The sequence below is a fragment of the Vigna umbellata genome, chromosome 4 (assembly GCF_029865625.1).
Source record: "Vigna umbellata cultivar VRB3 chromosome 4, Vumbellata_1.0, whole genome shotgun sequence".
Classification (NCBI taxonomy): domain Eukaryota; kingdom Viridiplantae; phylum Streptophyta; class Magnoliopsida; order Fabales; family Fabaceae; genus Vigna; species Vigna umbellata.
This window is the reverse complement of record NC_142168.1, coordinates 4945660-5006607: the sequence shown is the minus strand read 5'-3', so window position 1 is coordinate 5006607 and position 60948 is coordinate 4945660. Positions and strand designations below refer to the sequence as shown.

At 33.1% G+C, this 60948-nt stretch overlaps 3 protein-coding genes and 2 long non-coding RNA genes across 6 annotated transcripts; 2 read left to right on the top strand and 3 right to left on the bottom strand.

The window, feature by feature from the left end:
• Positions 1–605: 605 nt before the first annotated feature.
• Positions 606–1353, top strand: LOC148199081 (uncharacterized). Its single transcript, XR_015785443.1, has 3 exons — positions 606–770; positions 857–937; positions 1278–1353. It is a non-coding gene; the product is annotated as an uncharacterized LOC148199081 (long non-coding RNA).
• Positions 1354–2027: 674 nt separating this feature from the next.
• Positions 2028–2685, bottom strand: LOC148199080 (uncharacterized). The gene is made up of 5 exons (XM_088112571.1): positions 2631–2685; positions 2481–2539; positions 2348–2395; positions 2165–2230; positions 2028–2081 (listed from the first exon to the last, which is right to left on the bottom strand). Exons 1-5 carry the CDS (start codon positions 2683–2685, stop codon positions 2028–2030), a joined length of 282 nt encoding a protein of 93 aa, XP_087968697.1.
• A 3003-nt stretch (positions 2686–5688) lies between these two features.
• LOC148199079 (protein arginine N-methyltransferase PRMT10-like) lies at positions 5689–9902 on the top strand. 2 transcript variants are annotated; one of them, XR_015785484.1, is made up of 5 exons: positions 5690–6411; positions 6755–6947; positions 7691–7883; positions 8385–8549; positions 9311–9902. XR_015785484.1 is itself a non-coding variant. In XM_088111340.1 (4 exons), the coding sequence occupies exons 1-3, from the start codon at positions 6397–6399 to the stop codon at positions 7777–7779; spliced, it is 297 nt and encodes a 98-aa protein (XP_087967466.1). In that variant the 5' UTR covers positions 5689–6396; the 3' UTR covers positions 7780–7883; positions 8385–8809. The 2 variants fall into 2 exon arrangements, 1 of the variants encoding a protein (XP_087967466.1); XM_088111340.1 differs by lacking the exon at positions 9311–9902 and having other exon boundaries at positions 5689–6411; positions 8385–8809.
• A 7756-nt stretch (positions 9903–17658) lies between these two features.
• LOC148199078 (uncharacterized) lies at positions 17659–40508 on the bottom strand. The gene is given in 13 exon segments (XM_088113919.1): positions 17659–17921; positions 20883–20934; positions 21368–22120; positions 22241–22987; positions 26272–27099; positions 27233–27979; positions 28492–29325; positions 29446–29754; positions 29756–30193; positions 35191–36006; positions 36223–36933; positions 37046–37279; positions 37436–40508. Coding segments are annotated over 12 exon segments (9456 nt in total). The 5' UTR covers positions 40457–40508; the 3' UTR covers positions 17659–17921; positions 20883–20916.
• Positions 40509–49812: 9304 nt separating this feature from the next.
• LOC124843796 (uncharacterized) lies at positions 49813–50429 on the bottom strand. The gene is made up of 3 exons (XR_007029310.2): positions 50263–50429; positions 50059–50154; positions 49813–49904 (listed from the first exon to the last, which is right to left on the bottom strand). It is a non-coding gene; the product is annotated as an uncharacterized LOC124843796 (long non-coding RNA).
• Positions 50430–60948: the final 10519 nt, after the last annotated feature.

Below are 60948 nucleotides of genomic sequence, written 5' to 3'. Positions count from 1 at the left end.
ATTGAACTCTTAATTAATGTAGTGAGGTGAATGTCAGAAACGGTAGAAACCCTCACATCAAATACTTCTAGAATGGATCATTTACCTTCTTATATCGATTCATCGTCAATTGAGAATAGTAACGGTCGATCAGATGTGTGGGGACATTTTAGTAAACAAAACCCTTATTTTGAGAAGAAGGCTAAATGCAATTATTGTGGTGATTTGATTAAATATTTGGCTGGAACAAGTGGGATGAGGAATCATTGACTACCTCTTTGAATCTAGTATGGCCAATGAATTGAAATCAAAATTATTGTCATCTTTAAAAACACTTTATGAACAATATCAAGGTATTGAGGAGGGTTCTCAAAGTAGCCAACAAGAACCTCAACTAGATGATGATGATGATGATCCTCATGGCATGAGTTTCTACCTAAGAGCTACAAGACGTAGATTTGATTATATATCAGAACTTGATAAATATTTGAGAGAGGATCCTGAACCTTATATGAAGTCAGTTGAGCTTGATATTTTACATTGGTGGAAAGTCAACTCGACTAGATTTTCTATCCTTGCGAACATGGCTCGAGAGGTGTTAGTCATTCCTATCTCTACTGTAGCATCAGAGTGTGCATTCAGTATAGGAGGAAGAGTGGTTAGTCCTTATCGTAGTTGCTTAACGCCTAAAATAGTGGAAGTGCTTGTTTGCACACAAGATTGGTTAAAAGGAACACCTTTCTCTATACTTTTTGACGAGGATCCTAAAGAACTTGAGAAATTTGAGCAAGGTGAGATTATATGACAAATTTATATATTTTTTAATTTATATTTTACGTGTTAAAAAATGATTAAATATTTTATTTTATTTTTGTAGAGATAACATCTCAAGATGAAGTGGGACCTTTAAGTGCTGCTATTAATTTGGATGATTGAAAATCAAGAAAGAAGCATTGATGTAAGTCCTCGACCTTAATGTAAGGCTATTGAAGATGTTATTCTTGAGCTTGAAATTAATGACTATTGTGTCTTGTTTTCCCTAACAATGGTTTTATGAAGTTTTTAATTCTTTACTCCATCTTCAATAGAGATTTGCTATTAGTGTCGGTATGCTACATTTTCATGGCCATATTGTTATAAGATATTTTGATAATTTTTCAGGAATATTATGATTTATTTTAAATCATAATATGGAGTATATATATGGAGGGTTAGTATTTGTAGTAGGAATTTCATTTCAATTTGATTTTTGGCTTGAGTCAAGTTGATAAAGCAAACTTCTTTCATAAACTTTTCAGGAAATTTAGATGCCAGATTCTTACAAAAGTTTAAATGCATAAAATGATTTTAGCTTTCTCTAAGGTCAGCTTATCTTCTCTCCAAATTTTATTGTTGAGTCCCATCTTTTCATGGAAAATTTTGATTGATAGATTGCAGAAAAGAATGAACAGGTCAAAATGAGATTTGCTAGAGATTAGTGTTTGATCTTCTAATTTTTATTCTTGTGTTGGATTCTTAATTTTAGGTTAAAGTAGATGGATTTGGTCTTGTGTTTGTAATAATTTGTATAGTTATATTATAAAACGTATTAGACTTACATTAAAAGGTTAAGATTGTAATTAAAGTATGATTTAAGGACAAAGGTAAATAAGTTTAAGGATTTATTTAAGCTTAGTGTTATTGATGGATAATTAAGTAAACAATTTTAGGCCATTGTCATGTTATGTTGAGATTTGATCCTGTTCTATCTGCAATTCCTACTGCACTCAACAGATCGAAAGGAAGAAACAAAAGGGAATCGAAATGAAATTTTTATTGAACTGCTAATTAATAGAAAACATGAAGTAAATTGTAATATACATAGATAAGGAACATCATTAGTTTTTGCAACACTGAAATTGACTGAGCAATCCTTGTTCCACTTATTAAATCTATCCTCCCTGCATTTCAAAGGACTTAAAATTATTTATTACACATTCATGATGCAAAAGCTGCAAAAAGTTACTACAGTTGGAGCATTACATATTAGAGTTATTCACGAAATTATCTCAACCAGATGCGCATGCAGGTCGTCTTGGAGGGAGTTGCTGGTGTGGAGTTCTCTGTTAGAAAAAAAAAACAAAAAGAAAATCAGTTCATTAAAACTCCAAAACTTAATGCTTAGTACTAAAATTCCAAAACATACTTGTAGTTTTGGTCGCAGTGTCTCAACTGCTGCTGTAGATTCTTGATTCACTCCAGCAGCACCTTGCTGTAGAGATTAGATACAAAAGTTATGTTTTGGTAAACATTTGGTTATTTAGTTTAATTGCTATGGAACATTATCAGAAGTAATTTCTCAGTTTTAAGATGTGAAATTCAAATATACCTTGCACAATGCCCAGTCTGCTGAATCAAAGAAGGCTCTTTCATTATCCTTTTAAACCCAAAAAGAAGCAATTAAACCAATGATGTGTTATATGAAAAAGAAAAGGACGTTAATCTTTCTAGCATTGGCTTACTTTGGATATCAAAGGCTTCTTCTTTGGGACAAGTGTACCATACTTCCCCCAGATGTTGTCTGATATTAAAAATTGTTAAATCAAACCAAAAGAAAGGAAAAGAAAAGAAAAGGGAGAGAATGTGATGTTAAAAAATAGATAGTTGATGACCAAAACGAAAAACTGTAAAGGTAACAGATGTTATATTTTTGAATCTTGGGGCCATATCTCACCAACCACCAAATGGAATTGTCTTCAATAAGAAAAATCATGATATCAGAAAAGGTATTCGTTGTACATCAGTCAATGTTGGTGTAGTGGAAAATTATTTAGCCAAAGATGTTGTGCAGTTGGACCCTTCTTTAATTTGAATCTTGAATGCATAACAAAGCAATCCAACAAGCTAAAATTACCTATTTGTCAACCAACACTAAAAAAAACACATTTGACCAATTCTATCACTAACCTAATTACAACCTAATAACACCATTAAATTTGAAAGAGTCTCTTGAGCTAAACTCAGTTCAGAAAGAAAACCCTTTCACGTGAGTGGGGAAAGAGAATATTCCAGAATACCTTAATTATGTTCTGTTTTTATTTTCCAATGATGGCCAGAGAAGGTCATGTTTGGGAGAAAACGAAGTTCACATGATTTGCTTGACAGCCCAAAAGCAAGTTAGGCTTGTTTTGTTTTGCACAGTGAGTTTTGTAAGCATCAATTTTGGTAGGGACATCTAAATTTCTGGCAGATAGAAGATCATAGTTTAAATGATAAAGCAAAGAAGAGGTTTTTAATATTTATTTTACTTTTCCATATACATAGGAGGCCAATACGTTTGGCTTTGAAAGATTTGCGAGGAAGGTTGTTTGCTTCATCTTCCTTCACCATCCATGGTTCTGGTGGCTTGAGCAGAGATGGAACAATGAATTGCTCAAAAGGTTTGCCACTGCAGCAGGTGATAAAAGAAAATCTGAAGCCACTGAAGTTGCTGTCACTGAAGTTGCTGTCACTGAAGTTGCTATCACTGAAGTTGCTTAAAATTCTATATAGTATCTGATGTCTAATAAGATTTTGCAGATGTATTTGTGTCCTGGGACCACATCCACATCTGATTTGTTTTTTCTGGTCAAATTATGTTGAAAGTCTTTTTTCATCTACCAAAAGTAAAAAATCATTTTTTCACAAACTTTCTGAAGAATGCACCAGCCCAATTAGAGTACAGCCTTGAAATCTGGGATATGTTCTATTGGGTCAGTGATCCACTCTCTCCAGTATCTCTTAAATAATAAAAAATGAAAAACTTATCTTATGAAAGAAGAAGAAAAATGTGCATGGTAGTTAACTGAACTGTTTTGTAGTTAACTGAACTAAAAAATAGTTTAATTCAGTTTTTTTGAACTATTTTTTAGTTCAGTTCAGTTTTTTAAAACTATTTTATAGTTAATTGTAATAGATTTATAGTGTATTGCAAATAGTGCAGTTTACCCACCCCTACAAACCAGTGACGGCCATTGGCCTACTCACCTTGCAAGTTCCGTCTTCTTTACTCAAGCATTGATAAGTTCTATAACTTTTTTATTTTAAATTATACTTTCTATATCAAAATTCATATACGTAATCATGAAAATTATAATCAATTGAAATTATTCAACTGAGAATTTGGTATTTATATGAGTTTCTTTGTATAACAATATTGCAGGCCATTTGTTTATACATTATAGCACATCTTGATTAGTATTCTTAGAAGAACATCGTAAAGAAATTCTTCGCTACACATATTGTCACCAGGTGTATATATATATATATAAAAAAAATTTAAAATTGTGGAGTAATTTAAAGACTACATGGTTATTTAGTCTGATTATCTTTTCTGAAAATTAACTGGGAAACATTTGAAGAACGAAGATGGAGGTTGGGGACTGCACATAGAAAGTCACAGCACCATGTTTTGCATTGCACTTAATTATATATGTTTGCGAATTCTCGGAGAAGGACCCAATGCTTGTGCTAACGCAAGAAAGTGGATTCGCGATCATGTGGTGTAACGCATATACCTTCATGGGGGGAATTCTGGCTTTCAGTACGAATATTTTTCTGTGACATTTAAATATTTTTGTTCAACCTTACGATAAAAATACTTAGGAAAGCACGTCTCATACATCTGCAAAAGTAAGATACTCAAATATTAATGTTTGCACTTACAAGTAGTGAAAACTAGGGGTTGATGCAAAACATCATGAGAATGCACGGAACAACAAGAAAAAAATTTTTATAAGAAGAATCAAAATCCTACTAGAGAATCTTCAGCCAACAACAAATCAAGAGTCAAGAAGGGATCCTACCCTCCATGTCAACATTGAAATAAAAAGGGTCATCCTCCATTCGGATGTTGGAGGAGACTAGATGCCAAATGCATAAAGTGCAATCAAATGGGACATGAAGTAGTCATATGCATGAGCAAAAACCAACCGCAAGAGGAATAAGCTAATGTTGTTTATTAGGAGAGGAGGAAGATCAATTATTTGTGGTCACCTATTTTGAAAGTAGTGAAGAAAAATGAAAGTTGACTGATTGATAGTGGTTGCACAAACCATATGACCTATGACAAGGAGCTTTTCAAAGATTTGAAGTCAATTAATATCAATAAAGTCAGAATTGACAATGGGGATTATATTTCTATCAAAGGAAAATGAACTATTGCAATTACAAGCGGTAAAGGCACAAAATTTATTCCGGACGTTCCTTTCGTTCCTAAAATTGACCACAATTTGTTATGTGTTGGTCAACTAATTGAAAGAGGATTTAGAGTCATTTTTGAAAACACAAATTGCTTAATTAAAGATGCAGCTGGATCAAGATATGTTCAAAGTGAAAATGAGAGGAAAAAATTTTGCTCTAAAACCATCGAGGATACAAAAAAAAAAGCTATTTATATACAAATTATTACATATAGATTTAAATCCGTATATAATAAAACTGTTATATACTGATATTATATACGGATAAATTATATACAAATTTTTTCATATATAATAAAAAAATAAAATTATATAAAAAAAATCGTATATAAAATCTCTATATATAATCTTTTAGCATAAGCTTTTTCAAGGATTAAATCGTATATGTAAGTGGTTTCTTCTTGTATACGTATATTACATACGGATGTTAACAAAAATAATAAAAGAAATTAAAAAATTTAACCCTAAGTGAAACTGGAAAGTTCCCGAGCCATTACCACAGCTTTCCCTCCACTCAGCTTTCCCTCTCACCTCTTTCTCTCTCGATCACAAATCACCATCATCGAGTCATTCTTCACTGCCTCTTCCCTGTTTATCTCTACATTGACAAGCTTCAGTCCAACCTGCATGCCTCTCCATTATCGCCAAGATGCCCAACGAAACAAGTTCGTCTAAATGACAAACCCCTTTCGGTGGTCGAACACAAATTAGGGTACTCCCATCCCTAGGGTTTACCTCTCATATTCCAAATCACCCTCTTCCACCCCTAAATCCAAACCGTTAAAGACAAAAGGAATAGAATCATTTGTTGATCATCGGAGAGAGAGAGCCACACCTCGACGCGATGATCGGGAAGGCGAAACCCAAGAAACACACGACTAAGGAGATCGCAGCGAAGATCGATGCCGCCACTACCAACAGCGGCGACGGTAAGGCGGGGACTGGTCTGGTGTGGAGAAAGGCGGACACTTGAAATACGAGTGCCCGCTCTGTAAAGTCACGGTGCCTGACGTGAAATTGATGCAGATTCATCACGAGGCGCGTCACCCTAAGATCCCCTCTGAGGAGGACAAGGTCGTCAACCTTCACGCCATAATCGCCACAAGAAATGCTTAGATTTTGGAAACGAGATACTCTTTGCATTTTTAACTTAGTCGTATTTTTGGGGAGACTTAAGCTCTAACCATGTCATCTTCAAATGACCACTAACCAGGTAGTAAATGTTTATTTTCTCTTTGTTAATATTTCTTGTTCCACTTTTCAATATTTTTATTTGGTATATTATTGCTTCATAGTTAGTGGAAGGGATGACTTTACCCTTGATGATGGCAAGTTTACATGAATCTCAACCACTGTCTTGGCTTTTGAATAATGATAATCATCAATTATTGTTACCAAATGACTTTTGAATAATTTTATTGATACAAGAATTGGATAAGATAACATTTGTTGCCGTGTTATAGTTTGAGAGCATTGGTTATGGTTATTGCTTGTGTTTATGTTATGATTTATTGTGAGTGATTTTGAACTGACTTTGTGAGTTAATTTGGGAGAAGAATGTTTTGCATGTGGGGACTAGAAGTGGCATTCTTGCTATATGGTCAGCTCAAGCAGGCGTGAGGAAGGTGTATGCAGTGGAAGCGACGAAGATGTCAGAACATGCCCGTGCACTAGTCAAAGCGAATAATCTCCAGAATGTAGTTGAGGCCATCCAGGGATCAATGGAGGATGTTACCTTGCTTGAGAAAGGTTAGAATTAATGAGATATGTTTAGTTTGTTATAACTTTTTTTTTTCTGGTTCTTGTGTACATTAATGATTTCAAAACTGACATTTACTCTGTTTCCTGTTTTTAAGGATTTGTGGTGGAACAAAACATGTATAAAAAGACTATCCCTAGATGGCATGTATACTCTATAAAAGGGAAAGCCATTGGTTTGTTCATGGCATTTTTATTGACTCTGGGATTAGTGTGGAACCTGACGAAAATAGCTACTACTTTTTTTTTTCATATATATATATATATATATATATATATATATATATATATATATATATAACTAGATTTAAACACTTTTGGTATTTAAAATTACATTTCTTATACATGGAAGATAAATAACAAAAATGTACTTTATTAAAGTGGAACTTTTATGTTTGATATAAAAAATATAGACTTGGGCTGAAAGAAAAATTAAGATAGAGTTAGACACTCATATAAAAACATTAAAAGTTAGCTAAGCTTATTTTACTGTGAGACAATATTGTAAATTACGAAATTAAGATGAAAGACAATATTGTAAATGTTGAGATGTTCGAATAATTTTTCATTTTCTAGCTTCAATGTAATAATTTTTCACTTTCTAGCATTATTAGTAAGAAGAAATAATTGTTTGATAACTTATTACTCTTTATATTGATAATCAGTGGAATATATAGCTTTGTTTTTTTTTTTCACTTACATTGTCTAGAACGTGAGTTTTTGTTCAATGTTAGGTGCTTGCATTAAAGTATTTGCATTCCCTGCATGGGTTGAAATAGACACGTGGAAAGCTTGGTCTTGGTGCAAAGATGGTATTGATTGAGGAGAAATAGGTCCAGGGACTAAATAGGAAGTTGAAGTACGGGCTTGCTCTGTACATGCGGTGGAGAAAATGTAAGAGCTAATAAGTAAAAGTCAGGAAGACAGGTTAGTCTTTTCTTACCAGAATATCTTCCCCTCATGGCCATTTTCCAATGCATGTAGAGTTGGATTTCTTCTAAGGTTATTTACCAGACCCATAAAAAATCTACCAAAACATATTTGATAGAATAATAGCATTAGTCTTGATTATAAATTATGGATTTATCTTTAATTTTGGATGGTTCATTGTGCTTAAACATTTATTGGTTTGTGATATATAGATTTTAAGTTATTTATCTTGTATTTATAATGACCATCCCACTATTTACTATCGTGGTGTTTTGGGATCAGTTGCTTTGCTACTATTTGAGACTTATTACTATAACACAAAATAGATTCAAATAAATTCTTTTGTTTGTGTGCAAGTGCACGTACTAAAACAAACCATAAATATAAACTATTGGTTCCTGGCAATGTGTTACATGAAATCTTTTGAGATTGATCATGTATTGTTTATATGTAAGTTTTGAAAGACTTTTAATTTAATGCATGAATTTAAACATGCAGGTTATTAAGGAAACAATTGATTCCAATATTACAATAGAATACAAGTCAAACACAGTTGATGATATACATATGAGGAAGCCAGATATTGGCAAAGCGAAGGAACTGCTGATTTAGGAACACAAAATCTCACTTAATGATGAAATTGGATTCTAAATAAAGATGAAGGTAAAGGCATGAAATTTTCCTTTAGGAAGGAGATTTATTCTAATCTTCCATTTCAGGCTATGAAAGAAGTTAATTAGCTTTTAAAAATGTTACCTTTAGAAGTTTAATTGTATATTGATTTACAACATGAAAATCAAAGTTAATTAGCTTTTAAAAATGTTACCTTTAGCATTTTAATTGTAATTGATTTACAATATGAAAATCAACTAAGATACACGTGATTGTTAATTTATTTAGATGTTCATACTTAACTTCATCCATGTTTGTACACAGTTTAATATTATTCAAACTAAAAAAATATTCAATTGTGTATGTTTATTATCTTGTATTTTTAAGTAATTTATGATTGATTTATGTATTTCATTAGTTGTAAAAGCAATTTGATGCTTGTATTTATCTCTAGTCAGATATATAAAACTCCTAAAAGCAATTTGGTGGTTGTATTTATCTTTAGTCAGATATATAAAACTCCTAAAAGCAATTTGGTGGTGTAATCTAGGATTACCTAATTTTTTTTTTATAAAATTGTAAAGTTATATACGGATATTACATACAGATTTATTTGTATGTAATTATATAAAAATGTTATATACAGATATTACATATGGATTTATTCGTATATAATTTATATACGGATTTATCCGTATATAATATATATACGGATTTATCCATATATAAGTTGTATATAATCAAGTGTTATATATGGATTTTGGACCTTATAATCAGATTTTGGTGGTATGTGATTCAATTTTTTCTTGTAGCAAGTTGTTTTCTCATTCAAAGAAAATGTGACATAAATCTTGCACAAGAGGCTCAGACATCCTCATCATATATGTTGGGTGCAAAAAGTTTCTCTTATTTTGCAATAATGGCTGCAACGTTGGTTTTGAACCTTCTCAATGTGGTTGTGGTTTGCTATGGAGGCAAAACAATTTCTTTCATCAGGAAGGTCGATAGGGCTGAGGACATGCCGCTTATTTGCTGCCCTATTTAGCTACAATGCTCCTCAACAGGTTCATATAACAATAAGTGACCATGTGGAAAGGGCCATGATTGTATCATGGGTGACCATGGACGAACCTGGAAATAGTTTAGTATGTTATTGGAATGAGACATACGAGGAGGACCTTCACAATTCAGGGTACTATGAATCATGGGTGCTAATAAAGTCAACACTGAAGCTGTCACGAAGGATTATGTTAGAATTCACAATACAGGATTAAGAAACTTTTTATTGAAGCCAAATTGACCTTTCATGGACTTTTGCAGTTCCTAAAGAAAAGAGGAGTGTTAAGAAAATGTTTTAAGAATATTTTATTTTTAATTTTAAATGAGTCAAAGTTTGTTCCTTAATTTTAGGATTTAGTAAATTTTTTAATTATGGATTGGAGTAGTGGACTAAAATTAGGATAAAAATATTAGTGACTAGTTACTTTTCTAAGTTTTAAATATTACGATGTTTTTCATTATTTCACCATCAATAATACAAAAACATTTTAGCTTCAAGTTTGCTACTGTTTTGATCCTAAAAATATCTAAAGACTGTTTTATGTGTTTCATACTGAACCACATAAGCATTAAACAATTATCAAGATCGGTCATTAATCTATAACTAGTATTTGAGAGCATCATTTCAAATTTCCTATTTTCTTTTGGTTTAAATCTAGAAAAACTTTAAAATATCAAAGTTTACTTGTATATGATATGTTTTTAATTGATTTACAGTTCACACTATAATTACATAGAAGTTATAAACTCTAAAATAATGTTAAAACAGTATAAGTTTTTTTTTTAATAATTTGATCCAACTACAAATCATAAACATTAAAATGTGGTACCTTATGACGTTTAGAAGATGAGCATTCCCCAGTTTCGAGTTTTGAAGCGTCCCACGGTCGTTCTACTCGTCCCTACAGTGCAATTTCATTTCAAATTTGTACATTTTAACCAAAGCTATATTTTCCTTTCTCCTCAGATCCTTTCAAGTTCTGGAATGCTTTAGGGACCCTGGAGTATCCCAAAGGATCAAAAGCACCACCAGGGTATTTCTTCTTCTCTGGGTCTTTCTCCATGCTCCTTTGCTGCTCCACAAAGGAAATAGCAAGCAATTCAATGACCATAATGGTGGGTAGTGTGCCCCGTGGAACTGGGTTGCCAAGGTAGGTGGCTTGGCTACCAGGAACTGCAGCCCATTCCTGAGCCTTTACCCAGTTTCCTATAAGCAGAGGTTTATGGTAGTTAGGTAGTGCTTAATAGGCATGCAAAATAAATTATGCAGTCAATCAGTCAAGTTAGCAAACATAATGTTTTGAAATTAAACGAAAGTATAAGCACGTGTATTATTTACTCATTTAGTTATATATATATCCTCACTTGAGTGAACTACTTGTAAAACATGTAGGATAGTAAGCAATTATACAAGACTGAATGCATGTTTCTGGTACTATATTACACATTATTTCAAGCTAAATTTTACCACTTCTAATCAAAGAAATTGAATGTTTGATAAAGCTTAAACAGTTGAATTGAAAGGAACACCTTTGATCCAATTCTCTCTTCAGATTTGCAAAGCAAAGAAAAAAGGGTGGTGTTAAGATGTGGTCAAATATAGAACAACTGTCACAATTCAAGTAATAAGCCAGGTGCAATAAAAGTATTGGGTTTATACAACCTTTATTATGTTCAGATGTTAAATATTCTTTTACATAAATCAGCCACTAAAATAAAATATCTACGCACAGAATTTAATATCATTTATATAATTCATTGACATTATAGCTTAAAAATGATAAGTTATCACAAGACTATCCCCAATCCACTTGAATTTTAGCATGTACGTTGCTGAATTATATGTTAAAAGAATGGTTTCACAAAAATTAAATCCGATCATAGCTAGTGTGTGCCATACTGATCTAGTTCCAAAGGGAACAATAAGTAAAAAGGAGTTTTGAATCCAAATGTTGGCCCAAAAAGAAAGTATGCAATATTTTTTTCAACACAACAGAGACTGTAAAAGTATTTGCAAGTCTTATTATCCCTGATTCACTGACCAAATACATTTTTCTCCCAAATCTTATTATCAATTAAGAAATCTGTTACTCACTGTTCCATAAGTTGGTGGACGGAGAATCCAACAAGAAAAAGATAATAAACACGAAGAATAAGAAAAGGGGAATGAAAATATTCACGGGGTTTTGTGAACTTGGAAAACAACCAATTCCAATGGCAGAGATGAAGAGGAAAAACAACAAAAGAAACCGTTTGCGAGGAAACAGCCAAGAATGGAAAGATGAACTAGGCAGAGGAAGCACCTGGAATATGAAGATGTAGTAAGCATCCTCATAGAGGGCCCGCATGGCATCAACGGGCCTGACTTTTTGGTTTTTGGGCTTGAAAGGGACGCTGAGGCAAACGTACGCCTGGATTCTCTCTGGTCCAAACACCCATTGCAGGTTATGGCACTATAAGGAAGAAGAAAACAGAAACCTGGAGCTCGGATTGAACACCCATTGCAGGTTAGGGCACTATAATGAAGAAGAACACTGAAACCATGGAGCTCCGATTGAATACCATGGCAACGGAAGGAAAAAGAAAATTGAAACCATGTTTGTAGTTGGAGAGTGAGACTGAGGGAGAGTGAGGGGAGGCAGTTACTAGAGAGAGGGAGGAGAGGCAGTTGCGACGGAGAGTGATGAAAAGAGTGATGGAATCATGCATTCATGCATAGCATCTCAACTTAACCCAACTGCATAATTCATTTTATTGTAAAAGCCAGTTTGGTGCTGTTGCTGTCAAATTTAGTTTAACGTGTGATTGAGGAATTGGACTAATTGGTTTGATTTGATCATCATTTTACATAGTATAGGTCATTTGCATGGTATAAAACATAGTATAATCATTTAAAAAATAGTACTTTTTAAGGCACTCCAAAATTTTCATCATAAATAATGTTCATAGTACGAATGAGATGCTTGTTGGTAGTGATAGACCATCTTTAAAGAAGGTGATAATACTAAAAATTGATTCTCTTTATATTACAAATAAAGATATACGATGATAATTTTGAAAATTTTGCGAATTTATAAGCTGTGGTGGCAAAGAAACTGAAACCATTCATATATTTTGTTTCGATTTTCTTACAACTGAGATCTATAAATATGTGAAATTTTTAAATTTTTCAAATTTGCTGTTATTTTTTTAATTATCTCACCGTGGTGCAGAATTATAGGTTTCGGTTTCTTGAGAACTGACCATACATATGTTTTGCTTCCTCCTACATTCATTCTCCGTTGTGACTACAAAGAGCTCTCCACTTTTTGCTGCCACCTTCTTTGCCTTTCTTATTGCCTTTCTTTTATTACCTTTCTTTGAAGGACCTCCATTCTCACCGCTTCTCGTCATTGCTGAAGCTCACTTCACGAGTCCTCCATTTTTGCCATCACTCATCTATGAATTGGTGACTGATTTTTTTATTTTATTTTGCATTTTTGGTTGAGTTTGTTTCTTGCTTGAGTTCTTTGTTGATAATGTTTGGGTTTTCTAGCTGCCATTGTTATCCAGTTATTGTTGCATTGACCAAATATTGTTGCAGTTTTCAAAACGTGTTTAGAATTGTATCTCATTCCTTGTTGTCGCATTTCACGCTCTTAGATTTCCATTATTACCTTTAAAATTTATTTTAAATATGAGCCTAAAATTAATTTTTGCAATGAAAAATTTTATTTTTTTATGTTAAATATATGGTTAAAAATAATGATTTTGTTTTGTTTAATTTAAATTGTTGTTATGCTGAGTTAGTCCTAATTTTTCATTTAAGATTCAATATTTATTGTCTTCAAGTTTTCTGAAAAAAATATATTTTTAAAAAATGAATATAAGATAGAATACTAATAATATGTTTTAAAATTCTAGATGTAGAAGAAATATTCTCTCTACTGAAAATTAAAGTATAGGCCGAGTTAAGACAAATTCAATAAAGCAGATTTTTTCATACCCTAAATTTTATTTTTATATTACATCATTTTAAGATCAATAGGAAAGCAAGACAAGTGAATATTGGATGAAGATAAATTGGCACATGAAAAGATCTCGGTCCCTGGACAATACATAAGAAACATGGAAAAGGTGTATGTTTATAAATCGGGAGAAACAGAGGTGGTATAGTGGTATAGTGGTAGAGAAGAGTGAAATGAGAATGTAGTTTAGGTTTTGGTAAATTGTTAAAAAGTTCTACCTTGATGATGCATGTAATAAGGTACTATAATAATTCTGAATCAAAGCCTAAAGGTGCAGACTGTGGTCAAATAATTCCCAAGTCATTCTAATGAAGAAAAGTCGATAGTGAAAAAGGAACGAAGAGAGATTTCAAAACTCAGAATCAAATTTACAAGCTAGACAATGTTCTTTTGTAGCGTATACTTTGAACAGAAGAAGACTTACAGATTATGCTGGTATTGGTTTTAAAAGTACTCATGAATACTTTTATAGTTGTGAGTATCAAGAACAATTTTACAATGATTGTTCTTTAAACAAATTATCTAAAATATAAAATCAAGTAAATTGTATTCTCGTAGTATAAATCCAAATGAAATTATGCTCTAACAGCGGTTAGATCCTTATTCTTCTCGGTGGAGCGTAGAAGGTCCAACTTTAGGTCATCATTGGACTGCCGCAGCTGATGCACAGAGGTGCGAGACTCGGCGAGCAAGGTCTTAGCCTTAGCCAGGCATCCGCTGCCATATTCTCCACCTCGGCTAATTGAAGGGTGAGCTCATTGTTGGACTTAATACCCTCATCGAATTTCTCTTGGAGGGCTTGAAGCTTGGTGGAGGCAGCTGCTTTCTTCTCAGCAGCGTAGGCCATGTACATGGTTGACCGAGCGTCAAGCTCGAAGGCCATGTTGGAAGCCTCTTCTTCGATCATCCTCTTTACGAAATCCTTTTCCTTAGAGAAAATGTCAAAGTGGATCCGTCGGGCCACCCACAAGTTGGGGTCGAGCAGCCCGAAGAGGGGAGGACCTTCAGGAAGTGCCCTTTTGCTACGCTTGTAGGACATGGAAGGCTCCTGAGCAGCTTTCCTCTTATTCTTCTTCTTCTGAGTAGGATCAGAAAGAGATATGGGTGGCCTCGACCTTATTAGCAACAACGGCCAGTAGGGTGGAAGCTGCGGTATGGACCTCAGGGTCGACCGGTTGAGCCTGTGCAGAATCAGTTTGCACCGGTTGAGCCTGCGCTACAGGCTTAGAGAGGGGAGGAGTAATGGGAACATGGGTGGAACACCCTTCGCCATACTTCTTCAAATCCCCTCCCAGATAGGCAAGCATTCCGGTGAAGGTACTGCTCTTTGTTAGGTCCATCACGGTCAAGTAATCTGCTTAACAAAAAAAAATTTAGATAAGTTACAAATGACTGCTCGGTGTAAGGCATCAAAAGTAGCTTACCGAACACTTTATTGTGAAGACTCTTAGAGTCCAGGAAGCCTATGAGCTTTCGAGAGGAGGACTTGAGGGGTATCTGATTTAGCTGGCTAATTAACTCCTGCTCGTCTAGGGAGATTGAAGACTTGGGCCATGAAATCACCTTCTTAGGACGGTTGGTCCAATAGAAGGGAAACTTAGGCTGGCTGTACAGAAAGTAGAAATAGGCATGACCGGCCTCCAAAGGAACAACCTTGAGGAAATTTGCCTTGAAATTTTTATACGATGTGTTGAATAGCGTAAAAAGCTATATCTCCTTGATCGAGATGAGGGAAACCCAAGGTTGGTTGGGGTGCGGCATGACTCGGAAAAAGTAGAGAAATGAGGCAGGGGTGGGACGAAGGGCGAGAGTGGCGCAGACGACCAAGAAGGCTTGCATAAAAGCCCAACCGCTCAGATGAAGTTGGGTGTGGGAGCACACGTTGAGTTCCCTCAGAACGCCCATTTGAAAGTTTGAAAAGGGTAAGAGGACTTTTAGGTCGCAGAACAAGGTGGAATATGCATAGAAAAAATCTGAGGCATTCCCTTCCCGACCGTGGCATGCCCGCTCGTTCAACTGGCAAAGCGTCAGCCTAAAGAAATTTGCATCGCCGACCGCCTTCACGAAGCTAACCCTACTGACTAGCTCCTTTAGCGCGTGTCTAGTAACGACGGAGGTAGCATAAAGCTTTACCCCATGAGGAGCCCAGTCGTAACCAGCAATGTCGGCCGGGCTTGGCACCTTCCATCCCACGCGCCGGTATAATCCACGTTTATTCCCACCTCCTCAGGTTCACTGTCTTCAAGTAGGCGGGAAGAGTTTTCAAAGGTTGGGATTCGGCCTGGTCGCTGGCGGGAGGATTTCTCTCATTGCTGAATCGGAGGAGTGAACAGAGGAAGGAGAAGCAGCAGCGTCATCAACATAACCCTCACCTTCTCTCCCGATGGACTCAGAGGCACTTGGAGAGGACATGTTTACCTGGTAGCAGAGGGTTGGGAGCGTTTGAGAGGGGAAGAGCAGGAAGAACGTTCGGTAGGCAGAGAGCTCGAGGGTAAAAGTGAAAATATGGGATGACCCTACCACTATTTATAGATGGTAAAGGCGGTTAATCAAACCCATCTAGAACGTTCAAAGGGAAAAGATCTGACAGTTGAAACATCGTTACGTTTTCTACCTTTTCCCGCCCTTTTTTTTACTATCATGACTCTTTGACTTTCGTTCTTCCCGCCATTTTGTAGATCCTGAAGGGATGTGACGTTTGGTGAATTGTCATGATTACCTGGGGAAATTGAAGACCTAAGTCGATCGGTAAAGACTGAAACCTTACGCAATCTCTAAGATTTTGCTAGGGCTTGGGGGACCTATGTTACTATGGGCTTATAGCCGACTGATCGGATACGATGACAAGCTGAATGATGAGAACCGAGCGAGTGACGTGCGAGAAAGCGCCACACAGTTGCTCGGTTCCGACAACTGTTAAGCAGAATTAATGCGTAGTTAATATTACAACGACTACTGATGAGTGATTAAGGTTTGCATTAATGACCATTAAGAGGTTAATTAATTGGTCAGATTCTTCTAAAACTCTATAAATAGAGGTGTTACTATAGGCTTATAGCCGACCAATTAGATACGATGACGAGCTGAATGATGAGAACCGAGCGAGTGACGTGCGAGAAAGCACCACACAACCGTTCAGTTCCGACAATAGTTAAGCATAATTAATGCGCAGTTAATATTACAATGGCTACTGATGAGTGGTTAAGGTTTGCATTAATGACCATTAAGAGGTAAATTAATTGGTCAGATTCTTCTAAACTCTATAAATAAGGATTTAATTTCGAGGTAAAACTCATTTTTGACTCATTATTGAATTACTAAAGACCTACAGAAAAAAATTCTGACTTGATCGTCACAGTATATTCTGCAGGTTACCTCCTATACACCGACTGGTCAATCGACGAAAGGCGAATGTTCGACACTCAGGAACTTCACAATCCTCGTCCCATTTCCGCAGAAACATGCATCACCAAAATACATGACAGAGATATCACAGAACACATAACATACACTCTGACAGAACCCATTTGATAGATATCATAGAACATACACTCTGCTCATGCATTTTTGATTTCCTGCAGCCCTACAAGTCTTATTCTAACAAGCATTTCTAGCTCTGGCTAAATAAAGATTCAAAAATTGATAGCAGCTGTAGTTATTGAACAAATTCAATTACCATGATTACACAGGTCTGATTGATACCTCACCAAACCAACACATTCAATGGGTATGATCTTCCTCCCCTTTCCTTTTAGATTCTTACTTAGTCTCCTCAAGGATATGAGATAACTACATTAATTAACACCTAATTCTATTCACAGGCTCAAGTTATCAAACCTTTGGTCGTTCTCACCACTTTATAACTATAGTACATTGACTGAAGTTACTTAGTCGCAGTCACCCTCACCCTCACGCAGGTCTATTTGAAACCTGATAGAGATATGTCTCTCTGTGATGAAATACAAGTATATCCCTGCCCACCGCTTCCAAAACCATGCCCCCAAAATATATAAAGAATATAAAACTTAAGAAATTAAAAATAAAGGACTAAATTCCTAAAAGCAGTAAATAATGGATGATCTTAAAGTCTCAATTCAAACACATTTTTCTTAAGGGATGGCAGAGATGACATTGGTACGAAGTTCAATCTTCAAAGTATTTTAAGTTCAGGACTAACATGCATACATAATATAACTAACTTAATCCATACAATAGATGGCCATGTAGGTCCACGTTATTTGTATTTCAAGCATTTCAAACAACAAAAAAGAGACTAAGAATAAACTTTTGTTCAGGATACTTGTATCATCATTGTTCCCTCCGCCTCTGAGAATGCAATGCGGAAATCACAGCTAACCTAACAAAACAATTATAAATAAAAGCACAATTATATGTACAGAAGTTTAACTAATCTGTTTCAAATAAAGTAATCAAATTCATGCAATGACAAGAAATGAAAATTATATTAAACTATTCTGATGGAAGCATACAGCCCCTTATTGTAAATAGCTAGGAAAAGGTATGTAGTAAACAGCATACTCTTACTGTATTTCTTATATTTACAGTGATCCATGTGTAGTTGGCAACCTAATTTATTCAAATGAAATCCTAAGTATTTTAAAAAGAATTCTTTTTACTGTTTTGAGATTTAATGTCCGATCTTATCTTTTAATGTGTCTCCATACTTTACTTTTTATGTAACGAAATTCATCAGACTTATCTTTTGCTTATTTTAAACTAGTTATTATAAAAACCCACCGCTTGACACACTGATTGTCACCTTTATTCACACATATTGGGTCCCTAAATTACCATGTCCCCTTCTCCTCACCTCAATCTACTTCCCACCCAATTGAATGCTACTAAGTCCTATGATCAAATATTAGGTTTGGATTTTAATAAAACTTTTAGTCCTATGATCAGATATCATGTCTTCTACTATTAGAGTTGTTCTCACCTATATGTTGTTTCAGCTAAATGGCCTATTCATCAACTTGTCATAAATAATGCTTTTATTCATGGTATTTTACAAGAAGATATTACATGCAATAACCACATGGTTTCAATTTTTCATGATCCTATATAAATTTCATAAAGCTATATATGGATTAAAACAAGCTCCAAAATCATGGTTTAATAAACTCAATCAAACTTTAACGGCATTTCGTTTTCACTCCACTACAAGTGACTCATCTCTTTTTATCAAATTATGGGACAATTCTACTCTCTCTTTTTACTTGTTTACGTAGATGCATCATCTGTAATTCGGTAAGCCATATACATTCTATTATTTCTATACCTCAAAATTAATATCCTTTAAAAGATATCGAGCTTTTACACTATTTTCTTAGAGTTGAAGTGTGTCAAAATTTGTAAGTAATTATGACAGATATATCTGCAGGTAATATTGCTTATAATTATTTTATCTATAAATTTTTGTTCATGAGTAATTTTTAGATAACATGTGTTATTTACCGAATTTTGGTCTTCATTATAAGTAATGATTTTTTTTTTAGTATTTTACACTCTTTTAACTCCGTCTCATTATAAACATTTCTAATTAAGTTCATTAAACAATGGAATGTTTATGATATTTGAGACAAAAGTAATTTAAAAATATAATGAATATGGCTTTTAAAGATATATACAAATGGAAGGTTTCAAAGAGCACAAAGAAACATATAAGTTGTTACTTTTGGTAAAATATAGTCTAGTAATTAATGAATTGTCGCTAGAAAATGATTTTAAAAGATTAATCATTTGGTGATGTTGAAATAAAAAGAAAGAGAGACATTAAGAGTTTCTAAAAACAAAAATTTATAGTGAACGAATTTTATTGTATTAGTTTTAATATATAACTGTAATTAAATTAGAACAAAAATAAATAAATCTCACACAATCATAATAATAGAATTAATAGTAGTTATACCTAAATAAATATAACTGCTATTTTCAAATTTATGTATACAAAGAAAGAAAATATATAATTTTGGGTGTGGCGTTAATTGGTAACTGCTCTCCAACTTGGACATGTAAAATACATTAGTATCTTTGCAAGATATTATGGAAAATATAACATTGGCAGTTTTGAACTTTTTGAATCGTTGAATGCGATAATCTTTCCATTCTGATTTATTTAGTCATTAATTTCAATTCTAGTGTTCTATATGAATATGAAGAAAGGGATATTACGCTGAATAAAATATCAAACACTATTAAGATTTAAAAGGGAAGTGAATTTATTAAAGGTTAATGCAAATTCTAAAAGAATATAGAAAATCTTAACATAAAAGTATTCAAATGTAATAAAAGAATCAGAATATTGTAGAAAAACTTAAGATAGGAAGAAAAAATCAAGAATAAGTAAAAACCTAGAACATTTCACATAAATTTTGGATAGCATGTATTCTAGAATAATCTATAGATCTATAAATATTCGTGTACTCTAACATTTGATATAAGAAAACATCTACTACAACCAAAGACAAGTACAACATTTCTTCCAATTACTACTTCCACATTCCACTATCTCCAAATTTTCTCTACATTCCACTGTCTACATTTTCTCCATATTCCACTATCTACATTTTCTCTATTCCATCAACTATTCCTTTCACAACCTCAAAATACCAACTATGGTACCAAAGATACGTTCAGTCATTTATTAGGCATAGATAAAATTTTCAACTACTTCAAACAAAACTATAATTCCCAATCAAACATCATCAATTCTAGTATTTATTTTCATAAAAGAAAATTATGGTTTTTAGAGTGTCAAAATGAAGACATTCTTTTGCTCTCAAGATTTATGAGACATCATAGAGGAGAGATTCACTATTTCAGAAGATACCTCCACTCTTACTGCAACTCATAAGGAGGAGTTGAAGCAAAAAAAAAAAAAAAAACAGAAGGATTCAAGGGCTTTATTTGCCCTTCAACAAGCAGTTGATACACAATTTTTCCAATAATACTTGGTGTCACAAGTGCAAAGCAAGCTAGGAATTCCATATAAGTTGTGGCAAGAATGTTTTAGAATAATCTATGTGTTTATAAATACTCATGTACTCCACCATTTGATGTAAGACAACACAATTAAAGACAACTACAATACTTCTTCCATTTACTACTTCCACATTTCACTATCTCCACATTTTCTCTACATTCCACTATCTCCATATTTTCTCTACATTCCACTATCTCTACATTTTTTCTACTCCATTAACTATTTATTTCACAACTTCAAAATACTAACAGAATTTGCATTGTGGTTGACATGCAGGAATAAGAACTTCAAATGCAGGAATACATATATACTTACCAAATGGTATAGGAAGAAGAACTCCAAAAGTTCGTTACGAGTGATGGATTACCTGAATATATGAAAAAAAAGTGAGTTGATAGGAGAAACTTTATATAAAAGATTCAGGTTTTTTTTAAGCTAAAAGACTATAAAAAACCTGAGATTTACTATGAAAGTTTTGATATTGTATTGAAAAAGACACTATCAATTTCAATTTAATAAAGTGCTAGGAATACAGTGTTTGACACTATCTTCTGAATGCTCCCTGTTCTAGCATAATGAAGGGAGATTACTTTAAGAAGCTCACTACCTTCCTTTCTATTTTGTTTTTTCTCTGAACAACACACACTATATCTGAAATTTATTGAGTATTGCAAATGACAATTGCATCAAAATAACGGACAAGCACCAATGAGTTTCGTTCTAAAAGTATCATGAGTGAAGAAAAGACTTAGGATATATAACATCATTCTCTTACTAAAATATTATTAATGAGTTCTTACCTGATTGTGAAACAACTTTTGGATCGTTGTGTTAAGATCGCCGTCAAATATTGAATCAGAATTTTTTGATGTCTGAATCTCCAAAAACATTGACACTTTAATGACTCCTTGAGAGAAAGTTTTCATATTGGGACATTCAGCTACCATCACGTTTTTCAAATATGAGCATTGCAAAGTGGCGTTCCCCGAATAAAAGCTTACTAGCTTTGGTAACGAATTCAGCTTAATTGATCTGAGCCGTTCAAATACTATCTCATCACAATCATCTTCATCATCATTTTTTACAATTTCTTTGATTGATTCACACTTCTTTATACTTAGAGTCTTAAGTTTCACCAAACTTTTGAGTGTTGCAAATGTGAATAAATATTCCATTTTTTCACAGGACTTCACAGATAACCCTGTAAGATTGATGAATGGTTGTACCCACGGGTGCTCTAAACCTATAGACTCTAACTCACTTAATTCCGAAAAATATAATCGTTTCAATCTAGCAAGTACTTTGTTGTGAACTTGAAGCTTTTGAGAGGGAAATATCTCCTTCAGACCAGAGAATTTTTGTACTCTAAGAGATTCTAAATTGGGTAGCTTGTGAAAGAAATCAAAAGGCAAACTATCTTTCCCATTGTTATCATCCTCAAAGGATAGTATAAGATATTTTAATTTACAAAGAAGGTCTTCTGACAAACGTGCATCACTCATAAGCTTAATGTTTTCCTCATTGAGTGTCAATCCCACCGGTTTGGGAGAAACCTGACAATAAAACCATAGAAATTCAAAAGGTAAAGTGTTGATGTTAGTTAGATACTATAAGAGAAAAATATATAGTGAAAAGAAAAGGAAGCACAGAATTAAATTTGAATGTTTTGTTACCTTTTGAATCGAGAACAAAAGTTGTTGTAGCAAACTTATTGGAGCCTCTAAAACTCCTTTTTTACTATCATCATCAAAACTTGATTTGAATAGCTTCAGCTTAGGACAACATGCCACATATAACTTGTCTAACAAGGGACATTCTAGATGATGCTTTCCAGGGTAAAAGCAACTCAACAGTGGCATATTTTCAAGAACTAGATATGTGAAACAAGGGAATTCAAACATTATTGTTGTTCCGTGTTCCATTTCATCTTCCCTTCCAACTATTTCTACCATTTTCTCACACTTCCGTATATCAAGTGTCTCCAACTTCCCAAGATTTTTGGCAAGTGATAAAGGGAACAATGTTACTAGGCTTCCACAATCATCAACCTCCACTTCTTGCAAATTGGAAAAGCTGACAATTCCTTCTAGATTTTCCTTCCATACACATTTTAAATTTGACAAGTGTTTTAAAGTAAGCTTTTCCAAACCAAAGATTATTTCCTTTGTCTCAACCTCAATCTCATCAGTGCCAAATATTACTTGCACTACATCGGAGTTATGCACATTCAATTCTTCTAAGTTCTTCAAGTAAGGAAGTACATGAGATGGAATTAAAATAGTTCTCTTGCATGCTGCATCAAATTCCAATTTCTTGAAACTACCAAAAAAATTGTGTGAAACAATAGGTTTTCTGTGGTGAACTCCAGACATCCCAAGATAATAATCAAGAATCATAAGCTTTGAGTAGTTGAAAATATCCTTACAAGACAAGAAACTCATTGTCAGGATAATCGACAAGTTTCATATGTTTTATATTTGATTAAGATCACTTGGATTTGAATGAATACTTAAGTCACATTTCGGTAATAGACCTGCAGCTTATTTATTTATTTATTTTTATAATAGGAGCCAATTATCGAAGATATAAAAAGAAAAAAATGAGAATAAAAGATGGCTAAAGGTTTTCCGACCAAAATGAAAAAATAAATTATAAAAAGACAATGGAGTGATAACAAGTAACTTTGTTTTGAGAAATAGACCGACCACTTGAAGAGAAAAATCTGTTAACTCATTTAGTGTTTGGCCTTTTAGAATTACAAACTAAATCTCCAATAGAATGGATAAAAACTGGAAAATTCGAAAAAATCAGGTTCAAAAATTACAGTTTGTCCTGAAGAATTAATTCGAATTTTTTAAAATATTTTTGTAAATTTTATTTTGAAATTTCTTAAAAGTAAAAAACGTAAAATATTTTGTATTTCTTTCTAGAAACCATTTTATTTTTAAATAATATTGTTCTGTATTGTTGAACCTTAAACCTAAATACTATGAAAATATTTAATTTTTATTCACATTTTGAAAGTTATTTTTATTTAATTTTCTTTTTAAGTTATGATATTCTATTTTTAATGTTATTTTGTGTATTATTACATATTGTATTACTTATTAATACTAATTTCAATCACCCTTGAACTATATGACAAGTTTAACCAATCAACCTTGTGATGTCCCGAATCGTTTGGTTTTCAAAAACACTAAATGAGTTAACAGATTTTTCAATATAACGGTTTTTAGTCCATGCAAACTCAACATGTAAGAAAATTGAAGGTAATTCTCAATTCATTTTTTTTTCACTACTACGTGTGAAGTTTGGTTTCGTATTTATATAAGAAGCCACCTAAAAATTCTTTGGCATATCTTTTCCACAAAAATACTCTTCAAATTATAAAAAAAAAACTAGTGTAGTTCTTCAAATTTCAAAAGTATGATTTTAGTACTTAAACAATAACTTTGAGGGTTAAAATCATTTTAAACCACTAAATTTAGAGTCCGGAAATTAAAATAATATTTTTTCAAATATTAAAGATTAATTATTTCTTAAATTTAAAAGTCCAAAGCCACATTTATCTTAAATTTCTATTAATAAAAGCATAGTTAGACATTTTTTATTGAGAGAGACTCAGAATAAAAATATCAAAAAAGAACAACACAATCTCATTAATATTTAGGATAGTTTTTAGAGAAAAAAAATGTGTTGTTTAGGCTCAGTAAAAGAGTGAGCAAATATATATGAAAAAAAGAGAAAAAAAATTACAATATATAAACCAAGTAAGAAAGAGAAAGCAAAATATATGTGTTGAATTTCGACAGTAAATGTAAATGGGGAGAAAAGGAAGCTGAAGAAGAGGAAGCAAAGTAAACATGGGATAATTATAAAGTTAATAGGGTGACTAATATAACAACTTAATCTTTTAAAATTTACTATAACAGGAAAAATAATTAGCTTTGAATATTTTATTGTCAAAGGTAACTTAGTCAAAACTAATTCATAAATTAATTATATTTTATATTAAGAGTGAGTTATCTCGAAGTTAATTAACTTTTAAATTTATCTGAGTGTGATTATATTAAGTCTCCTAAGAGTTTATTTAAATGTTTTGTAACAATTTCTTTATGTTAAAATAAAGTTATTAACATTTACAATTTTAGAATCGATCTCTAGTGTTTTTTGTAAAACTTTTTTCTTTTCTCTAAAAGTCAATACAGAACTCTCTTGCAACCACTCTCCAAACTCTTTCTCTTTTTTCTGGTTAAAAAAAAAAAAAAAAAAAACCCCACTAGGCAGTTTCATCTCATATCTCTCCTTTCTCTTTGGCTAGGGTTTGAAGCACAATCAAAAGAGGATAACTTCTCAACTCCACTCACCTCATATTAGCCTAGGGTAAGTGAATATTGTTACCCTCATTTTTTTTAGTCACTTTGAGATTACATGAAGCACCTTTTTTTTTTCTCTTGCATATGTGCCATTAGAAAGCTTCTTAGAAATTTTCTTTTGTTTGTGGCTCCAAGGAACCTTTAGAGTATTAACTTGAGTTTTTCATGGTTCTAGAGGTACCTTGAAGCTTGGGAGCCTTAGAGTATCTTGGCAGGGATAGATTCTGTTCGGTTCAATCAAGTGAGGGAAGCTAAGTTTTTCACAAATTGCATGTTGATTTTTTGTCAATTGTTGTTGCATGTGGAATCTGTGTGTTGATACTATTATTATGATGCATAATAGGTCTTTTGATCCATAAGTTGCTTGTTTTCGGCACTATTGTATGTTTCTTTTTACTCTATTTTGTTGGTTGGAATTTTCTTGTACGGAAGCTTGAGCTGTGGATCCTTGGGTTTGTAAGAACATGCTTGTATTTGGGGAAATTCATGAATTTTATGGATTGTTGAATGAAAGGAGTTTCAAATTGAGCAATTAGATTAATTGGGACTAGCTCACAATGTTTTGAACCATCTAAAAGTTTGTAAAAGTGAAGATTTCCAATTGGTGTATTTGAACAACTTAAAATTATGAAAACTAAGGTTTATGCTTCTATTGCGTTGTGCGGCAACAGGCTAGCGTTGAGCGCTAGCTCCAAAAATTCCAAATCACATTCCAAATCACATAGTTGTGTCGTGACATAGCGTCGAGCGAAGTTTTTCACCATTGAGGGCCACTGTTCCAGGAAGTTTCAGCGTTGTGGGCTAGCTTATGTCGTTGAGTCCTACTTGGACAGTGAGCCCCTGTCACGCTACCATTGGGCACACCTTAAGTGTCGCTGAGGGTCAATCTTGTTGTTGGTTCTATTACTCTGTTTCCTGCATTTCTTTTACTAGTTTTGGTGGTTCAAAGTTTTGATACTGTGGTTATTTATGGAATTGTTGATTAATTTGCTTGTGTATAACTATGTATGAAATTATGATAATGATGGACTTGTTAATGGACATGAACATGTATGAAAATATTTGTTTGTTGTATCAGGGATATATTTTTCAAGCCAAAAGGATATATGATGGGTATTAATGTGTAATCTATATGTGTACCTAGTAAAATAATTATTTTTAAAATAATTATCCATCAAGTCAAGCCTACTGCTAAATAATATAATATATTCTAATTGATATGAGGTTGAGAAGAGTATTTTATAATACAAGAAAAAAATAGTAAAGTAATACAAAAGAAAACTACTTAGAATATTTAAAAAATAATAATTAGGATAAGTAATTCTGACCTTTTCATGCAATAAGCTTTCTACAGATGTGTTGAGATCTATGTGGAAAGTGAAATCAGAATCTTCGGATGTTTGAATCCCCGAAAACATTGCTAGTTTTATGACTCCTTTAGAGAAAGTTATCATGTTGGGACATTCATTTACCATCACAGTTTGTAAAGATGGGCATTGCAAGGTGGCATTTCCTGAATAAAAGCTTATTAGCTTCGGTAAGTATTCCAGCTTAATTGATCTGAGTCGTCCAAATATTATCTCATCACAACCATCTTCCTCTTCATTTCTTGCAATTTCTTTGATTGATCCACAATTATCTATGATTAAGGTCTCAAGTTTCATCAAACTTTTGAGTGTACCAAATGTGAATAAATAATCCATCTCCTCACAAAACGTCACATGCAGCTCTTTAAGATTAATGAAGGACACTGCACAAGAAACTATGTTTTCTATTTCAGGGCAAGTGTCAACCTTTAGTAGTTCAAGCTTTCTAGAGTATGGTTGCACCCACTCGTGCTCTAAACCTATGGACTCTAACTCACTTAGTTCGAACAAAATTAATTCTTTCAATCCAGTAAGTACTTTGTCGTGAACTTGAAGCTTTTGAGAGGGAAATATCTCCTTCAGACCAAAGCATTTTTCTACCATAAGATGTTCTAAATTGGGTAGCATGTGAAAGAAGTCAAAAGGCAAACTATCTTTCTCATTGTAATCATCCTCAAAGCACAAGCAAAGTCGACTTAGGTTGCAAAGAAGGTTTTGTGGCAATTTTGCTTCTCTAAATAACATAATGTTTTCCTCACTGAATGCCAAGTCCTTCAGTTCGGCAGAAACCTAACAATTAAGGCCAATCAAATTTAAAAGAAAATGTAGTTGTAGTTAGCTAGAAGCTAATTAAAGAAGGAAAATATATGATTAAAAGAAAAAAAGGAAGCACAAAAATGTCAAAATGTTGATGCTTTGTTACCTTTTCAACCAAGAACAAAGGTTGTTGTAGCGGGCTAATTGGAGCCTCTATAACTTCTTCTTTATGACTGTCACCGGTATCTGATGAGAATAGCTTTAACTTAGGACAATAGACCACATATAATGCATCTAATATGGGGCATTCCAGATAATGTTTTCCAGGATAAAAGCAACTCAAGAGTGCATTTTTTTCAAGATATAACGTCGTCAAACAAGGAAATTCAAACGTTAATGTCATTCCATGTTCCCTTTCATCTTCCTTTCTAACTATTTCTTCCAATTTTTCACACCTCTCCATTTGAAGTGTCGTAAGCTTTTCAAGACTTTTGGCCAGGGATGAAGACAAAAGTGTTACCAAGCTTCTACAACCAGTGACAATCACTTCTTCTAAATTGGGAAAGCTAACAATTCCTTCGAGATTTTCCTTCCATACACATTTCAAATTTGACAAGTTGTTTAAAGTAAGTGTTTTCAAACAAGAGACTATTCCCTTTGTCTTGTCCTCACTCTCATCAAAGTCAAATATTACCTTGACTGCATCATAACTGTGCACACGCAACTTTTTCAGGTTCTTCAAGTAAGGGAGTACATGAAATGGAATTACGATAGTTCTTTTGCATGCACCATCGAATTCCAATTTCTTGAAACTACCAAAGAAATTGTCTGAAATAGCGGGTTTTATGTGCTGAACTCCCGTCATCTCAAGATATTCATCAAGAATCATGTGCTTTGAATGGTTGAAAAATTCCTAAAAAAGCAAGAAATTCAATATCAGGGTATAATTAACGAGTTTCATACATTTCGTAAATAATTAATAAGATCACTCATATTTACCTTTGATTGTAGAAAACTCTATACTTGGATTTGAATGAGTTATTTAAGTCTTAATTATTTGGTAATAAGCCTATAACCCAATTATTTGTTATTACCATTACCATCATCATCATCATCATTATTATTATTATTATTATTATTATTATTATTATTTTATTATTATTATTATTATTATTATTATTTTTATTATTATTATTATTTTTTTTTATAATGAGTTCCAATTATTTAAGATATTATACAATCTGTCCTTGTAATATATAGTCGGTGTCCAACAACTTTGAAAAAAGGACACCCCTAAAGGAAATTAAATGGTTAATTATGATCCGACACTATATCTCTAGCCTAATGAAATGTCGAACATAAAATAAGAGATGATTGTTGGATGGAAAAAAGAATAAGTATTGAGCTCAAATATTAAATTCTCACCTGTTCGTGAAAGAATCTCTCGATCGTTGTATTGAGATCGTCGTCAAAGGTTAAATCAGAATCTTTCGATGATACATTAATCCCCGAAAACAATGGCATATTTATTGTTCCAAGAGAGAAAGTTATCATATTGGGACATTTAGCTACCATCACAGCTTTCAAACACAAGCATCGCAAAGTGGCATTCCCAGAATAAAACCTTAGTAGCTTTGGTAAGGAATACAGCTCAATTGATCTAAGTCGTCCAAATATCAATATTTTATCACAATCATCTCCATCTTCACTTTTTGCAATTTCTTTGATTGATTCACAGTACTTTACAATTAAGGACTCAAGTTTCACTAAACTTTTGACTGTTGCAAGTGTGAATAAATACTCCATTTGGTCACAGAATGTCACTCTCAACTCTTTAAGATTAATGAAAGACACTGCACAAGAAACTATTTTTTGTAATTGAGGGCAGAAGTGAATCTTTAATGATTCAAGCTTTTCAGAGTATGGTTGTACCCACGTGTGCTCTAAACCTATCGACTCTAACTCTTTTAGTCTCAACAAGAATAATTGTTTCAATCCTGCAAGTACATTCTCGTGAACTTGAAGCTTTTGATAGGGAAATATCTCCCTCAGGCCAAAGAATTTTTCTACCATGAGATATGTTAAACTAGGTAGCCTGTGAAAGAAATCAAAAGGCAAACTATCTTTCTCATTGTTATCATCCTCAAAGAACAATCGAAGAACATTTAGATTGCAAAAGAGGTCTTTTGGCAATTGTGCATCTCTCAACAGCATAACATTTTCCTCATTGAGTGACAATCTCGTCAGTTTGGGAGAAGCCTGCCAATTGAGGCCATAAAAATTCAACAGAGAATACATAGTTAATGTTAGTTAGAAGGTATAGATGGACAATATATAATGAAAGAAAAGGAAGAAAAAAAGGGTCTAAATATACATTACCAATATTTCAAGCGAAAACAAAGGTTGTAGCTGCCTAATTGGAGCCTCTATAACTGTTGCTTTCTGATTATCATCAAATTCTGATGTGAATAGCTTTAGTTTAGGGCAAGAGGCCACAAATAAGCTATATAACAACGGACATTTCAGATAATGCTTTCCAGGGTAAAAGCAACTCAGTAGTGGCACATTATCAACAAGTAGCCACGACAAACAAGGGAATTCAAAGATCATTGTCGTTCCATGTTCCATTCCATCTTCCTTCCCAACTATTTCTACCAATTTCTCACACTCAGTTATTTCAAGTACCCTCCAGCTTCTTAATATTTCTAGCAAGGGATACAGGGAATAATGTTACCAAACTTCCACAACCATTAATATCAACTCTATGCAAATTGGGAAAACTGACAATTCCTCCAGAGTTTACCTTCCATACACATTTTAAATTTGACAATTTGTTTAGATTAAGGTTTTTCAAACGAAAGATCATTCCCTTCATCTTGAGCTCACTCTCATCTATGTCAAATATTACTTGTGTTGGTTTACAGTTCTCTACATTCAATTCTTCTAAATTCTTCAAGTAAGGTAGTACATGAGAGGGAATCAAAATATTTCTTGTACATGCTTCACCAAATTCCAACTTCTTTATACAACCAAAAAAATTGTCGGGAAAAGCAGATTTTCCGAGTCGAACATCTTTCCTCTCAGGATAATCAACAAGTCTTGCATGCTTTGAATATTCAAAAGAGACCTTGAAAAGTCAAGAAACTAAATATCACAAACACAGGACAATCAATGATTGGTATAAAAAGCTTTTATAATAATCCTTAAGGTATATGTATCCCCTTTAGTACATTAATTGTGATAAAATAAATTTGGAATAGGAAGAAAAGTTAAAAATGTTTCAAATAATGTATAGAGTATGATATAGGTCACCTTTTGTACACATTTGATTACAAAATTATGCTAATTAAACACGGTTGGAATAATAAATTGATTTTATATTTTGGACTTATAAGATAAAAACACAATATTAGAAAATGTTCAAATAGAATTCTAGAAATGTTTCTAGATAAGTCAATATAATGTCTAGAATCATAAGAATATTTTTAAAACTTCTAGAGAATGAATTATAATCCTTAGATATTATAGTGACAAGATTCTAACAATTGGTTGAGAAGGTGTCATATGTAATCACGCCAAAAATTATAAGCACTCAATATTACAACAAGCATTTCTCTTTCTCAAAAATTTCCAACATCTCTAAATTTTTAAATAATTCCTTCAAGCCTCTAAAGTTTTGTCCCAATAAAGTGTTATCAAGAGCAATAAGATCTTCATAACAATGGAAAATATCAAAGTTCCCTTTCGAATGTCGATGCTCACCAAGAGCAACTATGACAATTTGAGGTTAAGGATCATAGCTCTCGTTGGTGCACACGATGTGTGGGAGATGGTCGAGAAGGGAAACACTAAGCCAAAGAATGTAGATAATCTTTCTCAAGCTTAAAAGGATAGTTTAAGAGACTCAAGGAAGAGAGATATGAGAGCTCTTTGCCTAACCTATCAAGGATTATATGAGGATACTTTTGGGAATATTTTTGAGTCAAGTTAGCCAAGGAAGCACGAGAGAAGCTTAAGATCTCTTACAAAGGAACCGATCAAGTAAGAAAGGTATGTCTTTAATCTTTAAGAGGAGTATTTGAAGCTTAGCATATGAAGGAATGTGAACTTGCCTTTGATTACTTTTCATAAGTGATAACAATTACTAATCACCTAAAAAGAAATGGTGAGAAGTTATATGCTTTAAGAATTACGATGAAAATTCTTAGATCATTAGATTTAAAGTTTGAACATATTGTCACCATTGTGAAGAAACCAAAGACTTGGAGGTCATGTCAATATAGAAACTTCTTAGTTCGTTGCAAGCTTATGAAGAAAAGAAATAAAAGAAGGAAGATATCATAGAGCAAGTTGTCAAGGCACAAGTTAATTCAAAATAAAAGAAAAAAATGCATGCAACCAATCAAGATGAAGTTATAGTCAATAACAAGAACGAGGGCGTAGATATGGACATGGATAAAGATGGAGACCTAACAATAATAACTAAAGAGGAGAAAGCCCTATAAGAGGTCATGGGAAAGGAAATCTAAATTCAAGGTATGACAAATCATGCATCAAATGTTACAATTGGGATAAATTTGGATATTATGCTTTTGAATGTAGACCCCTAGTAGAAATAAAGTCAACGAAAAAGTCAACTATGTTGAAGAAAGGTGCCAAGAAGATGGTACCTTGCCACTGTCTTACAAGGGAAAAGATAGAGGTGAAGATAATTAATGGTACCTTGACAGTGGAGCATGTAATCATATTTGTGAAAAAAGAACCATGTTCGTGGAGCTTGATTATTGATGTAAAACATGGCTTTTGGAGATGAATCAAAGGTGGAAATGAAAGGTAAAGGTAATGTCCTCATCTGACTAAAGAATGGAGAACATCAATGTATATTACGTGCCAAGCATGAAGAGTAACATCTTAAGCTTAAGAAAACTCTTAAAGAAAGATTATGATATTCAACTTGAAAATAATAACCTTTCTATAAGAGATAATACAATTAAATTCATTACGAAGGTTCCAATGACAAGAAATAGAATGTTTATGCTCAAAATTCAAAGTGATAGCCCTCAGTGTCTCAAGATGTGCTACAAATACGAATCATGACTTTGGCATCTTCAATTTGACCATCTTAATATTAAAGAATTATAGTTGCTCTCCAAGAAGGCAATGGTGAGAGGGTTTCCTTGTATTACTCACCTCAATCAAGTTTATGAAGGATGTGTCTACTTGGAAAACAATGCCGATTGAGTTTTCCAAATGAGTTGAACTCAAGAGCTCAACAGCCATTAAAACTCATATACACAGAAGTATATGGCCTAATCAAGGAAAGATCACTCAGTATGAGTGGTTATTTCCTTCTCTTCATTGACGATTTTTAAGAAAAACATGAGTATATTTCTTAAAAGAAAAATCAAAGGTATTCAAGAACTTCAAGAAGTTTAAAACCTATGTTGAGAAGAAAAGTGGCATTGTGATCAAAGCTTTAAGATCTTACCGTGGAGGAGAATTCACATCAAAAGAGTTTCAGAAGTATTGTGAAGACGATGGAATTAGACAACAATTGATTGTACCAAATCCCCTCAACAAAATGGAGTGGAGGAAAAGAAGAATCAAATATAATCCTGGAGATGGCAAAGAGCACGCTTAAAAGCAAGAGACTTTCAAAGGAGTCTTGGGCTAAAGTTGTTGCATGTGAAATTTATCTTACCAACCGCTCTCCAACAAGAAACATGAGTGGAAAAACACCATAAGAAGCATGGAGTGAAGAAAGCCAGGTAATTCTCATCTTATAGTTTTTAGAAGCATAGCTTATGTCCATGTACCAGATAAGAAGCGAAGTAAGTTTGATGACAAAAGTGAAAAATATATCTTCACTAGTTATGACGCCAACACCAAAGGGTATAAGCTCTATAGCTATGATACAAGGGAAACAATCATAAGTCGAAATGTAGTGTTTAATGAAGACGGATAATGAGACAGGTCAACAAATTGTGAGGACTATACCTTTTTCCTGTGTGTTGAAGTACATGAGGTGGAACAACCACAACAACCCAAAGAGGCACTTGCTACCCCACGTACTTCACCAAATCCAACCCCTCAAGAAAATGTAAGCTCAAGTGAAAGAACTCCATATTTTTAAAGTCTATAAGATATCTTTGAAGTAATTGAAAATCTAGACAATGTTATCCTATTTTGTCAACTTGAAGATTGTGAGCCCATGAACTTTCAAGAAGCATTAGAGAAATTCTATGGGTGAAGAGATCAAGGCGATAAAGAAGAATTATACATGGGAGTTGGTTCAAAGTGTGTTTACGAGGCAAAGAAGAACTCCAAAGGAGAAGTTCAAAGATATAAGGAAAGATTAGTGGCAAAAGGCTATAGTAAAAAATCTGGCATTGACTATTACAAAGTATTCGTTCCAAAGGATAACGCTCTTTATGGGTTGAAACAAGTCCCTAGAGCTTGGAATGTTCGATTTGACAAGTACTTCAAAGAAGCGAATTTCATCAAGTGTCTGTATGAGCATGCACTCTATATCAAAGCTTGAGGAGGATATATTTTGATTATATGCTTATATGTCAATGACTTAATTTTCATACGGAACAATCCAAACATGTTTGAGGAATTCAAGATAGATATGACCATGGAATTTGAAATGACCAACATAGGGCTTATGGCATATTGTCTTGGAATAGAAGTAAAGTAAGGAGATGAAGGAATTTTCATCACTTAAAAAAGCTATGTTAAAGACCTCCTTAAGAAAGTCAAGATGGATGATGTTAATCCAATAGTACTCCTATGAAATGCAGCATCAAGTTGAGTAAGGATGAAGAGGGAGAAAAAATGGATCTAACTCTATAAAATTCTAGTTGGAAGTTTGCATTATTTAACTTGTACAAAACCAAACATTCTCTATCCTGTTAGAGTCGTGAGTCGCTATATGGAAGCTCCAACAACGACTCACTTCAAGTCTGCAAAGAGGATTCTCTAATATATCAAAGGTACAATGAGTTTTGGCCTATACTACTCTGTTTCTAACGAATACAAGCTTGTTGGATATAGTAACGATTGGAGTGGAGATATGGATGATCGAAATAGCACAAGTGGATTTGTGTTCTACATGGGAGACACAACCTTTATTTGGATGTCCAAGAAGCAACCTATTGTCACTCTTCCTACATGTGAAGCAGAGTTTGTAGTTGCTAATTCATGTGTTTGTCATGTTGTTTGGCTATGAAACCTATTGAAGGAGTTGAGCTTGCCACGATTGGAGCTAACAAATATTTTCATAGACAAGAATTAGCTTTAGCAAGAAATCCAGTCTTCCATGATCGAAGTAAGCATGTCCACACACGTTCATTAGATGCATGATCAGGTAAAATATATCTTCACCAAATCACTAAAGAATGAAGTATTTATACAATTAAGAAATTTACTTGAGTACAAAATCATATTTAAGAGGGAGTGTTGGAATGATAAATTGATTTTGTATTTTGAACCTATAAGATAAAAGCCCAAGATTAAAAATACCCAATTAGAATTCAAGAAATCTCTTATCTAGAAGGATTTTGTAATGAAGTATAAAAGTATCTAGAGAGTACTTATTTATAAGATGTTTCTAGATAAGTCTATATAATGTGTAGAATCATAAAAATATTTTAGAAACTTATAGAGAATGAATTATAATCCTTAGATAAATGTTGTAGTGCCAAGATTCTAACCATTGGTTGATGAGGTCTCATTAGTATAAACATGGGGGATGTGTTTGTAATTGCATCATATGTAATCAAGCCAAAAATTAGAAGCACTCAAAATTACAACAAGTCTTTCCCTTTCTCAATATTTTCTAACCTCTCTCAAATTTAAAGACTTCCTTCAAGCCTCTAAAGTTTCCTGCCAAGAGATATCAAATCAAACTTGATGATTCAAACCATAAACCTTGGCCTTTGAAAGTAGGATATAAATCTACTTAAATCTATGCAAAACGACATAATGTGCATGCTTCATATAGTTTCTCACAACAATAGAATTATCAGTTACCAACAATTCCAATGAAATGAAAATTAAATTATCTGTGGAGGTATGATACAATTAAAATTTGTGATGGTCCATAAATATTTTCAAGCATACCTGGTCAGAGAAATGTTTTTGTAGAGTGGCATTCAAATCTCCTTCCCAATACCATTTGTCTTTTTCTCCAGCTACAACATGTACCTTTTGTAGGTTTGGAACATTTTGATCTTCGGAGAATTTTTTCATTCGAGGACATTCACTCACTACTAATTTTTCCAATAATGGGAATTTTAACTCACATTTCTTGATAGTTGAGAAACTTGAGAGATTTTGTAGAGACACCAATTGTAATGATTTTAATTGTTTAAATTCAATCTCTTGTACTTTTTCCTCTTTATTTTCTGCAACGATTTCCACAATCATTGGGCAGGAGCATACCTTCAACGTTGTGAGTTGAACCAAGGTTTTAGCAGCTGAGCATGTCATTAAACTCCTCATTGATTTACAGTTCATCACTTCTAAATATGATAAGTAACTAAATGTTACCGAAGATGACACTAAATTTTTCAATTTTGTACAACGTTGAATGCTTAAGCGTTCCACCCTTTGAAGAAGCACCTCATGCTCAAAGCCAATCTCCTCTAAAGACCACATGCTTTCTAGTTTAAGCTCTCTAAGTTGCACAACACCACCAATTTTTTCAGGTGAAATAAGACTTTTAAGAGCCCAAATCTTTTTCAAGTGACAAAGTTCCAATGTTAACCTTTCCAAATTGGGAAGTCTATGAAGAAACCAAAAGAGAATTTCATTATTCTTCAACCCATACAAAGTAAGGTCTTCTAGTTTGTGCATTCTGTGAACATTAACAATGTATTTTTGCAACCACTCTGCTTCTTTTAAGCTCATTGACATATACTCCAAGTTGTATATCACCTAAATAAATAAACAAAAAGATTTATCAATATCAAAATATACCCATTAAACCATAATGTATTATTTTTCTTCAAAAGAAAAATAAAAGTCATAATCTCACATATCATAATGAGGGGTTGCTAGTTCATGTTTTTCGTAAAAACAAGGCATGTTCTATATTTCCAATAGAAAAGCTATAAAAAGTATATGACTTGAATCTAAACAAACTCTGTGTACCTTTCTTGTTGCTAAAGTAATCGGTTGATCTTGTGAATTTATGATTTCTAAAGTGAAACCTTCGAGCATGCTACAATCAGCTATATCCAATTTCTTCAATGATGGCCACTCTAGAGTGTGAATTCCTGAGTAGAAACTTCTCAAATCATATAAGTCTATAAATGATAGAGTGTGTAGATGAGGGAACTTAAAGTTGATATCACTTTCACTTGAATGTTTGTCAGAAAAAACAATCTCTTTCATTACCCAGCACTTCCGCACCTCAAGGACTTCTAGTTTTTCTAGGTTATTGGCAACAAAAAGTGGAAAGAGGTATTTTAAATTTGGATTATCAGCAATTTTTATGCGTTGCAAATTATTATATTTAAGTACTGCATTGATGCCATCCTTCCAAACGTTCACCAATTTTGGCAGCTTTTCTAGAAGTATATTATCCAAGTTTGTTTCAATTGTATCGGAAGTTTGTGGAATATTTGCAAAATCAAATATGTTTTCCACTAACTTGCAATTTTTGATTGTCAAGCTTTGAAGGCTCTGAAATATTTTCATCATATAACCAGGGATTATCAGAAGAAGTTTGTGGCACTCTCTTATTATCAAGGAGTCTAAACTACAAAAGGAATGTAAACCAATATGGGATTTCCAAATGGTATTGAGCTTCTTCATGTAGATGATCTCCATTTTCTTCAACTCAGGAAAAATGTCAACATACTGTTACAGTAAAAACCATTGATAGGTGAGCAAGTGAATGACCTAAATAGTAATACATTATCTAGAAACAAATGATAGCATTAATCAAACTCAATATTAAATGAATCCACACCTCTTCATCATCTGGACGAAATATATCCTCCATCATTTCACAGTCCCTTACAGAAAGGCTTTGAAGATTCACCAAACTTCTAGCCACGGAGAATGACAATAAATACTTTAAATTACCACAATCTGTCACATTCAATGTAAGCAAATTTTGAAAATAATGGTTACATTGGTCACTCCATATCTTATGAATGTTGATGGAGGATAACTCCAACCATTCTAATTTGGGAGTTGAGACCTGTAAGAACACATAAAATGTCACTTCATTTCCAAAGACTTTTCCGTCAAGAGAAATGACAAAACTTAGACAAATAGATTTTTTATATTTCTATTAAGGAAGAACAACATAGAAATTAAACATTACACATGTAATTATGATAAGGTTCTCACGTACCTTTTCATTGAAGAGTGGAAGACAATAATTGGTGTTCCTGTGCTCTACCTCAACAATAATATCTTTGTTTCTTTGTTGGAATACTTGGTCTTGCAACGAGTGTGCACCAACAGGAATCTTGTCAACATTATATAAATGAATAAATGTTGGTAGATACTTCAATGTTAAAAGTCGTAACTGGGGAAACTCAATCTTATCGTCGCTGATAGTATGAGTTTGAATTTCTTTTGAAACTATTTCCTTCAAAGAATCATAATCGCACACTTCAATTGTTTCAAGCACAATGAGGAGTCTAACCATAGAAAATAGGAAAAGGTTTACCAATTTAATGCATGTTTGAATCTTGATGACCTTTAAATTGCGGAAAGAGGTCCGTACAAGCTGATTGGCACATATTATTTCCAAATTATCCAATTTGTAAAGCCATATGGACTCTAATTTTGGAAAAGCGACTAAAGAGTGAAACCGCTCCCTTGGATTGATAATATACTTAATGCCAAAATTGTTTACAATGGATAAATGTTTCAAATTTGGAAATCCTTCAACATTTAATTCATAGAAAATATCTTCAACATCATTGAGTTCTCCCAACAACAAACATTCAACACTTTTGAACAACATTTTAATCCATTTTTCAGAATGAATATCAATACCTTCTTTTAGGTTTAATGCCAAAAATTTCACCTCCTCATACTTGTCAGGGACTTTGAATTCTCCCACTTTAAGCAAGTTAAACAAGTTGAATTCACCAATAACAATCTTGTAACTATTCAACCTGTCAAAAAACAAATTTTGCGGAAAATGTGAAGAACTGTGGATGTGTATGTCAAGATTTTGTAATTGATTCAAGCGCCTCAACTCAGAGAGACTAGCACTTTCACTTTTCATATTCTCTTCAGCCTCCCATATAATCAAGTTGTCTCTGATATAAAACTCCTCTAAAATGGCCATCCTCGGTATGACATTGGAAGTTATTTGTCTTAGTTTTAGGCAATTGCTTATGTCAAGAAATTGAAGCTTATCCAATTGCCCAAATTCAAGAGGCAAATTTTCTATATTAGATCCCGAAAAAGTAAGGATTCTTAAATTCTTCAACTCACCAATGATTGATAGGTTCTCTCCTAAAGTGCATTGCTCCAAACAAAGCATTCTCAACTTTTTTAGGCATTTAATTGATGAAGGTAAGCAAGATAAATTAATACCAGTCAGTACCAACACTCTCAGTCGAACCATAGATTTAAAAAATTCATCTGGTATTTCAAAAGATTCATTTTTATTGTCAATATGTAAGACTTCAAGTCGAGGACAATGTATACTCTCAGGAAGCTCATCATTGATGTCACAGAAGTGTACAAAAATGGCAGAGTACCTTTCAAAGTCATTTTCGTGAGGCCACTCATCAAGTACTGCATTTTTCATATAAAGCACATGTTTTTCCTTGGATGATATTGAAAGAGCAACATCTCGCACAATGTCATGCATGTTGAAGCGGTCAATAGAATAACTTTTCACCAACAAACTCGACTCTTCTAGCTCTTGTATCATCTCCTTTACTCTTTTCCTAGCATCTGTAATTGTCTGCACTCCTGGAAGCAAATTCAAACCAACACAAAATTTCACCAAGTCCATAATCAAAGCATCATTTCCCATTCTTGCACAGTGTAAGAAAATACACTTAAGCTCCTCATTTTTTAGATGATCATAGCTCAACTTTATCGAGAAGTCCGTAAATCCCCATTCTGATGTAAAATTTTGTCTTTTAATTTGTTGACAAACATCTTCCCATGTGGATAAGCTTTTATTCTTTAGTGTCCTTCCTATGGAAACTAAGGCTATTGGAAACCCAGCACTCCATTTGGCAATTTCAGTAGCATTCTTATCAAACTCAGAATTTTTCACACCAGCAACTTTCTTAAGCAAAGTCTCTGATTCCTTTTCATCAAGGACTCCTACCGAAAAAATTGACCTTTGTTGCACATCCATTTCATTACATAATACTTGTTTATTTCTAGATGTTAGAAGAATTTTCCCTCCTCTATAATCCTTAGACAACTTTTCCGTTTTCATCTTATCCAAATCAACTTTTGACAACTCTTTCATTTCTGTCTTATTATATCCATAATCAGATATGTCATTGTTGGAACCAAAATCAGACATGTCATTGACTTCTTGTTGGCTTGCATCATCATTACATGGAATCCCAAGTTTATTAAAGTCCAATCCACCCCAAAGATCGTCAAGGATAATAAGGGTGTTCTCCTTTTCATTCTTTAACCTCTTTCGAATACGATCTACTCTTGCAATCTCACTTTCCTCTTCTAATTTCATTCCTAGCATACCAGCAATTTGCTCTTGAATTTTTTTGAAGTCAGGATTTCCTGTAATATTCGCTATGATCACTATCTTGAACAACTTCTTTTCTCGTGCTTTGTTAGCAATTTCTTTGAGTAAAGTAGTCTTACCCACACCACCAGGCCCATAAACTCCAATCATACCAACTGTAGAGTCTTGCAGTGCTTTCATGATCATCTCCATAGTTTTATTTCTTGATGCAAAACTTTCATAACCATTGTTTGAAAAAGTAGCATCAATGGATGGAAATTCTTGGTAGGAAACATTGTCAAAAGAAGTTTTCCAAAGCTCATCTCCTATGATTTCCTCAACCATCTTTGTAGCCTTTCTACCCAGTTGATACCTCAGTCGGAAATTATTAGGAAAGAAACCAATTGAGCAAATTGTCTTTGCATGACATTCATCATTAATATAACTTTTATATTCTTTTATCTTCTCATCAATGAGCGTTAAGCAATGTTGAACGTCATTTTCAATTTCTTCTCCACTCCTTAGTGCACTATCAACTTGATGTTGTAGTCTCTCCTTATTATGTTCCAACTTCTCAATGTAAGATTCCAACTCTTTAAATTTGTCTTTGTAATTAAAAAAGTAACCCACTTGTCGTTTGACCATACTTGCTGTAATATTAAGTGCACTTTCAGTAGTTGTAGAGACAATTGTATCCATGATGCCTTGATAATGGACGCTTCCGTCTTAATTGTTTTCTTACTATTAGTCCTTTTTTACCTAAATCATAATAGATAAAACATTCAAACAAAGAGAACATAAATGTTTATAAATATTAGAATAATTTATAAATAACCACAACATTAAAAGCACATCATCATAAGGTTGTTAATGAAAAATGAAAAAGTTAGTTTATAGTCACATTTATGGTTGGTGGAGTGGCGTCTATTATTTCCAATGTCACTTGTATATTCAAAGGAGTGGTATCTAGGAATGACAAAAATATTGCGTGTGGAGATAAATTTCGCTTTGGATAGTCGGTAGAGTGGCGTCTATTATTTATTTATATTTTATTTTAGAAATTTATAAATATCATTTTTTAAATATTTATGAATATCTACAAAAATCCGTGAATTTTTTAAAATTATATATTTTTTAAAAAGTATCATCTAAAGAGACATGAAACGAGTTGGATTTTTTTTGTTACATTGAGTTTTTTTTTTTGTGGCTTTTATTTAAAAAATAAAAACTAGTTGTAAGCATGGATTCTTGACGTCAACTTATAGCATAGACATAATTTATTTTCTTGTGCTTAATTAGAGGTTTCGTAGTCTTTATATTTATATTTTTGTTATATATAAAATTATAAAGTAAGTAAACTTTGAGTGTAAATATTAGTATATTGAGAGATAAATTTTGATCTCTTATTCTTTTCTATTTTTTTTTTGTAGATTTTTAACTTAGTTAATTAAGTTTCTTTAATAAGTTATCTAATTAAGTAATAAAACTTTTAACACAATATTTTTAACTAAAAAATATATAAATAAATATAAGATTCAATACAAATTTGATATAAAAATATATAATATTTATTTTAATTTGAAAACTCAGTTAGGTGTTTGTCCTTTGCTTATCCATAAATTCATTGCTTTCAAATTTGGTGATAGTGTTGTGTATGAAAAGTCCAGTTTAGTTAAACTCGTTTTCTCACGCGCTTAACCTAAGAGGAGAGAGATATTTTCAATCAAAAGAGAGTGTGAAAAAGTCTTATTCTTTGGAAGAAGAAAAAGAGAGAAAATTTGTCAGCAAATTCACATGGTCATCTTATTGATAGTTGGATCGAACTAAAATTTTTGCAACACGTTCATGACATATAGTTCCTTAGTTTGACCGTTGATTTCCAACTGGAAGTTTGTGGTTAGAGAAATTTGTCTCTCATGATTTCTCCTTTTTATGTTTCTCTTTCTTTTGTTGTTTATATTTGAGAACATTTTTGCTTTGGAGTATTGGTCGATTGTAGGCATTTATTTATGTTTTTTTTATTCTATTATAACCATATTTGACCTTAATGAAGCATGATTGATTGGTTTATATCCGTGAGTTTTTACTTCTCACATTGAGAAGGTTTTTTCATGTTAAAAATATTGATATTTTCTTTTGTGATTATTGTTGCAATTTTTATTATTGTTGCTCCTTATAAATTCTTGGAAGTTTGGGAAAATTATTTTTGCTGCATAATTTAGTACTTTTTTGTTGTTATGTGTTGTTTCCCCATCATAGTGGTTTCAAAGTCTAGTTTAGGGCTATATTTACTTATTTGAACGATGTAGGCAAATACAAATATGGTTGTTTTAAATAGTACAAATTATTGTTTGCAGAATATCAAGATTAAAGTCTTGTTGTGAAGAAATTGAACCTTCATGTCTTTGCTACATAAAAGTTATATTTTATGTTGGTGAAGAATAGAACTTTGAACACCAATAGGTATGTGGTTTTATTTGACAATACATAGAAGACAATGTTTATAATCACATTGCTAAAGAGACCCAAGCTAGAACTCTCTGAGAAAAGATTGAGTCTTTGTATACTTTTAATTTAGGCTATAATAAATTGTGTTTTTTTAGTTGCTTGATAAATTTGAGGTACAAAGAGAGTTCTTCCATTACAAATCACATAGATGAGTTTTTAGGGCTTCTAAATCAATTGTGGGTAGTGTAGTCAAAATGAGTTGAAATCCGTGAGCCAACCCGGTCGACCACGGGTTTGGACCAGGTTGGGATGAGAAAAAATTAAAAATTTTAATACAGACCAATTTTGAACCCAACTCACCTGGATTAAACCTGCGGCGAGCGAGTTAGCTCACCAACCCACCTAACTTTTTTAATTTATTAGTTAACAGTTTTCTTTTATTGTATTGTAAATGGGGATAAAGAAGAATATGCTTCAAGAAAACAAAATATTGTGGATTTATCCATTCAAGATTTTAATCTTATTGATGGCTAAGTGATGCAAAAATTATCAATGTTAGATACTTATTTATTTTTCTTTTTGTGTTTGCTTTTGGATTGTGTTTGGAGTTTAAGATGATTTTGGATTGTATTTGGATTATATGGTTTTTTTTTGTCTTCAAAGTTTAACATCATTTTGGACTGAAATTTATTTAGATTTGAATTAGAAAATTTTTGTCATTTTTTTGGAATTGAAAAAAAACCTTGTAATTAAGTGTGCTAGTAAGCCAACCCGTTTAACCTATCAACCTATGGTAGGCCAAGCCAGGTGACCCGTTTTGACAACATTAATTGTGGGAATGAGTATCAACTTTGATGATGAAGTTTTAGGACTACGACAACTAAATACTCCATCAAAGTCTTTGGAGATATTTTCGATTTCAATTACAAACTCAGCCTCTAATGGTATTGTTTCTTTCCATATGACAAAGAGTGATGCTCTAATGAAGGAAGGTACATCGTTCATTTTCTGCTTGAGATGCTAGTTACCGAAATAAGGAGAGAAGTCAAAAAAGTGAATCAAAAGGTGGTGGAGAAAAATAGTAAGAGCAATTCCAAGTTAAGACACAAGAATATGGAATGTCATTATTGTAATGAATTTGAGCACATTTAAAAATATTGTTTTAAGTGAAAAAAGGAGAACGAAGGTAAAAAGGGAAAGCAAAAGAAGAATGATGGGGATGATGATGATCGTGTTATTGCTACTACATGTACTGATCTTGTTCTTTTTCGTGACTGAGTTTGTTAATCTTGTATCAAATAACAACACGAGGATAATTGACAATGGTGCTACATTGGATATCACTTTAAAGAAGGAGTTATTCACATGCAAAACTTCTAGTGATTTTGGAGTGTTGAAATGGGTAATGATGGTGTGTCAAAAGTTGTTGGTGTTGTGATGTTTGCTTGCAAACCAACATGGAAGTGTAGTTATTACATAGAGGAATCAAACATACTCCAGATGTTCACTTTAATATTATATTTGTGCATTTTCTTGATGATAGTTATGGCAATCACTTTGGTTCTGGTAGATGGAAACTTACTAAAGATAAGTTAGTTATGGCCAAAAGGAAGACAAATTCTAAATTATATAGGATTAAAGTTTTGGTTTTTGAAGACAGTGTGAATATTATGTATATGGAAGCATCTTTGCGGCACCAAAAGGATTGGTCATATAAGTCAAAAAGGGCTTAATTGCTTAGCCAAAAAGAATGGGATTGAAAAGTGTATAGTTAGTTAAATGTCCTCACTATATTGTTAGTAAACAAACCAAAGTATCATTTAAGAAGCGTGATAAATGTGAAAAATACTTGTTTTTATACTTATTAATACTCTCAAAGTTGTAATTATTCATGAGTTATGTGTTTTCCTCATTGAAAAATGTAATAGTTATTAGGAAAGTTTGTGTTAGCTCATTGTACAGGAACTTGATATATCATTGAAGATCTCTTAGCACTTTCTCGCTAAGCTACTCATAACTCGCTCAATTGAAAGAAAGGTCACTCGCTTAGCGAGTAAAGTGGCTCACTCAGTGATTGGCATCAGTTAACAAAGGATCAATTGACTTTTCGCTATTTGAATGCATACTTGTTCGCTGAGCGAATCATGTATTTTTGGAGTAGTTATTAAGTCGAGAAAGAAAGAAAATGGGGGAGTTCTAGTTAGAAAGGTAGGAAAATATTTCACGAAATTGTGGAAGGATACTTCAAGACATCAGGACATCGTTCTTCACCAAATTTCATCAAACGTGTATGTTTTAGATGATTAAGAGTAGCTAAATTTCTCTTTCGTTGGAATTGGATGTAATAAACTCAATGTGATGTAAATTTCCTGTACAATATATCTATGTTGTTCATCTGCACTTTCTTATTTTGACTGTCAATATATGGAAATATAATGTAATTTGAATGTTTATGAATACTGGAAAGTAATCTTGAATGTGGACATAAGATAGAGCAACCAAAGTGAGTGATACTAGGAATGATGTCAATTCTTCTTGGTCATTCTTGAATATTTGATTTTAATGCAAATTATATCTTAAATGGATTAAGGAATTAATAATTTAACATATATATTTAAAACTCGATCTTAAAGAATTAAACCGAGTATACCTTGATGTGAATGTGTGAACAACAATATGTTATATTGTACAAAGTTTTATTCTGATGTGATTCATGAAATCCAATTCCAATGAAGCTTCTTTTCAAATTTCAATCATAATCTTTAAATTCTTGTTGTTATAATTCAATTTCATCATCATGAATTCAATCATCATCGTTTCTAAGTTGACTTTGGTAAATAATTAAGATTAAATAAACAAAACACAAGTCTCTTGGAAGAACAATACTTGAAACTTACATTTACTACTTGAAACAATTTCTTTCACTTGCCAAAAAGTTATTAAAGCATCATCCCTTAGTGAGGTAAGAGTTGCTCGAATTAGTGCCTTTTGATATTTATGACCCACTGATAATAAATTCATTTAGTGGTGCACTTTACTTTGTTACTTATATTGTTCCAAGAAGCTATAGGTCTATGCATTTCAGTAAAAAGATCAAGTGCTTGAAAAGTTTGATGAATTTCATACTTTTTTTAAGATGCAATAAGGAAAGAAGGTGAAATGCATTTGTATTTATATATTTTGATTTGGTCTTTCACCTTATAAGTTAATACATTACAAAAATCTATGGAATTACCAATGGAATTTTACCAACAAAAATAAATTTGTTGATAAATTTAAATTATCAATGGATTTTGAAATTTTTATTATTAATAGATATTACCGACTAAAAAATTTGTCGTTAAATTCGTCGATAATACATATTTTATATAATGACAAATTTTTCATCGATAAAATCCTTCGATAAAAGAAACATGTATTATCAATTGATTAATCTGTCTATAATTCCATCAATAAAAAGAAAGTCAAATTTTATGCCCAAAATACACCGGATTTAGACATAAAGATACATTGGCTCTCTTGTTCACTCCTTTCTCTCTTTCTCTCTTTCTCTGCATCGCATGGAGAACCACCAACTTCATTTTCGACAATAACGCCATGCTAGAACAACATGGCGAAAAAGCACCTACCTCCACCACCACAGCACAATGTTCCAATTGGGAAAGCACTAAATCGTCGAATGCTATCGTTGTCGTCATTATGGATGCAATGTAGTCATCAAATCCAACAAAAAGCTCTATGGCCTCATTGAAATGCTCATCTTCATCACTATCTCATCGTCTCCTACTCCTGGTTTTGGTGGTAGCTTTCATTCTCAGATTTGAGAGCTGAGTTTACAAACTTTAAAGCCCTGGTCATGAGAGTGTTGCCTAAAACTTCACAAGATGAATTCAATATCCCTCCGACCCAGCCACGACCCTCCTAGCCACCCGCTGTCCCTCAGAAACCCACATCAATCCAACCCTCATCAGTCCAACCGACATCAGTCCAACCCACACTAGTCCAGCCATCTATAAAGGAGCAGGATGATGAAGATCATTCTGATGATAACTATGTACATTATTAGTTTCATTTTGTTATTAGTTGTTATAGAAACTTTTGGATATTAGAACATTTGGAGTTTAGATCATTTGGATGTTAGATCAATTGGATGATTTGGATCTTAGAACATCATTATGTTACATTGTTTTATGTTTTAAATATAAATACATGTTCTATGGATTAATGGACGATTCAAATGTTATATTGTTTTTTTGATCAATGATTGCATCATTGAGATGCACATTATGCAGGTCTGTATGTTGTTGGAAAATGTTATGCAGGTCTGTTTCTGTTGTGAACAGTTTGGTTTCATAAGAAATACAATGGTGCCTTAGGTCTGCTTCCAACTTACCGAAGGCTTTTGCCCTTCGGTAATTACCCACGTTAGGTAATTACCGAAGGTTTTTGCCCTTCGATAATTACCGAAAGCTTTTGGCCCTCGGTAATTACCGAAGGGCGGAAGCTCTCGGTAAATGTTAGCGACAAGAGATTTACCGAGGGCTCTTTGACCGTCAATAAACTGTCTGTAATTATCTTTTACTGACGGTTTTTGGGCTGTTTCCGAGGGTTCCTGGCCTTCGGTAATGCCCTTCTGTTTTGTAGTGTTAATTGAGAGGTTATTGATCTAAACTACCAAAACCTTACTATGTAGGTTAAGAGAATGAGACAGTTGAATCTCAAGGGGTGTAGAAGCATTTGCACGATGGAAAAACAAATACTTTCAGCCCCAAAAGAAAGAAGAAGGAGAGAAGAAAGAGAAAAATCAACTTGTGATATGAAATTTATCGAGAGATTTTTTTTTCAATAATTACTGACGAATTTTTCTTTAATATTCATCAACGGATATAAATTACCGTGGATAACATATTCCCAACTGCATTGTATTGGTAGATTTTGGTTCATCATAAATCTATCAAAAAAAGGTTATTTCTAACTATTTTTTTTTCTGTTTTCAATAAATTTTGACTATCAATAATGTTTATTTTATTTGTAGTGATATGTAAAGTTGATAAAGAATTAAATTTTTAAAAAAAATAAAGATAATAAAATATTTTTAATTATTGTATTGAATTGAAGTGTTCGGTTAAATAGTTTGAAAATACTAATTACTTTTTATATAGTTCAAACACTTTCATTTTTAAAAGCTTTTTACCGTTGATGGAAAAAATGGATGTGGAGAGGATAAGGTGGGTATTGTGGCGTTGTGCATAGGAACACACAAGAACAAGTGCAAGTGAAGAGATTTAAATTTTTTTTTATTAAATTTTTTATCATGAATAATTAGATTATTTCAATAAGGCTACAAGGGTGCAGGAAGAAAACACGATGAATCAATGAATGAGTACAATGTGAAATTTACTATTAAAATTTTGGGGCCAATCTATTGGTCCAATAACAGAAACTGAGCTTTTTGCTGCCTCCACTCTGACGATTTATTCTTGTACTTTCATTTTTTTTCTTCAAAATATTAGTTTATCCTTTATATTTTATAACAACCATAATGCATTTTCGTTGTAGGTTTTTCCCAGGTTGCGTTTTTAGGTTCGAACACTGACAAAGATTATTGATGAAGGTGAAGTTCTTTAGTTGGGTGGAGTAATTCAAAAGCTATTGCTAAAGTTTTTTCTAATTAGTTATATATTATCTAATCATTTTATAAATCTTTTGTAGAAACAAGAAGGAATGAATAAGAAACAGAAACGAAACGATTGTAGTGTTTTTTTTAGATTAAGAGAATTAAAAGAATGAATAAAACTATTTGAAGAAAAAGTTTATAAATATTTGTGTATCATATAATAAGTATAATATTATTATTATTAATATTATAAATTATAAAAATATTTTTATTATAATAATAATAATTACTTTTAATTATTATTATTTTTGTTATTAATAATATACACATATAGAAAAATTATCTTAAAATAAAATTTAAATTATTCTTTAAAATAATAAAAATATTAATATTATTATTATCATGAAAATAATTATTATTTTTATTCTATAACAAATGAATCTCCTGCATGTCATACAACTGTAAAATGTAAAAGGAATTAAAAAAAAAATCATACGGTAATTACAAAATTTGTCCACACAACTTTTTTTATTTTGTGAAAATGAAAATCTAACCTTTTCTTTTAAATATGTGGTTTTACTTATTAGTAAATCCGTTAAAATAAATTGAAGAACAGGTCCAACTTTGTTGAAGGAACCAGAGGCTTACAATTATGTGGCTTCTGAGAAAGAGAGAACAGGTCCAACTTTGTTTATGTAAATTCTTAATTATTATTAACTTTGGTCTTGATGGTATATTAGGTTCTAATATTTTATTCTTCCTAACCACTATTATTTGAATACAGCTGTCAGACTCAATTATTTAATCTGTACAGTGGTTGTCAGCATTCACCATCTCTATTTATTATGATTATGATTAGGTCTAGGTCTGATTCGACTTGTTTCCACAAATATGTTTTATAAAAAATGCTACCAACAAAATACTAGGGCATATATTATCTTTTAAATTTCCTCCACTTTCTTTTATTAATATCATGCTAAATATTAAAAAGTGGATTTAAAGTCTAACACAACCCCACAAAACTGACTTGTAGTGGTTTGCATCCACTTATAAATTATGAATTGGTTTCCTTCACGTCGAGGTATAGATATCTATATCTCGGCGTGAAGGGGGTGTGTTGAAAGTCTCACATCGACTAGAGATAAAGTTAAATTATAATATATAAGTGAGGTGCAAATCTCATTTTATAAGCCGGTTTTGTGGGATTGAGTTAAGCTTAAACCCAATATCTAATATGATATCAGAGTCATAGTTAGAGTCTATCCTAGCGAGTTCTAAGTAGACATTTCTGTTTCCACCCATTGTCAGGCTCCTATCGAACCACCCATTAATTTCTATTATCTATTAATAACAAGTTTGACATATATAATTTGTATGCACAAACTTAAGGAGTATTAGATATATCATATTTATGTTATCTTATCTTTATCTTTTATTGTTATCGAATTTGTTATTATTTTTTATTTGTATTTTGGACTTTGTCTATATTTTTTCTATTATAAATCACGTATTCTATGAGTATATTCAACCTAAATAGGGTTAATCTTATGCATAATTTTCACTGTATTCAACTATACTTATTTTTTTTTATTAATAGTTGTATAGACTTTTTTTATCATAATGTGTTTTCTTACGTATAAAATTTAAATAATTTATTTATAATTTCAACGACATATTTATATTTCAGAGAGTATCAAAGGATGCATCACGAACAAATAACAAGAGCACACAAATATAACAATTTTAAACATTCAATGCTTTTCTTTTTCTTCCTCTTCCAATATTTATTCTTAAACAAAAAGATGAGCACAAAAATAAATATTAATACTAATCACAATTTAAATTAAGAAAAGCTTAATGAACATAACTAATAAAAATAAATAGAAATATGAAAGAAAAAACTATATTATATATATATATATATATATATATATATATATATATATATATATATATATATATATATATATATATATATATATATTATCCATCTATATATATAAAGGTTTATATCATATTGACGTTACCTTGTATCAATTTAACAGTTCTGACTTAATGCGTTGGAGTCTTTTATAGGGTTATCTGGAGAAAAAGTTGTGGATTTTGGTGAAATATTTCCAGAACCCTTGTAATGAAGAAAATGTTTAAATAATGAAAAGGGAAGGAAGAGAGATCTGAGAACTGAGAACTGAGAACTGAGAACTCAAAAGTGTGTTGAGAATAGAAGAAGACTTACATATTGCGTTGGTCTGAGCTGATCTAAGAAAATTAGTTTCTGAAGAGGATGAGACTAAGATGGAGTTGATAGCTTTAGGACTAGCGTTCTCAAAGCCTTGTAATTAAGAAAAGTTGAAAAAGTTAAATAATGAAAAAGGAAGGAAGAGAGATATGCGAGCTCAAAGGTATGGTGAGTATATACTGAGAATATAAGAAGATTTACAGATTGTGTTGCACTGAGCTTATATAAGAAAAACAGTTTCTGCAGAGGATGAGAGTTGGTGGTTTGAAGAGTAGATTTCTTTGTAACACAGAGTTGAAGATGTGAATCAGATTTTAGGAGAAGAAAGAGAGTGTTGGTGTCGTTCTACGAGAAATAAATAAATAAAGATGAATATATGGTTAATTGCCTGTGGCTCCTTCTCATTTGTTGTTGTTCTGATATAAAGAAGTAGTGTTGTTGACGTTTTCGAAACATATATATCTGCAAATTGTTTATAAATAATATTTAAATTTTTTACTTTTATTAGAATAACATGGATTTTTAATAGAGTAACGATGGTGTGACGTATTTTTAAAAAATAAAATAAAATAAAAAATATAATATTAAATAAATATAAAAAATTTGTATATATTAAACTATCATTTTTATTAACTCTTGAAAAGTAGCTTTGATTTATGTACTGAGGGGGAGATGATTTTGGCATCATTTAAATTTGGAAGGGGTGAGTGGGGGAGTGACAGCGGAAGGGTGTATGGCATAGTAAAGCGGATGAGCATAAATTTTTTCAGAAAACAATAAGAATAATTTAAAATGGAAAAAAATTTGAAGGATAATTAAAAATAGGGTTAAATATGTTTTTAGTTCATAAACTATCAAGCGATTTTGGGTTTTATCCATCTTCGAAAGGTTTGTTCATTTTCATCCTATTAGTTTTAAAATTGAACGACGTTAAGTTTTCGTTGATGTGGCAAATGGCGAGCCACATCACTTTTCTTTTCTTTTGAAACGTGTCAATCTAATCAATCTTTAACAGTTACCCAAAGGTTGTCGTTACTGTTGAGAACCCGCTCCACGGCGCCTCCGCATTGGAAAAGTCTCGCCGGCGATCGACCTTCCCTCTCCAAAGCTCTCTGCTTGCGGCTTTTGCACCGCTGGAGGTGTAATTTCTCGAGAGTCTCCATTCACTACAAAAGAGTCTTCGTTCACACGTTACCGAAGCCCCCCATGTCAACGACTAAGAGTTTATCGAAGTTGTTGGTTGCTGCTCTGATTTTTGCAATTGAGAAGTGGCGGTAGAGGTGGGTGGGTAGCGAAGATGAGCCACTACCCAGAGAAGTTCCATATTTTTTATTGGGAGCCTTGTTGACATAGACGTTCTTTCTGTGTTTGATGAGGAACAAAACAGTGAGAGAGAGGAAAACGACACCGAAAACTGCACCAGCAACTTCAGCAGTTAGGGGTCTCTTGGTGCTGTTATTTTTCTTCTTTGAGATTTGTTTATTAGGGGTTTGTGGAAGAGGGTCTAGGTTCAGTTCAACAAGACTGTCTTTTGTGTTGATGATTTTGAAAACTTCAATTGCATTGAGTTGTGCATCCTGAATGGAGCTTTTACTATTAGGATGCATTTCCAGTGAGGCATGACCGAGACCGAGCGGTCGGTGAAGCGGTGGGTGGATTGAGTCCTAACAACCGAGCGGTGGCATGACCGAGACCGAGCGGTGCATGAACGAGATCGAGCGGTGGTAGTTAGGATTTTGAATTTTAACAATATCTTCTCTTCTCTTCCCTACTCGGTCATCCCAATAACATTTCTTATCTCACATTCACATATACCATTCATTTTGTCAGGATGAGTCCACTCGCATTTTGTTCCCAACCCCACCGTTTTTGTTCTAAGCTTCTTGAAATTGTTATGATATTCTGATTGAATCTTGAGTTTAGAATTTTGTTCAAGTTTTGAATTGCGTATCCTTTTTAAATGCATCCATGACTGAAACTCCATAGAATTTGTCTCGGCTTTTGTTATTTGTAGCCAGTAGCGCTAAATGAATTCTTACATAACTTAATATGCTTACCAGAATCTTGAAGATTTCAAAAATTGGATTTCTTTGACTTCCCCGGGACACTAGTAGTGTTGGCTCATCAAGTGTTTTTGACAAAGGAAAAGTAGCAATCTAGTATGGAGTTCTGAATAAACAGAGAAACATAAACCAAGCTGGGAGCTGCATTTGGGTGGCGACAATTTAAATAGATGAATAAATTTGAAAGAACTAGATCAGGTCAGTGTTATGGCGAGCTCAAAGACAGGTTTTAGGTTTTCTTTGCTTCTGATTTCTTTTTCTACTTGCTACTTGGGAACCTTTTTCTCTTTCTACTCGCGGAGAAGGTGTCGTTGGCAGAGGAGCAAAGCTGGGGATGGAGATGAAAGAGGTGAAGGTGACGATGGAGTCGTAGGAGGATAAAAAAAAGAAGAAAAGCAACGTGACACACAATAACAAGGGAAGGTGGCATAACACGTGGCTCGTCGTTTGCCACATCAAAGAAAAATTAATGTCGTTCAATTTTAAGGACTAAAAGTAAGAGTTTTAAAACTAAGAGGATGAAAATGAACAAACCTTTCGAAGAGGGACGAAACCCAAAATCGCGTGATATAGTTTAGGAACTAAAAACATATTTAACCTTTAAAAATATAAAAAACACTGGCAAAAATGTCAAATGAAGGACTATTTATTAAATAGGAGAGATGTAATACAAATTCAGTTTCTTATCCAATTCAATCCTAATTTTAAAACACTGATTTCATGTTATTGAATTGCAGTTAATGTAAGACTCGTCAAAATAAAATGATTTCTTACCTTAACTATTTTACTTTGTGGTATTATATAATAACTTGTGATGAGAATCAATGTTGAAAAATATTTAAGGAAGGGAAGAAAATTAAATTAATATTGGTTTTATATTAATTTTCGGAAAAGTTTGATAGAGTGTTTTAGTATAATTGTTTGCGCTATTATGTCAGCGAATGGAGCTTGGTTTAGTGGTTGATGTGAGTGTGCATGGAGGGTATGTGTACTTGGTCTCAAGTTCAAATCCTCATAAAACCAAAATAATGCTTCAAGCTCACTGAGAAGACCAGAGAGGGTTGAATGTCTCGCCCAATGACTTCGGCTCGTGTGAGTATAGTGCTCGGTGGGTGCGCCTAACCGAAGTTTTTACTCGTAATTCCTTGAAAGGTCGGGGAGATAGGTCTGAAGTTGCGATGGAAGATGGCTCGAATCGCCCTGTTTTGCGAAACAGGTTTGGTACGACAAAATTCAAGGAAACAACAGAAGCTTGAGTAAATGATTGAGTCGTAATATTGTGTTGTATTGTAATATTGTGACTTGATAGTCTAAGTGGTGATGATCTGAGTTACGAGTTGAATATTGTGTTGTATTGTAAGGTTGTGACTAGGATAATCTAAGTTATGATATTTTGATATTTAAATTATATGCTATGTTAGATTCTTCGTTACTCACCCTGAAATGTTGTGGTTGTGGTTTCCACCTACGATGATCGTACTTGTACGGGAGTAGATGGCGTTGCAGATGAGGCAGAGATGAAGTAGCACGACGAGAGTTATGGGAATGACTATGGGGGATTTATCATGTTTTAATGTAATTTTATGTCTTTGAATAATGAATTTGATAATTGTAAGGTTTTAACCTTATGTTGTAAGACGCTTAAACTTTTGATCGTTTGGTTCCGCGATGTTAATTTAAAAAAAATTTGGCGTAAAATTTTGGATTTTGTTAGTTTTTAGTGGCACTCCGTAAGGGGTGTTACAGTTAACTGAATTGCAAATGCAAACGTTTAGTTTAAAAAAATGAATTAGAAAATAATATAATTTAGTTTTTAATAAAAATAGTGTAGTTAATATAATATAAAATAGTATAGATAAAATAAAATTCACTGCAATTACATTAATTATGCACAACACTAATTCATGGATAGGAATCAAATCATATGTTCCCGAGGATAGTAAGTACTTATATGTTGTTTCTTTCATAAAAGAACATTTGATGAAGTTTTTATTTTTGTTGCCTTTGTCGTTGTGCAATTTGTTGAGCCCAATATTGTGCTATACACGCCTACACTCAGTTGTGGTAATTGTTGTTACAATCCAAACTACTGTCATGGCAGTTAGACCTTTTGACTATATATACTTGTTGTCATAATCACTTTTTTCTAATTACATATATACTTATGCATCTTCATTCAACCATTAATGAGATTTCTCTATCTCTGTACCACTTTCTGCATTATCCTTTTGCATTTGTTGCATAATTCCAAATAGCGTGAACTAACAATGGTATTAGAGTCAGGTTGCGAAAACCTGGTGAATAGTGGTGAAGCTCAAAATATGCATCAATAAGAGGAAAGTCTCGAAAGAAGTGATGGTTGGAATGGTCCAGAGCAATCTACTAGTGTTTGATGGCAAAGGGTATGATGATTGGTGCGTCAAGATGGATGCAATTCTTGGCTTCCAAGAAGTGAATGAAATTGTAAAGAAAGACTTCAAAGGACCTTTGAAGAGTGATTTAGAAGAGATGAAGAAATTGTACAAGGAGAACAGGAGGGTGAACTGCAAAGCGAGAATGTTGTTGCATCAGTGTATATTTGTTGCTATCTTCCAAAAAGTTTCAAAGGCTGTAACGGAAAAGGAGGTTTCAGACATTCTGCAAGAAGCCTATAACAACTCTGGAAAAGTGAAGAAGATCATGTTGTAATCTTTACAAAGGGAGTATGAACTTCTGTGCATGGGAGAGCAAGAAACAATTGTGGAGTACATTAGAAGAATTGAAGTTGTGGTGAATGCAATGAGAGCCTGTGACAAAATCGTGAAAGACAAGAAAATTATTGAGAAGATTCTCAGAACGTTAACTCCTCAATATGACCATATAGTCGTCGTCGTAGAAGAATGCAAGGATCTTGAAACTATGAGGGTGGAAGAGTTGTAGAATTCTTTGGAAGCGCATGAAGAAGTCTGATGGAAAGGAAGAATGCGGAAAAAGGCTTGAATCAAGGCATAAATCAAGCCTTACAAGCCAAAAATGACCAAAATTTCATGGGTTGTGGAGTTGGAAGGGGCAGAGGACGTTCAAGAGGTGGACAAACTGGAGGCAGAAACACAAAATTCTCTGAACAACCTACTGAAGAAAATGGTAGCGAACAAAGAAAGGTAAACAAGAGAGGTGCAAGGTAGTCAAGAGGCAAAGGTAGAAAGAATCTTGATAAAAGAAACAATCTATGTTATACTTGCAACAAGCATGGACACTACTCATCAGAATCTTAGCATAACGAAGCTGTGAAGAAAGAAAAGAATGATAAAGAAAATCTTGCATAAGATACGTGTGGCTTAGAATCGGAACATGTGTTAGGCATGATGAAGATGAATTATGCTGGAAGTTGACGCTGGACAGGTGTGAACAAGAATTAGGTTATGCGCTGGTCAGGTTCAACCAAGAGACAGACCACGTGTTTCTATCAAATGCAACAAGCCATGTAGAGGATGAATCATGTTGGTACTTGGACACATGGTGTTCCAACCATATGAAAGGTAAGAGAGAATGGCTGATAAACCTGGACACAAGCATAAAAAGCAATGTGAGATTTGCAGATAATAGTGTGATCATGGCTGAAGGAGCGGGCAAGGTCTTGATCACTCGCAAGGACGGCAGATCCGCCTACATGATCAATGTGTTGTATGTTCCAACGATGAAGAGTAATTTGTTGAGTTTGGGACAACTTCTAGAAAAAGGTTACACCATGTCAAAGTAGAAAAAAACACATAGAAGTGTTGGATGAAAGGCAACGTCTAGTGCTCAAGGTTCCTCTTGCCAGAAACAGAATGTTTAAGGTGAATTTGAATGCTACTGTTGTTCAGTGTTTAGCTGTTGTTAATACTGAAGAGGAAGGATGGTTATGGCATTATCGCTTTGGGCATCTGAACTTTAAAAGTTTGAGTCACTTGAAAGGCAGAGAATTGGTAAAAGGGGTTCCAATGATATATATTCCTGACAAGGTGTGTGAGGGTTGTGCTATTGGGAAACAAACTAGAAAAGAATTCAAGAAATTTGTTCTCAAGAGAGTAAAGCAACCTCTTGAAGTTATCTACTCTGATGTGTGTGGGCCCTTTGATGTGCAGTCACTTGGAGGTAACAAATATTTCCTGATTTTTTTAAATGAATGGACTAGGAAAATCTGGATTTATTTGTTGAAAGAAAAGAAAGAAGTGTACTTATGCTTTGTTAAATTTTGCGCCATGGTGGAAAGGCAATCTGGTCTGCAAATCAAGACCTTCAAAACTGATGGTGGAGGAGAGTTCAACTCTAGCAAAATGAGCAGATTCTGCGATGATAAAGGAATTGTGCATGAGGTGGTTGCTCCATATACACCCCAGCATAATGGCCTGGCCGAAAGAAGGAATAAGATGTTGCTTGACATGACCAAGTGCATGATAAAAGGAAAGAAGCTGCCACATTGTCTATGGGGAGAGGTTGTTTCTACTACAACCTATTTGCTTAATAGAAGCCCAACAATAGCTCTATCGAATTGTATTCCTGAAGAGGCTTGGCCAGGAATCAAGTCAGCTACTAATCACCTGAGAATTTTTGGGTTTATATGATACAAACATATTCCATATGAGAGAAGAAAGAAGCTGGATGATAAGAGTGAAACCTTCATCCTTGTTGGCTACCATTCAACAAGTTCTTATAGGTTGTACAGTCCAGAGAAGAAACAAGTTGTTATCAGTAGAGATGTGATAGTGGATGAGGCTACCACATTTGACTGGAAGGAAGCTGAGGCAGACGTGAAAACAAGTTTAGTGCCTAGCTGGTTACAAGACGGAAACTATGATAGTGTTGAACAGGCTGCTACTAATGTTGAAACTAATAGTAGAATATCTCAAAGAACAAGATTTCCCTCTACTAAACTCAGAGAACATGAGGTGTTTGAAGATAGTGATATAGCAAATTATGGTGATCTCATCCCCCTTTCTTTCTTGGCTGATGTAGAAACACTTATTTGGAGGCAAGCAATTGATGTAAAGGAGTGGAAAGAAGCAATGATGGAGGAGCTGAAGGCAATTGAGAAGAACATAACCTAGGAGATCATAAAACTGCCTCAACACAAACAGCTCCTTGAGGTCAAGTGAGTGTTTAAGACCAAGTACAAACCGGATGGAGAAATAGAAAATCTTAAAGCTAGATTGGTTGCAAAAGGTTTTTTGCAGAAACGTGGAGTTGAATTCACATATGTCTTTGCACCAGTTGCAAGGCTTGAAACAGTGAGATTAGTGGTTGTAGTGGCCAGTTTTAAAGGCTGGAAAATTTGTCAAATGGATGTGAAATAAGCGTTCTTGAATGGACCATTAGAAGAGGAGGTTTATGTGAGACAATCCCCTGGATTTGAGAAAAAAGGTGAAGATCAGAAGGTATATAGGCTGAACAAAGCCTTATACGGGCTTAGATAGCCACCTCGGGCCTAGAACAACCACATCAATGCATTGCTTCTCAGATTAGGATTCCAAAAATGTTTTATGGAATTTCAAGTTTATGTGAAGTTAGTTGGACAACAAATTACTTTGTTGATTTGTCTGTATGTAGATGACCTTCTAGTGACTGGAAACTCTGCAAATGAAATTGAAGAATTCAAAAAGAGAATGAAAGAAGAATTTGATATGACAAATCTTGGCAATCTGAGTTACTTTCTCGGGCTGGAGTTCGTGCAGACAACATGATGGTATCGGAGGGGGTATTTTTCGAAGAGTATAGCGCAGCGGAATTAAAACTCAGAGAGTGGAAAGCGTATTCGATCACAATTAAACTTAATTTGGTCCTTTTAGTAAAAATAATTTTCTTTCAGAAAATTAATCATACAGTTGATATACGTAAAATAAAATGAGTTTAGGGAATAAGAAGATCAACACAGAATTTTTATCCTGGTTCAAATCAAAAGATTCTACGTCCAGTCGTTAATAACTATAAATAGTGATTAACCTTTTTCACTAAAAAATTGTTTAACAGATTACAAGATAATGAACAAGAATAAAATGAAGAGAACCACTCTACCAACTTGAAGAGAACCGCTTCAGCAATCGACCAACGATTCACAAGCTTCTCCTTTCACAAGACCAGGCAGAGCACCTTGCTAACTTGAAGAGAGTCTGCTCCGACTATCGACACACGATACGCGAGCCTCTCCTTTCACAAGACCAAGCAAGGGAGCAATGAACAAAAAGCTCTCTAAGAACGTTCCTCTGACACACAGTGTTCTAAGCTTTCTCAGTTCAAAAACGTTACTTTCTAATTTCTCCAAAACAAAATATATAGCCAAGTACACTGAGTGCCAAAGGTCAGCTCCCAACTGCCATGAATAATCGATTATTGTAAGTGATAATCGATTATTCAAGTCCGTTATAGGTTTTCAAAAATGTGATAATCGATTATATGAAGTGATAATCGATTATTCAAGTATGACTTGTGATAATCGATTATTGCTTAATCATAATCGATTATTGTAGTTAAAAATGCAAGTTTACAAGGTTTACAAGAATTTCCTACTACATTTAATTTCTACAAATTGCTTTTAACTAATTCTAATATCTTCTGCAACTAAAACTTCTTGTAGCATCATCAAAACAAATTTCTTCAAGATTTACCAATACTCCTTATTGGTAACAATCTCCCCCTTTTTGATGATGATCAAAAATTCAATTTTAAAAGCAAGTTTGGCTTACCTGCAAAACATACAAGCTAACAAACAACAACAAGGTTAGCAATACCTGTAATAATTTATACTTCTCCCCTTGTATTATTCTTCTCCCCCTTTTTGATCAGAAGCAAAAAGAATAATGTAATAACCTCCCCCTTAATATGAGCTCCCCCTCAAAAATAGAATATATGCAAAAAATAAAAGCTCATTATATTAAGAACAGAAAGGAATTACATGAAATTCATTAAGAAACTAAATACCATAAAGAAAATAACATAACAATCAAACTTAGATTTTTATGGTCGTTTATAGCCGTTATGGGATGCTCCAACGGCTCTATTTTTGAAACTGTCAGCGAGATAATCGATTATGGCTCGCGATAATCGATTATCAGTTCAATAATTACTGCCCAGAATTGCATGATAATCGATTATGCATAATGATAATCGATTATCTGCTCAAGATTTTCCAGAATTGAATTTGATGCATGAATAATCGATTATAACTTAGTGATAATCGATTATGAAGCGTTAAGTTTACGAAAAATGCAAAAATTTGCATAGATTTTGATTCTAAGATATGTCTAACATTCCTAACTCTCTTCTAAGTTCATAAAGTAAAGATACTCCCTTAAATATGCAATTCAAATTTAGTTTTTAGCATACTCAATTAACCCACGAAATCAACAACCACTTTTCAAACAATTAAGATATCAATGATTAAGCAACCAATTTATAAACTAAAATGAATGTAGCAATAGCTTAAATGGAAATGATCACAGCTGCTACAGGTTTGACATGAAAGCATTTCAGCTAGCACAATCAGTTAAAAAAAATAACTTTGACAACACAATTTACAACTTTCAAAACAACAACTATGATTCATGCACTCTCATATCCCAATTTGTTCAACTTCATATATTCAACTATGCATATCAAAACAACATATGCAAAAATTCAACCACAAGAGCTGATTTAGGTGCTATCTTTCAACATTTTTTAAACAAAATAATTTACATCAAAATTATGCAAATTTGATAAGTTCATTTTCTGCACCCAGGCTCTCAATGTATATTATCATAGCTCATTCATTATGCATTTGAACTTAAAAACAAATCTCCACAGAACCAACTTTGAAATAGAAATGACAATTTAATTTTCACATATCTTAATCATCAAAAATTTCTAATGAAAATTTGTCAGCCAACTCATTTAAATGACTTTTTCATAGTTTTTGATGCTTGACAGAGATTACACCAAAGGTAACTTCAAAGTACTCATGAAATTGAATACTAAGCCAGTTAAACACAAATTCTATAGATAATTATCAACAAAGCACTGAAATAACAATGCACATGGCTTTACATGACATGAATGAAATTCAACAATGAATATCTTAAATAAATGAATTTCACTTGATCAAAATGTGTAAACAGATAAGAACACACCACAGGATGAATGAAATAGTGATGAACATATCATTTGCCTAACCAGTAATGAATATAACAGTAATTAAATAATGGAAGATTAAATAAAAAACAAGATGTAACATCACAGTTTAAACAACACTTAGCTCAAATACTTGGTGCTTGAATGAAGGCTTTTGGATACCACTTGATGGAGTTACATCCTGGTTTGTAGCATCACTTCAAAGAGCATAATACCATAGAGCTCTCTTATCCTTTTGAAAACTTAACCTGCAAAGTAAAAACAATAGAGTTTTGGTCCCCATAATCTCATTTGGGTCCTTTGAGGTTAGAGACAATTTACTTTATAACAGGAATCCAAGCACATTTTCCATCAGGAACATCAAAATGTTTGATTCTACATTTGTTAGAAGTGTGCCCCTTTTTCATACAATAAAAGCATGTGACAACATTTGGGTTTCTATAAGACACAGTTCCTTTTTCAACCCATACCCTACGGGTTCTTTTATTTTTGTTCTTACTTTTATAAACACTTTTGTTTTTATAAACCTTTCTAACAGTTATAGGCATTTCAACATTATTATTTCCAGTTGCAACTTCAAGAAGATTTTCAAGAATATCAATATTAAGCATATGACTCTTACATGAAAGACATTCAACAGGATGTTCAACATTTGAAGACTCTTTCATTTCCAAGTTGCAAATTTTATTTCTCAAACTTA

Coding starts and splice junctions, on each gene's coding strand:
- LOC148199080 (XM_088112571.1), bottom strand. CDS start 2,685: ATGGCCCCAAGATTCAAAAATATAACATCTGTTACCTTTACAGTTTTT. Junction 2,540..2,630: donor CTTTACAGTTTTTCGTTTTG/GTCATCAACTAT, acceptor TTTTAATATCAG/ACAACATCTGGGGGAAGTAT. Junction 2,396..2,480: donor AGAAGCCTTTGATATCCAAA/GTAAGCCAATGC, acceptor TGGGTTTAAAAG/GATAATGAAAGAGCCTTCTT.
- LOC148199079 (XM_088111340.1), top strand. Junction 6,948..7,690: donor TGTTACCTTGCTTGAGAAAG/GTTAGAATTAAT, acceptor GTTCAATGTTAG/GTGCTTGCATTAAAGTATTT.